Source organism: Triturus cristatus, chromosome 1_1 (genome assembly GCF_964204655.1).
Source record: "Triturus cristatus chromosome 1_1, aTriCri1.1, whole genome shotgun sequence".
NCBI classification, from domain to species: domain Eukaryota; kingdom Metazoa; phylum Chordata; class Amphibia; order Caudata; family Salamandridae; genus Triturus; species Triturus cristatus.
Genome location: NC_140579.1, coordinates 965,211,689 through 965,283,777, shown reverse-complemented (window position 1 = coordinate 965,283,777; position 72,089 = coordinate 965,211,689).

The following is a 72,089-nucleotide window of genomic DNA, read 5'->3' as shown; positions in this document are numbered from 1 at the left end:
TGCATTACTTAGACTATGGCACACGATCACAACGGACTTTCAATATTGTGTGTTCTAGCCACTCACAGTCTACTCTCCCACACATTGGTAGTAGTCTGCTTATTTTAATTCTCATTTGGCGTCTTTACCTTTCTCTGCCATGGTTTTAACATAGTCCTCACGAGCACCAATTAAGGGAATTCCGATTTGCCCGCCGAGGCTGAAGATGTTTCCTGGCCCACGGGGACAACATAATCTGTTTTTGGAATTTCCCCTTTTAGAGCGGTGCCTCATAGTCCTGAGCGGATGCCAGGTGAGGCGAGGTGCGTACCCACATTAACCCGGGTAAGTGCACATAAGTATGTGTGTTAATAATACTTTTTTGTCACAAAAAAACATATATCTTCTTATCAAAAGTTTATATCCTTGAGAATTGATACGAATTGATGAGTGTATATTACATTGAACTATACACAATATTTGGATCGGCAATGTATACTGTTGTGCAACATGATTAAGTAGAGTGTCCTTATTAGAATACCTTTTTGTTTGATTCCATTTAGAGGTTCACCACCAGACAATGCCTGTAACTGTTCCAATGTGACACACAGGACTCAATCAGGTTGTATTGGGTACCAACCGTTAAATCAGTTTATTTGTTACTATCACTATTTTTATTTCTATCACGCTTTTTGCAGTAGCGTTTACATGGTCCTGACGAGAGCTTGGACTTCCTTGTCCATAAGCCGAAACATGTAGACCTAAGATCTGACAGTTATTTGTTTAGGCTGTCAATACTGTTTTTAATTTGGCACCAGGATAGCGCCAGAATAAATCACATAGTGTCTTGGTAGTCATTTTTAACTTCACAATTTTTGTTTCATCACATTTTTCGCACTGCAATCCTCACCCTACCGTTGGTAACAATTTGGCACGGTTGCCTGGGACAACCAGGGTACCATCACAACCATCATAGTGGTTGGTACTCCGGGGAATGTCCCTAGTTCCCAAATGATGATGAACCACCTCCGGTGGGTGATGGGAACTTAAACCTCAGTGGAGGTTTCCACACACCTGCCTCGGTTACCTCGGATTTTCTCTCTTTTTCCTGCTCTGCTAGTATATGCTCTGATTCTGCACTCTAGACCCACAGTATACTTTTTGAGTATAGTACACATATGTGTACACAATCGTACACGTACGTGTTTACGGTCCGTACACACACGCGTACTCCTACGCCAACACCAATATAGTGAGACGGACCGTACACACGCCCTCAGAGCGTGTGTACGGTGCGTTTCACATCTTACACTGGTGATAGGAGGTGCACAGGAAAGGAATGGAGGTGTCAGACTCGCACAAGGCTGTACATCAAGTCATTGTTAGTGCAGTCCTTCTTGTGCAGGGCCTATGTGTGTCAGGCAGTGATATGGCACATGTCTCCTCATGTTTTAGCAGAATAGATGTGTGATGACCTGTGTACACATGCCATGTGTGATGGAGCACTCTGTGGCACACTTCCCCTGCAAATTTTGCACATGTGTGCATGTAGTACAAACGTGTCAAGCACTGCATCACTGGTATGGCACAGTCACCAACACCCGCAAATGTCCCCTGATGACAGGGACAGGGACACTGATAACTGACATTTCACGGCCAGCGGGCCACGATGTGACTATGTCATGTGTGTGTCATGTGTTCCCATGAGCAGGCTGTAGGTGTCCCACCAACTGCATCTGCTGTTGCTGCATCCAACATGTGTCTGTGTGTAGATGGCCATGGCACACATATACGCACACCATGCCACATGTGGATTCACACGTTACGTGTGTCTGGATGCTTCAAACATGTTCTTTTGACATGAGGACATATCTGCGTCGTCTCCATGTCTGTGTTTTCTGTTTTTCACGTGTACCCCTTCATCGCAATGTGTGTGAGCTGCTAATTTTTAATGACATGTGCCCTGTGCGTCTAGCTTGCCGCCAGCTGTCTGTATGAGATGACATCCTTCAAATGCAGATATGTGGATGTATGTCACTCCTGTGATGTCTCTGGCTGTTCACTTACACTGGCCCACAGCTTGTTTCAGGGCATGTAATGTAGAACTTGACAATCAACGGTTGTAGCTGGCTCTTCGTAGGAGTCTCACCTGGCTGGCATACGTGTCCTGGATGTATTGCACAGACCAAACTCTGTATTTAGCAGATGTGTATTAGCTGTTGAACATGTGCTCAGTTTATTGACATTGGTGTTGTAATGTACTCACTCTTCGTTATTCCTTCCAAACTTCCCCGACCAATCCCAGACTTGGGTGCCATGAGGGAATGTGACTGCATAAGACGCTACCGCTTCTCGCAAGAATTGATTGAGCACTTGACCGCCTGGCTGGAACCACACCTCCAACCGCTACACAGGTATCCTACTGCGCTGACCCCCCAGATGAAGGTGATGGCAGCCCTACATTTTTTTGCCACCGGTACCTTTCAATTCACCATAGCTGATGTCGGTGGCATGTCCCAGACCATGTTCAGCCGTGTCCTGCATGATGTTTTAGAAGCCATGTTGGAGCACCTGGATGAATTCATCCATTTTCCGACTAGTGAGCAGTTGACAGGTGTCAAGAGTGAGTTCTATGCCCTGGGAGGGATGCCCCATGTAATTGGGTCCATTGATGGGACACATGTTGCTTTGGTACCACCACAGGCACAGGAGGTAGCCTATCGAAACCGAAAACATTATCACTCCATTAATGCCCTTGTGGTGTGTCTACCTAACATGCTGATTTCCCATGTCTGTGCAAGTTTTCCAGGGTCAGCACACGATGCCTACATCATGAGGCGTAGCAGGGTGCCACAAATGATGCTGCGGCTGCACAACGGACGAGCATGTCTTATTGGTGGGTATACTCTGTTTGTCCTGTACTTAGCGGTATCTTTGTATCTTACAGCATCTCCTGACCCACTTCTTTACATGATGTTTCCATGTAGGGGACTCTGGCTATCCCAACATGCCATGGCTGATGACGCCTCTCCGCAACCCCAGAACAGCTGCAGATCACCGTTACAACAACGCCCATGGGCAGACCAGGCGAGTGATTGAGAGGACGTTTGGCCTCCTGAAGAGCCGATTCCGGTGCCTTCACAAGACAGGCGGCTCCCTCCCATATGCACCAGTGAAGGTCTGCAAAATCTTCATCGTTGGCTGCATGCTGCACAACATGGCAATGGAGAAAGCTGTGCCACTCATCCTGGATCCGGATGAGCAGGAACTTCCACCCGTGGAGGATGAAGGGCTTGGTCACGAGGCAAGTGAGGAGGAGGAGGAGGAGGAGGAGGACATCCGGAGTCAGCTCATACACAACTTCTTCTCATAACGGTGAGTCCCTGGGTCTGTGTGTGCACGCTTGGAGCCTTGTGTGGCATGTGTTGCAATGTGTGTGTCCAGCTGACTGTATGCTAAGTGACTTAGAGGTGTGTTCTGATGTGTCACTCAAGTGATGATGTCATTCCACACATTTTAGCTGAGACAGTAAATTTAAAACTAGCATGGTGACAACCTTATTCATGTTGAGTAAATGACCATGCATGCGGTTGACTATCTTTTCGCTGACTTCTTGTGTGTTTGTCATCCCCAGGTAGTTGTGCATGCTGTCTGCTCGTGGCATCGTTGGGCTCCTGCTATTCCTCATGAGTATTGCAACGTGTGCTGAATCAGCGTTACATGCACGGACATGGTGAAAAGTCTCCTTTTGGTAAGGATTGCAGCAAGGCATTTTGGGTGTGGTAGTTGTTTGGAATGTGTGGGCACTGCTCCTGTGCAGGTTTTGTTACTCTGCATACATGTCGACTCACCATGGGGCACATGACATGTAGCATGACTCCCATGAATTGATAGTCACCCTACGTGACAGTCATCTGTAATGGGATTGTGGAGTCTGATGAAGGCATCAATGTGTGTAAAACTTCCCTCTGAAACATACGGGAGGCTACGGGTGGACATAGTGTGGGACATCCCCATAAGAGGCTCAATGGGGAATTGCAGCCTCTCCGTGTGCAGCAGGGGGTGTTTGGCTCACCCCCTTCACTTGTGTGCCAGTTCAATGGATTTACAGCATCTGTGGTGTGTTGGGGGTGTCCAGTGTAGGTCCCACATGTTCAGCCAAATGACCTGTGAGTCTGTTCATATTGATGCATTTCCCTAGGTGTGAGCCTGAGTAATAAAGGTGTTCCTCACCCTCCAAGGTGCCTCATCTCTGTCAATGCAGCTCTCTTGCCACTGTGCATGCGACATCTCTGGCATAGTTGTCAAAGATTGTGCATATGAGTCTATGTGTAGATTAGCAACATGCATGCTGTTCTTCATGGATTAGAATCTCTATTGTGCATGAAGTCCATGGTTGTGTATGTATTTGGGCATGTTGGTCCCCACAACGGGCCCTCAACACCTGCTGAGGGTGTGTTTCCTGTGCGTAGCTCGGCCTTCAGTTTCCTGATCCGGTGTCAGTCATCTTTGGTCATTGTGCATCCATTGTCTCTGGGTGTGCCATGGAAAACCGGACCCTCCTTCCTTTACATACGCCTGTTGCAGTTGTCCTTTCTGACATCCTTGTCTTTGTGTGCTACTTTCGGCATAGTTTCCAGTACATGCCGCCTGCTGCTGCGGCCCCTGCAGCAAGGGCCCACCAAGTTCCCGGGTTCGGCAACACACACGCCTCAAAGATGCTCCTCCCTTCCTCCCTCCACCCATTCATTTGGCTGTCATCAGCTTGTCTGTGCCACAGTTGCGGCCACGCGGTGCCAAAGGTTGGACCGTCTGCACATGCAACGTGCACATTGCACGACCCTCATGTCCTTGCATGACCCACATCACACTACAGTCTGATGTTGCAGCCACCCTCCAAGCAATGTCCATCCGCAAATCTACAGCCTGCTCTCAGGCATACACTAAGCGCACACACAACACCTTTACATGATGAGTGTGCAACTCCGACTAGCTACACAGCGCTGCCACGCCTTCCAGGCCCTGTTACACCAACCAGGTCATGTCTCTCCTACTCCCCACCGGCTCTGTACCCCAGCAAGGCCATGGGAGTGGGACTCAAGGCTTCTGCATGTAGTATGGTGTCGTCGTCTGGCACATGGCACAGGTATCATCTGTCAGTGTGTCAATCCACAATGTGTCCAGGACCCCCCTCTCCACCATCACATGCGCACAGCACCTCATCATCAGCACGTATGCCATTGACAGCCAGGTGCTCCTCACCCTCACCAAAGACACAGACATTGCCATTTCCAATATTCAAGAATGCATGTGATCCATTGATGAATGGCTGAACATCAGCCACCTGAGGCTGAACTTGTACAGGACTGAGGTAATCATCTGCGGATTGTCCCCTTACAGGTGGGTCAACTGCTTGTGTCCCACCCGCAAGAGCCCTGCACAAGCACCCAGTGGGCACGCACACAAGATGGTGTGCATCATGTATTGCTCGCTCACATTTGCCATGCTAATCACCAGCATCTGTACCTCAGGCTGCAACACCCTCTGCATTATGCACATGATCCACAGATAGATCCACTCCAAGGAAAGACAGACCATCCCCCAGGTCCACGACAACAGCCGTGTCAAATACTGCCATGCCCTCTACGGAGCAAGTACATCCAAACTCCCGGGAAACTTGTCCATATCCAGGATGCATCTGCACACCTCAGCTTCAACATCCGGCGCCCCAGCCACATCACCGTCCAGCAGAGATAGCTGCAATGGACCACTGTCTGCTGCAGGATGACCTTCAGACTCCCCACCCACACTCAGGAGGCAGGCCACAACCCCGAACCCAAACCAACCTTGTACTACTATCCTCCGAGACCCCGTTGGTCCATCTCCGTGCATCTAACCTTGCCCTGGCCACCATTCTTCACATCCACCGTCCTCCAGCATGCAGGACATAGTTCTCCCACCTGGCCAAACATACCTGGGACTCCCTCCCCGGGAACTTCCACATGAGCCATGACCTTTACGCCTTAATGATACTCTTCCAAATAGGTCTGTCCGCACAGCATTGCAAGCCCCCCCTCAGCAGCTTGAGGCCATCACAGGTGATTATTGTGCTCCATGTCTGCATTGAATGATACATTCTGACCCATGTGTGTCCTGTACCAGACTCAGATCCCAGGGTATGGGTGGGTGAAGTTAGTTCAACACTCAGGCATAGTTTGACATTTACACACACATATGTTGTGGACTAATGCAAAATGACTGCAACATCTCATTAAAAAACGAATCTTTTTATTTGAGGTGGGGTACGTGTTTTGGTAGATCAAATAAGGTGCTCTACCGGGTGCATGGAATCCAAAGTTTACAGGGGGAGATGGTATCCTTGGCATTTGAAGTCATCAGAGTCCAGACAACAGTGTTGGTCATCATTGGTCAGACTGTGACCAGCAAGTCCATGTGGCAGAGAATGTCATTGGATGTGGTGCTGCTGTTGCGCCAGAGGGCCAGGTGCCAGGCCAGGTGACCTGGGAGATGTGGATGGTCCGCTGCCTCCCACGGTCTTTTCCGTGGACGACCCACCTTCCTCCGGGGACCCTCAGATGCAGGCCTTGACGATGTTTGGGACGCTCCGTCGGACGAATCCTCCTCCTCCTCCTCCCTCCCTGTGGCTGGTGCTGGTCTGCGCCTGGTGTTACAGGGAGGGTTGCCCATGTTGTCGGCGATCCGACGGAGTGAATGGCTTATGTCCCTTTGCACCGCCAGGAGCTCAGCCAGTTTTGCCTCCATCCGTCCTTGGTGTTGTTGTTGACTGGCATGTTGCTCGGCCTGCAGGTTCTTCATCTCGTCGAGGGTCCACTTCATCTCTGTGAGGCTCCCCACTACCTGGCTAATGCCCCTGGTGTCATGCCGGTATGTGTCCAGGATGTGGCGTATGTGTGACATACCGGTTCCCTCAGCTGGCTGGTCAGGTTCGTGCCTCCGCCTGCCTCCACTCCCACCACCCCTGCCCACACGAGCCTGGCCTGCCGTTGTGGGCACATCGGGTCTACAGGACCCCTGAGGGATGGCATTTGCGGGGTTGCCTGCCTCTTCCTGGGTGCCCGGAGAACCTTGTCCCTCCTGGTCAGACTGGCTCTGTTGTTCAGTGCGAGCAGGGCTCCTGGGTGTCTCCTGGGATGTGGCAGGAATGGGGGTGGTGGTTGGCACAGATGTACCTGAAGCAGGTGCTGCAGGGGCTTGGGCACCAGAGGGAGATCCATGACGTTGCCCTGTGTGTGAGAGAGAGACAATGTCAATGCTGTTTCATGCGACATCCATGTTTCATACATATTCAAGTTGGCACAGTTCCTCCAGGTAGTTGGATGTGCCTAGCATTCCTCTCAATGTCCACTTGTGGATGGGTATGTTGCGGGGGACAGATTGATATGTTCTCCTGAGTGTTTGACCTGTAGAATTGTGGCTAGGATGCTATTTGGCTATGGATTGATCTTGTTGTGTCACATGTCCATTGTGAGAGTGGGTAAATCCGTTGCCTGCCCCAGGGGTGTGTGCTTGTGTAAGGGGGGGGGTTGTGACCGGGCCTGCTGTTGTGTGTAGTGTGATTTGTCATTGGGTCTCCCAGGTGATGTGTCTGTCCCCTCATGGTGCATGCTGGCATGACAGTGAGTGTGAGTTCCTGTGCTAGATATCTGAGCTTGTGGAGTTGGTGTTTGAGTGTACAGTGGTCACAGGAGGGCCTTGTGCTGCATACAGCGGGGCCAAGTGTCAGCTACCTTGTCAGTACTTTGCCAGTCCCTGTGCCTTGGGCATGGTGCATAGGTATGTACCTAGGCCATATGGGCTGAGGGCATTGGTGTCTGCTTCTGAGTTGCACAATGTGTTTTGTGAGGCCCACCCTCCCAGCATCCCGGACATCCAGTCTTGGGTTTGTGGTTCGTGTAGCCTGGGACATGGCATGGCCTTGCTTTGTGAATGGGGCATGGACATGTTAGTGGCATGGGTGTGGTTTTTGAGTGTGGTTGTGTCCGGTGAGGGCTTGGGGGTAGTTGCGTGCATTTGGTGTATTTGGGGTATGGATGCCATTGCCACCATGTTACGTAAGTAGTTTGTATACTCACCAGGCTCTGCGACTCCTTCGACTCCGTGTACTCCCACCGGCGGAAGCAGGGCCATCACCTTCTCCTCCCAGGGATGGTATTGTACGGGTCTGCGGGGCAGCCCACCTCCAGTGATGTTGCTCTGGGCGTATTCCTCGTTCATTTTCCGCTTGACTGCCCTGCGCAGATCGTACCACCTGGCTTGGCATTCATGCCTGGTCCTTCAGATGGGCGCAACAGCATTCACCTTATCGACGATCCTCTGCCACATGCGTGATTTTTCAGATATGCTGGTCTGGCTGACCAATGTTCCAAACAGCTGTGGCTCGACTCTGATGACTTCGTTGACAAGGAGGTCCAGCTCTACCCTTGTGAACTTTGGATTCTTGTCTGTGGGCATGGTGTGGGTGTGGGTGTGGATGGTTGTGGGTGTGTGGGTGTGAATGTGACGGTGTGGGTGTGAATGTGAAGAGGGGGTGTTTGTGAAGGAGGTTGTGTGAAGGTGTGTAAGTTAAGGTGTAGTTAAGGTGTAAGTAAGGTGCAGTTGTTTGTCTGTGGGGTCTGGCAGCAGTGGGTCTGTTGCAAAGGCTCATGGGTTGTGTGTGTGGGCCCTTTTTATTGGTCCATTTGTGGGTGTGGCTGTGTTTGAAATTTTGGTGGGTGTGTTATAAGAGGTGGTTGTGATTTTGGGCCTCTGTTTGCCTGTTTGGATGTGACAGGTCAGTGATTGAGATGTATTTTGTCATGTAGACGTGTTTTGTGGTGTTGTGGAAGTCAAATTGACCCTCCTTGTGCTGTTTTACAGTGTCCTGGTTCTGTACGAGTCTTTTTCGCGTAGGTAAGGTCCGTACATACGCGATGCTGGGTGAGGGTGTGGGGTACGGTGTTGGGGTACGGTGCGTACATGCACGGGGCTGGGGTACGGGCCTGGGGTGCGGCGCGTACAGGTGCGGGGCTGGGGTACGGGCCTGGGGTACGGTGCGTACAGGTACGGGGCTGGGGTACGGTCCTGGGGTACGGTGCGTACAGGTGCGGGGCTGGGTCACGGGGCTGGGATACGGTGCGTACAGGTACGGGGCTGGGGTACGGGCCTGGGGTACGGTGCGGACAGGTGCGGGGCTTGGGTACGCACCTGGGGTACGGTGCGTACAGGTACGGGGCTGGGGTATAGTGCGGACAGGGCGGGGTACGGTGCTGACATACGGGGGTACGGTGCTGACATTTGCGGGGGGGAGGGGGGCTGTACGACTCGTATCCGGGCACAAGTTTACCCATGTACATGTGTGCTACTGCGTTCGCTCCATACGGGGCATTTTACATGCGGTTGTGTATTTGGACGGACGGTACGGATCGTACTTGCGCACTCGGACTTATGTTTTACGATTTGCACGTAAAAATTTCCGGCTCCCTCTCGTACACTTTTCCCGACGCTATTCGTATGTGTTTTTAACGTACGATTTGTACTTCGACGGTTGTAGTGCACTTGTACGACTCGTACGTAAAACAATACGGATACGAGTCGTACGGGAAAAAAAAATACCGGCTCGGAATCGGCACCTAAATGTTATGTATTGGTATTGAGAATTAATTTATTGTTAATTATTAATTGGTAATTCATTTTTATTAATTGATAATTATATTAATTGTATTAATTATTATTGGAGCGCGTGCTGGGTTTAAATGGGAATAGTGTGGGAAGTAATTTAATTGTAATTAAGTAATTATACATTTTTATTTTGGGGGACTGATAATTAATTTATTGTTAATTAATTATTAATTGGTAATTAATTTATATTAATTGATTTATTGATAATTATATTAATTATGTGACATTTTGGTACTGATTCCGATCCGTTAAAAATAATTTGCGTACGACCCGTATCCGTATTTTTCTACGTACGAGTCGTACAAGTACCGTACAAACGGCCAAATACGATTCGAACATGAAAAATAACTACGAATAGCGTCGGAATAAGTCTACGAGAGTGCGTCGGAAAGTTTTTACGTCCGAATATCATCGGGAAAAGTGTACGAGAGTGAGCCGGACATTTTTACGTGCAAATCGTAAAACACAAGTCCGAGCGCGCAAGTACGATCCCGACCGTCCGTCCGAATACACAATCGCACGTAAAATGGACCGTACGGAGCCAACACAGTAGCACACATGTACACGGGTAAACTTATGCCCGTGTACGAGCCGTACAGCCCCCCCACCCCCAAATATGTCAGCACCGTACACCACCCTGTCCGCACTGTACCCCAGCCCCGCAACTGTACGCGCCGTACCCCCACCATGTATGCGCCGTACCCCCCATGTACGCGCCTTACCCCCCTGTCCACACTGTACCCCAGCCCCACACCTGTACGCGCCGTACCCCCCATGTACGCGCCTTCCCCCATTTACGCGCCTCACCCCCGCATGTACGTGCCGTACCTCCGCATGTACGCGCCATACCCCAGGCCCGCACGTGTACGCACCGTACCCCCACCGCATGTACGCGCCTTACCCCCAATGTACACGCCATACCTCCGCATGTACGCGCCGTACTCCAGGGCCGCACATGTACGCACCGTACCCCCACCGCATGTACGCGCCTTACCCCCCATGTACACGCCGTACCTCTGCACGTACGCGCCATACCCGAGGGCCGCACGTGTACGCACCGTACCCCCACCGCATGTACGCGCCGCACTCCAACACCGTAGCCCAGCACCCACACCCACACCCCACACCATGCCCACAGACAAGAATCCAAAGTTCACAACGGCGGAGCTGGACCTCCTTGTCAACGAAATCATCAGAGTCGAGCCACAGCTGTTTGGAACATAGGTCAGACAGACCAGCATAGCTGAAAAATCTGCCATGTGGCAGAGGATTGTCGATAAGGTGAAGGCTGTTACGCCCATCCGAAGGACCAGGCATGAATGCCAAGCCAGGTGGTACGATCTGCGCAGGGCGGTCAAGAAGAAAATGAACGAAGAATATGCCCAGAGTAACATCACTGGAGGTGGGCCGCCCTGCAGACCCGTACACTACCATCCCTGGGTGGAGAAGGTGATGGCCCTGCTACCGCCGGTGGGAGTACACGGAGTCGAAGGAGTCGCAGAGCCTGGTGAGTACACAAACAACTTACGTAACATGGGGGCAATGGGGTCCACACCACATATACACCAAATGCACGCAACTTCCCCCAAGCACTCACCGCACACAACCACGCTCATGCCACTAACGTCTCCATGCACCCTTCACAAATCAAGGCAAGGCCATGTCCAAGGCTACAATAACCACAAACACAAGACTGGATGTCCGGGAGGCTGGGAGGGTGTGCCCCACACAACACATTGTGAAAATGAGACGCAGACACCAATGCCCTCAGCCCATATGACATAGGTACATACCCATGCACAATGCACAGGGACTGGCAAAGTACTGACAAGGTAGCTGACACTTGGCCCTGCTCTATGCAGCACAAGGCCCTCCTGGGACCACTGTACACTCAAACACCAACTCCACAAGCACAGGTATCTAGCACAGGAACTCACACTCACTGTCATGCCAGCATGCACCATGAGGGGACAGACACATCACCTGGGAGACCCAATGACAACTCACACTACACACAACAGCAGGCCCGGTCACAACCCCCCCCCCCCCTAACACAAGCACACACCCCCGGGGCAGGCAACGGATTTACACACTCCCACAATGGACATGTGACACAACAAGACCAATCCATAGCCAAATAAGCATCAGAGCCAACAATCTACAGGTCAAACACTCTGGAGAACATCCCAATCTGTCCCCCGCAACATACCCATCCCCAAGTGGACATTGAGAGGAATGCTAGGCACATCCAACTACCTGGAGGAACTGTGTCAACTTGAATATGTATGAAACATAGATGTCGCATGAAACACCATTAACATTGTCTCTCTCTCACACACAGGGCAACGTCGTCGTTCTCCCCCCAACACTGGAGGGGAAGAATCACAGTCCCAGGCTCCGCGTGAAGATGATCCCACCGGCAGCGACGACTCTCACCACTCCGTGGATGACCCCGACCAACCTGGACCCTCTGGTGCCCAAGCCCCTGCAGCACCTGCGTCAGGTACATCTGTGCCAACCACCCCCCCCCCCATTCCTGCCACATCCCAGGACACATCCAGGAGCCCTGCTCACACTGAACAACAGAGCCAGTCTGACCAGGAGGGACAAGGTTCTCCGGGCACCCAGGAGGAGGCAGGCAACCCTGCAAATGCCATCCCTCAGGGGTCCTGTAGACCCGATGTGCCCACAAGGGCAGGCCAGGCTAAAGTGGGCAGGGGTGGTGGGAGTGGAGGCAGGCGGAGGCGCGAACCTGACCAGCCAGCTCAGGACACCGGTATGTCACACATACGCAACACCCTGGACTCATACCGGCGTGACACCAGAGGCATCAACCAGGTCGTGTCGAGACTCTCCGAAATGCAGGGGACCCTCGATGAGATAAAGAACCTGCAGGTCGAGCATCATGCCAGTCATCAACAACACCAAGGACGGATGGAGGCAAGACTGGCTGAGCTCCTGGCGGTGCACAGGGACATGAGCCAATCACTCTGTCAGATCGCCCAAAGCATGGGCAACCCTCCCTGTGCCACAAGGCATAGACCAGCACCAGACACAGGGAGGGAGGAGGAGGAGGAGGATTTGTCTGACGGAGCGTCCCCAGCATCGTCAAGGCCTGCATCTGAGGGTCCCCGGAGGAAGGTGGGTCGTCCACGGAAAAGACCGTGAGAGTCAGCGGACCATCCACATCTCCCAGGTCACCTGGCCTGGCACCTGGCCCTCTGGCGCAACAGCAGCACCTCATCCAATGACATTCTCTGCCACATGGACTTGCTGGTCACAGTCTGACCAATGATGACCAACACTGTGCCCTGGACTCTGATGACTTCCAATGCCAAGGATACCATCTCCCCCTGTGAACTTTGGATTCTATACCCCCGGTAGAGCACCTAATTTCATCTACCAAAACACGTACCCCACCGCAAATAAATATATTACTTTGGTCATGAGACGTTCCAGTCATTTTGCATTATTCAACAACATATGTGTGTGGAAATGTCAAACTATGACTGAGTGTTGGACCAACTCCAGCCAACCATACCCTGGGATCAGACTCTGGTACAGGACACACATGGGTCACAAGGTATCATTCAATGTAGGCATGGAGCTCAACACTCACCTATGATGGCCTCTGGCTGCTGAGGGGGGGCTTGCTAAACTGTGCGGAGAGACCTATTTGGCAGATTATCATCAAGGCGTAGAGGTCATGGCTCATGTGGAGGTTCCCGGGGAGGGAATCCCAGGTATGTGTGGCCAGGTGGGAGAACAATGTCCTGTATGCTGGAGTACGGTGGATGCGAAGAACGTGGCCAGGGCAAGGTTGGATGCACGGAGATGGCCCAACGGGATCTAGGATGACAGACGTACAAGGTTGGTTTGGGGTCGGGGTTGTGGACTGCCTCCTGAGTGTGGGTGGGGAGTGTGGAGGTCATCCTGCAGCAGACAGTGATCCATTGCAGCTATTTATGGTGGACGGTGAGGTGGCTGGGGCGCAGGGTGTTGAAGCTGAGGTGTGCAGATGCCCCCTGGAAGTGGACCAGTTTCCTGGGAGTTTGGATGTACTTGCTCCGTAGAGGGCAGGGCAGTATTTGACACGGATGTTGTCATGGACCTGGGGGATGGTCTGTCTTTTCTTGGAGTGGATCTATCTGTGGATCATGTGCATAATGCAGAGGGCGTTGCAGCATGAGGTACAGATGCTGTGGACTAGCATGGCATATGTGAGCGAGCCAAACATGATGCACACCATCTTGTGTGTGTGGCCACTGGGTGCTTGTGCAGGGCCCTTGCGGGTGGGACACAGGCACTTGACCCAGCTGGAAGGGGACAATCCTCAGATGATCACCTCAGTCCTGTACAAGTCCAGCCTCAGGTGGCTCGTGTTCAGCCATTCATCAATGGATCTCATGCATACTTGAATGATGGAACTGCCAATGTCTGTGTCTTTGTTGAGGGTGAGGAGCACCTGGCTGTCAATGGCTTACGAGCTGATGATGAGGTGCTGTGCGCATGTGATGGTGGAGAGGGGGGTCCTGGACACTCTGTAGATTGACATGCTGAGAGATGATACCTGTGCCATGTCCCAGACGATGACACCATACTACATGCTGAAGCCTTGAGTCCCACTCCCATGCCCTTGCTGGGCTACAGAGCCGGTGGGGAGTATTAGGGACGTAACCTGGTTGGTGTGACAGGGCCTGGAAGGCGGGGCAGCGCAGTGTAGGCAGTTGGAGTTGCACACTCAGCATGCAAAGGTGTCGTGTGTGTGCCCAGGGTATGTCTGACAGCAGGCGTTAAATGTACGGATGGACATAGCTCGGAGTGTGGCTGATACATCAGACTGTAGTGTGATGTGGGTTATGCAAGGACAGGATGGTGGTGCAATGTGCACCTTGCATGTGCTGATGGTCCAGCCTTTGGCACCGCGTGGCGGCAACAGTCGCATAGACAAGCTGAGGACAGCCAAATGAATGGGTGGAGGGAGGAAGTGAGGAGCATCTTGGAGGCGTGTGTGTTGCCAAATCTGGATACTCTGTGGGCCCTTGCTGCAGGGGCCGCAGCAGCAGGCGGCATCTCCTTGCAAAATGACAGAATTTGCACACAAAGACTAGGATGTCAGAAGGACAACTGCAACAGGCGCGTGTGTAAAGTAAGGAGTGTCCAGTGTCACATGACACACCCAGAGACAATGCATGCACAATCACCAAAGAAGCATGACACCGGATTAGGAAACTGAAGGCCGACCTGCGCACAGGAGACACACCCTCAGCAGCTGTTGATGGCCCATTGTGTGGACCAACATGTCAAATAACATACACGACCATGTACTTCATGCCCAATAGGGAGCCTAATCCATGAGCAACTGCATGCATGTTGCTAAACTACACATGGACTCCTATGCATAATCTTCCACAACTATGCCAGATATGCCGCATGTAAAGTGGCAAGAGACCTGCATTGACAGATGAGGCACCTTGGAGTGTGACGAACACCTTTATTACTCAGCCTCACACTAAGGGAAATGCATCAATTGGAACAGACTCACAGGTCATTTGGTTGACCATGTGTGACCTACACTGGACACCCCCTTCAACACACAGATGTGGTAAATCCTACTGAGCTGGCACACAAGTGAAGGGGTTGAGCCTAACACCCCTTGCTGCACACGGAGAGTCTACAATTCCCCATTGAGCCTCATATGGGGATGTTCCACACTATGTCCACCATTAGCATCCCGTATGTTCCTGAGGGACGTTATACACACATTGATGCCTTCATCAGAATCCACAAACCATTACAGATGACTGTCAGGAAGGGTGACTATCAATTCATGGGAGCCATGCAACACGTCATGTGGCCCATGGTGAGTCGACATGTATGCATGGTAACACAACATGCACAGGAGCAGTCCCCACATATCACAAACACGTACCACCCACAAAATGCCTTGCTGCACTCCTTACCCCAAATTACTTTTCACCATGTCTGTGCATGTAACTCTGATCCAGCACACGTTGCAATACTCATGAGGAATAGCAGGAGGGCAATGATGACATGAGCAGACGACAGCCCAAGAACCTGAGGAGGCCAGACACACAACAAGTCAGCGAAGAGCTAGTAATCCGCAGACATGTACATGTACTCTACAGGAATGATGTTGTCACCATGCCCTTAATAAATTTAGTGTCCCAGCTAAAATGTGTGGAATGACATCATCACTTGAATGACACACCAGAACACACCTCCAAGTCACTTAGCACACAGTCAGCTCGACACACACATTGCAACACATGCCACACAAGGCTCAAAGCGTGCACACTCAGACACAGGGACTCACCATCATGAGAAGAAGTTGCGGATAAGCTGACTCCGGATGTCCTCATCCTCATCCTCACTTGCCCCGTGCCCGAGCCCCTCATCCTCCACGGGTGGATGATCCTGCTCATCCGGATCAAGGATGAGTGGCACGGCCTTCTCCACTGCCATGTTGTGCAGCATGCAGCACACAATGAAGATTTTGCAGACCTTCACCGGGGCATATGGGAGGGCGCCGCCGGTCTTGTGGAGGCACCAGAATCTGCTGTTCAGGAGTCCAAACGTCCTCTCAATCACGCACCTCGTCTGCCCATGGGTGTCGTTGTACCGGTGTTCTGCGGCTGTTCTGGGGTTGCGGAGAGGCGTCATCAGCCATGGCATGTTGGGATAGCCAGAGTCCCCTACATGGAAACATCATGTGAAGAAGTGGGTCAGGAGATGCCGTAAGATACAAAGATAGCGCTAAACACAGGACTAACAGAGTATACCCACCAACAAGACATGCTCGTTCCGCGTGCAGCTGCAGCATCATTTCTGGCACCCTGCTACGCCTCATGATGTATGCATCGTGTGCGGACCCTGGAAAACGGGAACAGACATGGGAAATCAGCATGTTAGCAAGACACACCACAAGGGCATTAATGGAGTGGTAATGTTTTCTGTTTCTATAGGCCACCTCCTGTGCCTGTGGTGGTACCAAAGCCACATGTGTCCCATCAATGGCCCCAATTACATGAGGCATCCCTCCCAGGGCATAGAACTCACCCTTGACACCTGTCAACTGCTCACGAGTGGGAAAATGGATGAATTCATCCAGGTGCACCAACATGGCTTCTATAACATCATGCAGGACACGGCTGAACATTGTCTGAGACATGCCACCGACATCAGCTATGGTCAATTGAAACGTGCCGGTGGCAAAAAAATGTAGGGCTGCCATCACCTTAATCTTGGGGGTCAGAGTTGTAGGATACCTGTGTTGTGGTTGGAGGTGTGGTGCAAGCCGGAGGGTCAAGTCCTCTATCAACTCTTGCGAGAAGCGGTATCTGCGTATGCAGTCATGTTCACGCATGGCATCCAGGTCTGGCATTCGTCTGGGGAGAGGCGGTGACCTGCAGAGATTTGGAAGGAATAACGAAGAGTGAGTACATTACCACACCAATGTCACTGAGGTGAGCACATGTTCAACAGCTAATACACATCCGCTTAATACAGAGTCTGTGCTGTGCAATACATCCAGCACACGTAGGCCAGCCGGGTGATACTCCTACGAAGAGCCAGCCACAATAGTTGCATGGCAATGTTGACGTGACATGCCATTAAAATAGCTGTGGGCCAGTGTAAGTGACAAGCCAGACACATTACATGAGTGACAGACATCCACATATCAGCATTTGAAGGATGTCATCTCATACAGACAGCTGGCGGGATGTCATCTGAAAAAGGACAGATAACACACATTTCCATGAAGGGGTACATGTCAAAAACTGATGACACAGACATTGAGAGAATGCAGATATTGCCTCATGTCAGGAAGTCATCTTCGAACCATCATGACACATGTAACGTGTGAGTCCACATGTGGCATGGTGTGCGTATATGTGTGTCATGCACATATGCACACAGACACATGTTGGATGCTGCAACAGCAGATGGAGTTGACGGAACACCAACGGAAAGCTCATGGGAACACATGACACACACATGACATAGTCACATCGTGGCACGCTGGGAGTCACATGTCAGGTGTAATTATCCGTGTACCTGGCATCAGGGGACAGTTGCGGGTGTTGCTGACTGTGCCATACCAGTGATGCAGTGCTTGACACGTGTGTCGTACATGCACACATGTGCAAAGTGTGAAGGGGAAGTGTGCCACGTAGTGCCCCATCACACATGACATGTGTAAACAGCTCATCACACATCTATTGTGCCACAACATGAGGAGACATGTGCCACATCACTGCCTGACACACCAAGGCCCTGCACATGAAGGACTGCACTGACAATGACTTGATGTACAGCCTTGTGCGAGTCTGACACCTCCATTCCTTTCGTGTGCGCCTCCTATCACCAGTGTAAGCTGTGAAAGGCAGTACACACGCTCTGAGGGCGTGTGTAGGGCCCGTACTCACGCGTGAGTACCTGCCGTACATGCGTGAGTACGTGCCTATCAGTATAGTTGTGTTACTGCAGGTCCGAGTGATAATGCACGTACTCACGCGTGTACGGCCCGTACACGCGTGAGTACGTGCCGTATCACTAGGCCCTACGGTACCCCCAACTATAGTGATAGGCACGTACTCACGCGTGTACGGGCCGTACACGCGTGAGTATGTGCCGTATCACTAGGCCCTACGGTACCCCCAACTATAGTGATAGGCACGTACTCATGCGTGTACGGCCCGTACACGCGTGAGTATGGCCCGTATCACTAGGCCCTACGGTACCCCCAACTATAGTGATAGCCACGTACTCACGCGTGTACGGCCCGTACACGCGTGAGTACGTGCCGTATCAATAGGCCCTACGGTACCCCCAACTATAGTGATAGGCACGTACTCATGCGTGTACGGCCCGTACACGCGTGAGTACGGCCCGTATCACTTGGCCCTACGGTACCCCCAACTATAGTGATAGGCACGTACTCATGCGTGTACGGCCCGTACACGCGTGAGTACGTGCCGTATCACTAGGCCCTACGGTAACACATCTATAGTGATAGGCACGTACTCACGCGTGTACGGGCCGTACACACGTGAGTACGTGCCGTATCACTAGGCCCTACGGTAACACAACTGTAGTGATAGGCACGTACTCACACGTGTACGGCCTGTATCACTGCAGTGATGGTGCCCTAGGGGTACGTGTGAAACGCGTCGTACCTGTTTGGGGATTTAAGAATTACAATGGGGACACATGAGGGACAAGTATTAGGGCCTAAATGCATGCTGGTTGTCATGGATACCGAGTTTCAAGTTCAAAATTTAACATCATGTGGTCTGGAAAAAGCAGTTGGCCACATTATACATTGTTGCAAAGTGGTTGTTGACTTGACATGATGCTGCAAAATCGAAAGATGCGAAGGCTGTAACTGGTGTATGTTTAAAGGGATTGGAGGAAACGTAGGATGCAAATGAGTCTGACCAGTGACTCTGTACTCCTGTAAATGAAATAGGCCAGCAAGGAAGATATAAGGCAGGCAGAACCCATGAGAGGGCACTTGCCTGCACAACATGTCAGTCGATACCACTGCTGCTGTATTGTCTCCCTCTGGCACCATGTCAAGGACTGTGGAGAGGGCCCAGCCTTTCACCCAGGAGGAGAACGAGGCCCTGCTGGATGTGATCCTCCCACGGTACCCCAGGCTGTATGGTCGACCAGGGGAGCAGGTGAGTGCTGACTCCACTACCTTTGCCTGTGCACCTTTATTGTGTCTGTCACTTCTGGCATTGTGGCCAGGTGTGACAGACATGCAATGTTGGTTGGAGTGGGTCCCAGGGGGGGTGGATGGCTTATGTCTCTCATGCAGGGCTTGATGTAGTTCATGTGTGCACTCCTCACTTGCATTGTGCTTACTGCGACATTCACTGCATAGTGCATGGCACATTCAGCCAGCCTAATCCTCTTGGGCATTCTTGTTCTATTGTCCTGCGGTGATTCAGTGGTCACCCCGGTGTGACAGGTGACTGCACCCACAGATGTGTGTGAGAGTTGAGTGGAGCTGTGGTGAGAGTGGTGAGAGTGTCCAAATTATGTGTACGCCCCCTGAACATTGATGTGTGTGAATGTTTCTTGTCATGTGGGTGAGTGTCTATGTGGAGTGTTGCACCACAGCTGCATGGAGGAGGCAACTGCTCAATCCATCTGATGTGTGAAGTAAGCCGTGCTGTGTGTCTGACTTGCTGAGCAAGCCCCACACATGTGACCCCCCCCTGGCAAGTGGCACATGTGCAGAGTGAGGTTTGCATCCGCTGTTGCCAATGGCAGGTGATTGATGTGTTCCTGTGTGTGACTGTGTACTCTGCTGAGGTTTCGTCAGTGGCCTGGGGCATGTGACTGCTTTGCGGTGCTGTCCATCAGCCTTGTGTTGTTTGGGATGCACAGTGTGTGCCATGATCAGGGATTGTTTCGCACCCCTCATGCCACCTGTGTACTTACTATGCCATGTAGTGCATTGGTGCGTCCACAGTGGAAAAAGTCCCTATGACTAAGGTGCTATTACTTGCCAGCATACTATGCCCTGTTCAACAAATCTAAGATGTTCAAATGTGTGTCTCTGTGACATGGTGCAGGTGTAGTGATGTTGTCCCACTTTGTTATCCACACAGGTATCCACCTACCACAAGGGGAAGATCTGGAAGGATGCCGTCAAGGCCGTGCAATCGGTGGAGGGTCGCAGTCGGCACCTGCCACAAGTGAGGAAGAGATGGCAGGACATCCGGTGCTGGACCCGGAGGATCGCTCGGGTCATGCTGAAGGAGGAGGCTCCTCGCAAGCATGGCGGGCGCCGGCGCCTGACCCACCAGATGAAGCGTGTCCTGGCGGTGGTCTTCCCTGACCTGGAGAGGCGGATACAGGAGTTACAGCAGCAGGAAGGGGGTAGGTACATGTGTGTTTGTTGTGTGTCGCCAGTTTTTGTAGCTGCTCAGTCGCCTGGATACACTGCCAGGCTATATATGTGCAGTGCATATCCTGTTCCCCCAAGTCAACCTGTGCTGTTCTTCCTCCCTTCCCCTCCTTGACTTGTGTTATCACTATTGCACATGGTCACCTAGGCTGCCAGTTTATCAAGGTGCACACTGCTTTCAGCATCATGTGTGGGGGTGGTCTGCCTGTGCCCTGTCCTGTTCAGTCATTTGGGGTGCATAATTGTTGGCACTGATGCTGAGTCTCAACATAGGAGTGTGAGGGTTCAAATGAACAGACTTGCAGCATGCATTACCAATGTTGTGGCCTCAGACATGATGTGCATGAGTGGGATATATGCATAGTGCCGGGACGGTTGCTCCTGTAACAGTCAGCTCATTCCAGGACCATGGCGCAGTGGGCCCACTACAGTCCCCTGACACAGCCTGCCCTCCTACTCATGTGTGTCATCCAACACTGTGCACATTCACTGTGGGTTCAGCATGGCTCTGCCTCTGTGGCATTGTTCCCTGGCCTAGGTAGTATTTTTCACATGTGTGATACATTTGCCCACTGGACAGGGATACACCAGTTTGCTTGTGCATACTCACACTGGGCAGTGCCTGTGTGGCTATTGACAACAATCTATTGATGTTTGTTTGTGACCAATATGTTTTGGCAGCCCTACAAGGTGATGTCGTATTAATGAAGCTAGTTTTCAAGCACAGTTATTGTAACCCTGAATAAGAGGTGTCACTTCTTGATCGGTATCAGTCACATTGACTCAGGTATGGGTGGATGTGTGCGGGAGAGGCATACATGTTCAACCCTGATGTTTCATTGCCAGTTCTGACTTGTGTGTGATGATTCGCAGTACAGAAAGTCATCGTGCAGTGCCCCCGTGATGTTGGCCAGTGCTTAATGTTCGTGCTTCATTGCCTGTGTCAGTTTTTGACAATCATGTATCCTGCTTGTACATTTTTGGCACCTGTGTGTGGTTCAGATGCTACACAGTTGTGACTTTGTGTGCTGACATCTGTGGGTACATTCTGGCTTGCCATGAGGGGGAACCCACAGTACAGCTAGGCTTTTTTGCTAAACAATTGCAGGCCCATTAGCTTATGCATTGTCCTGGGTGTGGACATGTGTGCCACTCCAGATGACAGTCAGTAGGTCATATGTGTAGCCAACTGTGTGATGAGGTGACGGATAGCCATGTGACAAATGACATTATTCATGTTGTTACTCAGAGAAAATGTCCATTGGCACTCACTACACCTGTTAACATGTCTCAATGTTTCATATGCTTGACCTTGTTGTTTTGTTGTGAAGGACAATGATGTGCCTGCATGACAGATGTCTCCCAAGGAAGTGCACAAGACACCACCTTTACACTTTCCAGGGACACGCTGGCACATTTTAAAGTAAGGCACAGTTTGAACAAAACTTGTTTGGTGTTCATACATATACATGTTCCCACAGTGTGGTAGCATTTGGGTTAGTCCTTGGTTGTTGCTGATACCAACTTACGAGTGTCAAGTCATCCAGACCACCGTGGTGCCATGTATATGTACTTACTGATACACCATTTCTGCCTAACAGTGGCTGATTTGAATGAGTCTGGCAGCTCAGACAATGACTGTGTACATGTAGTTTGGTGTGCACCTCCTTGTGTGACTTCTGCTATACAGACACATGTGTGTTGTGTTCACAGAGTGCCACATTCGCACATGCTAGACATGTCCATTGTGTAAAGGGTTGTGATTCTCCAGGAGTCACAATGTATTTCTCTGGGGTGTCAAAAGTACTCACAGGTCTCTGAGTGTGGGGACACCTTCTGCATTGGCATGTGGTATTTGGACTTGGGTGCGACAATACTGTTTGGTTCACAGTGAGCAAGTGGTGGCATGCCTTCATAGTCTTGCTGTGCTCAACTGATCCCAGACACTAGCTTCTCATGATCTTGTGATTTCAACTTATTTGCTGTTGTGTCCTAATTTTCATTGTTTCCAAGTGGCATGGTGGGTCAACCAACTGGGGAGTGCAGGGCTTACATATGTGGGGAGTATCCTAGATGTTACTCATGATGCCTTTCCTGATATGCACTGTTGCCTATTTTGTTTGGAATCATGTGTCAGATGTATACAGGTGACTGATTTTTTCCTGTCTCTTCAGCTTGCCCACAGCATCATCGGAGGACACCGAGGGAGACACCGGCACGGACGTGGAGGAGGGATCGAGCAGTGGTGCCACCACTGCTGAGGAGTCGGTGGAATCTAGTGGCACGGAGGGTGAGGGGAGTGAGGCGGAGGACCTGCCCAGTACCAACACTGACTACGAGGCAGACGGGTTCGAGGCTGAGCTCCCAGAGGGGGCGGAGGCTGCTCCCACAGCTGAAAGCAGCAGTACATCTCTCGCCGCCCCCTCCATTCCCATCACCGCCCTCCCACTTGCTCGGGTCCCTTCTGTCCGTGCTAGGCCACACCGTGTCTCCTTCGTGCCAGGCACCGTACCCCCTGCCCCTGTCCCCCCTCCTGCCCTCACTGCCGAGTCTGTGGACATTCAGCGGCAGTTGCAAGTTGGGCAGACATCGATCCTGACTGTCCTCCATGGCCACACCAGACTGCTGACTCAGATGGTGTCGTACATGGAGGGCATGTCATCAGCGATGTCTGACCAACGGATGTTGCTGAGGTCCCTGGACTCGTCACTGACGGCAGTAGTGAGTCACCTGCAGCGCTGCCTCCCCCCCTACCCCTGCCCCATCCACAAGTCCCACACCCATGCCTGTCCCAAGCACACCAAGACATCCACACACACTCACCCCACCAGACACAAGCAGCACACCACCACGTAAGGGCAAGCACACACCTTCTGACACGCACACTCAGGAGGAAGCAGGCACACCCACTGGGTCTGGGGCACACAGGCAGGCACGCAGCCACAGTCCTCGTCCACATGACTCACTCCCCAGTCCCTCCGATGTCACTCCCCTTGGCTCCCCTGCCCCAGATTCGGAGAAGGAGGCCTACTTTGCTGGGCTGGGCCTCAGCCCCACTATTCACCTGGCCGGAAACGGTCAAGGCACTCCACGGGTAGGGGAGTTAAGTCCCCTAGCCTGTCCACCACCTCCCCCAGTAGCGCTGCAACCCATCCCTCCGACCCTCCCCCCTCCTTGGGGCCTGTTGTTTCTCCGGGTGCAGGGGAGATGCTTGAAGAACTGGCAGAAGTGTGCAGCGCCGAGCTCGCCTCCACCTTTGGCGCTGCCCCACCCCCTGTGGTGGAGTCGTCCGTCCCTGCATCCACCACACCTACCCTTCCCCCTCCTGTCCCTGCGGTGCCTGGTCCTTTCCCACATGATGCCCCCCCCCAGTCGCTGAACCAGAGGTTTAGTATGTGCAGGCAAGCTAGGGGAGACGCGTGGCCATGTGTCCCCCCCAAGGACTTCATATCTGGACTGGCCATTGGCCTTTGTACATAGTGTTCTTTACTACATCTTATTTTTTCATGCTGAATAAAGCATTTTGTTTTCCGTTTTGAAAGTCTCGCATTTCATGTATTGATGTTGATGCTGAGGCTCCAGGAGTTGGGGTTGTGGGAATGTGTTATGTTTCATGGACATGTTGTAGTCTGCATCTCATGGGGTGGAACCTGGTATCTGCGTGCCCTCACAAGGTCTCTGCAAAGAATCTTTGGTCGTGTCTGCTCTTTGTGTTTGGAGACATTGTCCCTAGGAGTGTTCCTTCCTCTGTGGCACCTGACATCTCCCCTTCAGAGGGTTGCACAATTGTTGTGTTGCCCTGTGTCTACATTTCCTTTGTTGGTGGTGGATCCCTTCAACTCTGGCCATGCCTGCTCAGCAATGTCTCCGGCTGCATCGTCTGTGCCATCCTTGGTATTCACTGTACTTGTGTATAGAGTATTTTGCCATGCCTTCATGGATAAATTGTCCCTTTTCCGCACAATGCATGTGTGTAATCCCAGCCTAGTACACATATGGTACTTGTTCTGCTGGGTATTTGAACACCTGACTCACATTTGTGGGCATTGTATCTGTGGAAACTCCACCCTATTCCTTCCATGAGAGACAACATCTTGGTGGCTGGCCCAGCACCTGAACATTCCTATCAGTCCTGAGATGTGCGTGGCAGTGTGTGTTCTCTTTGGCTCTCTTGGTTTATTAGGCAGTGACATGACTATACAGTGTTGTGGCATTATCTCAGTGTGTATATTGTGCTGCTTCTGCCAGGGGTGGGTATGCATGTGTTATTTGTCCTCACACCCACATGTGGTGTGTCATGCAGTGGGGGAAAGACATCCATCCTCCTGGGAGTGGGACACTGCTGTCAGTGATGTGTTGTTATGGCACTATCATCATTGTCCAAAGTTAGGGATACGTACATACACCCATGGAGTTGTGGTCATCTGATAATGATGTACACCCCCACATGTCTCTGTCCACTGCTGGGAGTGATGGGCACCCACCCCTCACATGTCCCTGTCCACTGGTGGTATTCCTCTGCACCCACCCCCATGTCTCTGTCCACTGCTGGGAGTCCTCTGCACCCGCCCCCATGTCTCTGTCCACTGCTGGGAGTCCTCTGCACCCACCCCCATGTCTCTGTCCACTGCTGGGAGTCCTCTGCACCCACCCCCATGTCTCTGTCCACTGCTGGGAGTCCTCTGCACCCACCCCTCATATGTCTGTCCACTGCTGGTAGTGATATGCACCCACCTCTCATATGTCTGGGCACTGCTGGGAGTCCTCTGCACCAACCCCTCATATGTCTGTCCACTGCTGGGAGTCCTCTGCACCCACCCCTCATATGTCTGTCCACTGCTGGGAGTCCTCTGCACCCACCCCTCATATGTCTGGGCACTGCTGGTAGTGATATGCACCCACCTCTCATATGTCTGGGCACTGCTGGGAGTCCTCTGCACCCACCCCTCATATGTCTGGGCACTGCTGGGAGTCCTCTGCACCCACCCCCATATGTCTGTCCACTGCTGGTAGTGATATGCACCCACCTCTCATATGTATGGGCACTGCTGGGAGTCCTCTGCACCCACCCCTCATATGTCTGGGCACTGCTGGGGGTCCTCTGCACCCACCCCTCATATGTCTGGGCACTGCTGGGAGTCCTCTGCACCCACCCCTCATATGTCTGGGCACTGCTGGGGGTCCTCTGCACCCACCCCTCATGTGTCTGTCCACTGCAGGAAGTCCTCTGCAGCCACCCCTCATATGTCTGGGCACTGCTGGGAGGGATATGCACCCACCCCTCATATGTCTGGGCACTGCTGGGAGTCACCTGCACCCACCCCTCATATGTCTGGGCACTGCTGGGAGTTATATGCACCCACCCCTCATATGACTGGGCACTGCTGGGAGTCCTCTGCACCCACCCCTCATATGTCTGTCCACTGCTGGGAGTCCTCTGCACCCACCCCTCATATGTCTGGGCACTGCTGGGAGTCCTCTGCACCCACCCCCATATGTCTGTCCACTGCTGGTAGTGATATGCACCCACCTCTCATATGTCTGGGCACTGCTGGGAGTCTTCTGCACCCACCCCTCATGTCTGTCCACTGCTGGGAGTCCTCTGCACCCACCCCTCATATGTCTGTCCACTGCTGGTAGTGATATGCACCCACCTCTCATATGTCTGTCCACTGCTGGGAGTCCTCTGCACCCACCCCTCATATGTCTGGGCACTGCTGGTAGTGATATGCACCCACCCCTCATATGTCTGGGCACTGCTGGGAGTCCTCTGCACCCACCCCTCATATGTCTGGGCACTGCTGGGAGTCCTCTGCACCCACCCCCACATGTCTGTCCAGTGCTGGTAGTGATATGCACCCACCCCTCATATGTCTGGGCACTGCTGGGTGTCCTCTGCACCCACCCCTCATATGTCTGGGCACTGCTGGGAGTCCTCTGCACCCACCCCCATGTCTCTGTCCACTGCTGGGAGTCCTCTGCACCCACCCCCATGTCTCTGTCCACTGCTGGGAGTGATGGGCACCCACCCCTCACATGTCCCTGTCCACTGCTGGTATTCCTCTGCACCCACCCACCCACCCACTTGCGCCCTTGCTGTGGTACACTGCTGTCCTGGGCATACACCACCCCCAATTTACAGCTGATGTGCTGCACCAAGCCGTACACCTACATCCGTGGTGTATGTACACCTTGTTTCCACAATGTAATGGGGCTGTAGGGGTACGCGTGGTACGGCCCGTACCCATGCTCTGGGGGCGTGGGTACGGGCCGTACCACCATAGTGGCGGTGACGTAGGGGTACGCGTGGTACGGCCCGCACCCACGCTCTGGGGGGCATGGGTACGGGCCGTACCACCATTGTGGCGGTGACATAGGGGTACGCGTGGTACGGCCCGTACCCACGCTCTGGGGGGCGTGGTTACGGGCCGTACCACCTTTGTGGCGGTGACGTAGGGGTACGCGTGGTACGGCCCGTACCCACGCTCTGGGGGGCGTGGGTACGGGCCATACCACCATTGTGGCGGTGACATAGGGGTACGCGTGGTACGGCCCGTACCCACGCCCCCCATAGCGTGGGTACGGGCCATACCACCATTGTGGCGGTGACGTAGGGGTACGCGTGGTACGGCCTGTACCCACGCTCTGGGGGGCATGGGTACGGTCCGTACCACCATTGTAGTGGTGATAATGGGGTATGCGTGTACGGACCGTACCCACGCTCTGGGGGCGTGGGTACGGGCCGTACACGCGTACCCCTACATCACCACTGAAATGGTGGTACGGACCGTACCCACGCTCTGAGGGGCGTGGGTACGTCCCGTACCACCATTGTGGTGGTGACGGGTACGCGTCCACGTCCACTTCCATTGTGGCGGGACGTGGGATTGGTGGACACGCCCCCCGAAGTGACCAGACCATGGAGGTAATTAATGTGCAGGATATATTAGTTTTTTGTGGGGTGTGGGTTATGTTTCATGCCCCTTGCACCCCCCCCCCCCCTTTGCCCCTGGGGGTTGTTCTGACCTTCTGCGGCGTCTGCGTCGGTTTCTGAACACGAGGTCGTAGGCTATGAGGGCCGGGATGACGCGTAGGTTGGGGTCCATCGCTGTCTGTCGCGTACCGGTGCTCCTTCTTCGCGTCCTCAATTTCCCGGCAGTTTTTGGCTCCCGTAAAAAATGCTACATGCGGAGTGACGTAGGCACGAATCGTACTTGCTGGTCCGTAAAACGCTGCCTGACTCCGTCCGGACGTCGCGTATGCGCCGTCCAGAATCAGATTTGTATGTATTTTTTTGCCAGTCGCTCTTTTGTACGACTCGTACGGAAATGGTATTTCTGTGCGAATCGTACTTGCGAGTTTGTAAGGTGTTTTTCCCGGGTACGAGTCGGACGGAGAAAACGCTCCGTACGACCATTTGTACCCGGGTTTTACAGGATTGGAATCGGCACCTTTATGTGGAGTGGGTTGTGTGTTTATTGAGGAATAGGGTGGGAAGTAATCTAATGTTATTAAAGTAATAATTAATTTTTATTTATTGGTATTTTTAATTAATGTATTGTTAATTCATTAATAATTCATTATTTAATTATATATATTTTTTTTAAATTAAGTATGTTATTTTTAACCTTTATGCTATCCAACACTTTCTCCACTGTTGCATTCTTTGGAGCGGGAATAGTAATTTTTACCCCTACACTATCCAACACTTTCCCTACTGTTGCACTCTCTGGAGTGGAAATATTATTTTTCACAGTTACACTATACAACACTTTCCCTATTGTTACACTCGTTGGAGTTGGAATAGTAATTTTTACCCACCCGCTATCCAACACTTTCCCTACTGTTGCACTTGCTGGAGTGGGAATAGTAATTTATACCCACCCGCTATCCTACACTTTCCCTACAGTCACACTAGTTGGAGTGGGAATATAAATTTATACCTCCCCGCTATCCAACATTTTCCCTACTGTTGCACTCGCTGGAGTGGGAATGGGAATTTTTACCCACCCGCTATCCAACGTTTTCCCTACTGTTGCACTCACCGGAGTGGGAATAGTAATTTTTACCCACCCGCTATCCTACACTTTCCCTACTGTCACACTAGTTGGAGTGGGAATATAAATTTATACCTCCCCGCTATCCAACATTTTCCCTACTGTTGCACTCGCTGGAGTGGGAATAGTAATTTTTACCTACCCACTATCCAGCACTTTGGCTACTGTTGCAATTACTGGAGTGGGAATAATAATTTTAACCCCTCCGACACCACTATCGCCATATCCGACGGATACAAGATCCAGAGGAAGGACCTTCTCAACCTAGCTGGGAGTAGGACTCGCCATTGCACACAAGAACTCCCTCCGGCTCACCACATCCATCACAATCAACTCCTGGACCCCCACAGAACATATCCATTTCCAGATCCAGACCAACCCTAGAACGACCCTATGCAGCACCCTCACCTACAGACCTCCTGGACCACGAACTGCATTCGGCGCAACCATCACTGACCTCATCGTGCCCCACACCATCATCTCCATGGACTACATACTGCTCAGAGACCTGAATTTCCACCTCGACAACCTCAGCGACCCCAAACTCCACCGCCCTCCTGCACAACCATGCCAACATCAAACTAAAGCCGCTTGTCACCACCCCTACCCACAAGGCAGGACCCACCCTCAACCCCCATTTTCGCAGAAATGAACAACATCCCCTGCAGCCACACTACGCAACTCCTCTGGATGGACCACCACTGAGTACACTTCTCCTTCTCTAAACCCACTGCACACAAACCTACACCACGCCCCCATGCAGGAATTGGAGCCAGGTCACCAGAGAACACCTCAACTCCACCCTCAACCACGTTCCCCCTCCCCCTATGACCGACATCAACTCTGCAGCCCACAAACTCCAAAAATGGATCACCGACTGCGCAGGCAGGCTCGTTCCCCTAAGTAACTCCAACAAACAGTGCCCACAAAGGCCACCTGGTTCACCAACGACCTTTGAAAATCCAGACGCACCTACAGACGTCTTGTGAAAGTCTGGAGAAACACCAAAATCCTGGAAGCATGGACCAGCTTAAAATACACCATGACAGAATACCACCAACGCATCAGATCCACGAAAAGGAACTTCATTCAGGACAAGATCCTCGTCAACACCAGCAACTCCAATGAGCTCTTCAACATCATACAGGAATTCACCAAACCCCCTAGCGAAGCCTCAGACGTCACGCCCTCCCAGGACCTCTGCAACAAACTTTCTGTGAGGAAGGTGACGTCTGGTGACAGAAGGGCGGTCTCTGTGCTGCGGTTGCTGTTGAATCCGGATTGGGAGGAGCCGAGGATGGAGTTAGCTTTCATGAACTTCGTGAGCTGAATGTTGACGACCTTCTCAGTTACTTTAGCTGCATAGGGGAGGAGAGAAATAGGTCTCCAGACTTCTGCACGATTCCAGTCGTCGGTGAACATGCTGGTTTCAAAGGTGGAGTTGATGGTGTGTCACAGTTCAGGAGCTATGGTGGTGGCATGTCTGTGGAAGATGTGCAGTGGGCAGGGTGTGGTATTCCACACTGGGTCATGAGCAGTGTTTATGTCATACTGGAATCTTATCTATGTCATGGATTCTTGTAATGTGTATGGTTCTAATAATGTTCAGTTACAGTTTTGCCTGCTGGTTGATGGATGGGATCTTCTATGAGGAATAAACTACTTTTACATCTTCAAGCTGAGTACTGGAATTAATTGAAGAGGAATTTTACACTGGCGTAGTCGGCTCAGGAACCTCTGGAGAAGATCTCAACAAAAATTCCTGTATTTATCTGAACTTTTACAGATGTTTGATATTCCAACATATTTTCTGGCGTTTCATCAAGTTGGTGTGTGCAGCACAAAGGTTTTATACCTGTGAGTTACCCTCCAGATTCAAGATCGAGATTTATACCTTGTGGAAGGCTTCATCTCGTAAGCTTACGCATCTAATGTAAGTGCCTCTTCTTCATCTGACTGCTTAAGTTTACACTGGAATTGCCTTAAAGCTAGCGAGTGACACATGCTTCGACAGAAGATTGCATTAAATTGCGGCAAGAGAGGTGTGTGGAGGCACTGTGAAATCGCCGTGTGGAAAATCGCTTCATTTATTGATTTAGCGCTGTTGTGCTTTGACTGAGGATCACATTAGATGCGGGGGGGAGAAGTGTGTAAAGTCGCCGTGTGTGATCGCCGCGGGGAGGATATCGGATTTGGCTTTGGATCTTGTTGTGCCAGCGCGCTTATTGGCTTTGGATCTCGTTGTGCCAGCGCGCTTATTTACGAACTTTTAAATCACAACAACAGCCTGGTTTCAGCATCAGAATCCCTCGCTCCACTGTCATCTCCTCGCGAAACTGAACTTTAAATAATAACATTGGTTACCTGGGAGTTGAAGAGCCGCAGAATTTCGAAGCTTCATCTGTCAAGGCTTCTCCCGTTCACCATTGTTGCGGCGTCATTTCTTTTCCCTTCATCACTCTCGCGCTTCACCGGATCTGTGTCATTACGTTCACGCTTACTTGCGCAAGCGTGCGTGGTGGTCATTGTGTATCGTTGCTAAGCAACGAATAGCAGCGAGTATTAGGAATCGTGATCAACACGCATCCAAGGGTAAAAAAACAGTTTAAAGACTTGAAATGTATAGCGTTTTTCAGCACAAGCCAGAAATAGAAGATTGGAATGTAACTTTAATGTTTTGTTAATTTTAGTTAGGTGATATAGCATATTACCTGGGAAAAAAAGAGGAAAACCAGTAACATTTCTGTTATTTTATTTGACAATGTAATTTACCACATATATGGTAGAGACAATATTATATGATACTATATGTTTTCTTAATGTGATATTCATGTAAAAAAAAAAAAAAAGAAGAAGAAAAAGGAAAATTCTACTTAAATTGAAAGTTGTGAATAATATAGGTCACTTGTACATTAAGTGGGTGAGAGTAGCAAAGATGCAAAACGTTACAGCGGCCCCATTCTTCTTATCTTGTCCTGGTTCCCCTCCTATAAAATGGAAAAAATGGAAAGTGGTTTTCGAGAGGTACGCTAGAGTATGCGGACCCTCTTTAAGTGCTGAAAGAAAGTCATCACTGTTATTGCACTGTCTAGGATCTGAAGGTCAAGATGTTTTTGACCATTTACCAGATCTCTCAGCTGCGGAATCTGGTACATTAAATGACTATGAGGTGTGTATTAAGAAACTTGATAAGCATTATCTTCCAAAAGTGAGCACTATCCTTGAAAGATATCAATTTGCAAAAAGGATGCAAACTACTGATGAAACAATCGAGGATTATATTACACAACTAAGAAAATTAGCTTCCTCGTGCAAATTTGAAGGTCTTACTGATGAACGCATTAGAGATCAGTTTATGTTTGGCTGTAATATCGAAAAGATAAGAGAAGAACTATGGTTAAGAGATGAACCAACCCTTGATGAAGTGCTAACGGTCGCCAAACGGATTGAACATTCTTTAAAGTGTGTTGCTGTCATTAAAAAGGATTCAGAAAAAGGGACTAAAGTTGAAATAGTCAAAGTTAAATCAGAGAATAGTGATTCAACACAAAAAAGTAATTCAGAGAAAGTCTGGTCTGAAAGAAAATGTTATAGATGTGGTAAAGCGGGACATCTTGCCAATGATAAAAAGTGTCCCGCTCTCAATCAAACATGTTCCAAATGCAGGTTAAAGGGGCATGTAACAGCTTTATGCAAAACTAAACGCAAAACCAGGGTGAAAGAAATTGATATATATCAAGGGGAGTTTGGCGAATCGAATGCAGAAGATCAGGTTTGTGGGCAAATTGTAGTGCAGGTTGAAAACAAAGGCAGTGGTAAATCCTGTCCTTATGATAACATCTTAGTAGAGGGTGAACAAACTAGGGTCTTGTTTGATTCGGGTGCAAAGATAACCATCATCTCAAATGGATTTTACAACTCCAAGCTTAAAGGAAAAGTTACCTTAATGAAACCTGATATAATTCCCTTGGCATATGGTGGGGAACCCATTAAACTACATGGATATTTTTCATGCTTGGTGGAGTATGAAAATAGATTAATATCAGGGAAAGTTTATGTGTCAAAGCGTGGAGATAGCATCATTAGCTGGATACATCAAGGGGATCTGGGAGTATTTCTTGATCCAAACGCTAATCCTCCTATACAGCTAAGAGACAGAGTACAATCGGTGGATAAAGGGGTTGATAACACATATGTACAGGTTTTAAAAACGGAATTTCCAAATGTATTTAAGGAAACATTAGGTTGTTTAAAGGGATATAAACATAGGATTCAACTAAAAGGTGGTGCGGTTCCTGTGTGTTGTAAAGTGAGAAGTGTCCCGCTATCTGTTAAGGAAGACATGAGAAAAGAAATACAAATGTTAAGTAAGTGCGGGATTATAGAAGAAGTGGAAGGATCTGAATGGTTGGCTCCGGTCGTTGCAGCACGCAAACCCAATGGGAATTTGCGCCTATGCATCGACTTAAGGCAACTTAATAAGTGTGTGGTAGTGGATAGGTATCCATTACCAAACATTAATGAATTGTTAACGCTACTTGATGGAGCAAAAGTTTTTAGCACGATAGATCTCACTTCGGCGTATCATCAAATAGAGCTAGAAGAGTCATCTCGGGATTATACATCGTTCATCACGCCCTTTGGCACATTTAGGTTTAGGAGAATGCCTTTTGGATTGGTATCCGCTTCTTCAGTTTTCCAACGCGTGATGGAGAAGGTGTTGAAAGATCTTTCGGGGGTATGTGTGTACCAAGACGACATATTAGTGTTTGCTAAGGATGATGTGGAACACGACACTAGACTGAGATCAGTTCTGGTAAATTTGTGCAATCACAATTTGACAGTAAAGGTTGAAAAGTGCAAGTTTAAATCTAAAACCATTAACTATTTAGGTCATAACATATCTGGGGAAGGTGTGAAACCTAAACCTGATTTGATTGAAACTATTACGAAGATGTGTTCCCCTACAGACAAATCGGAATTGATGAAATTCTTAGGTATGATTGAGTATTATGCCAAGTTTGTGAAGGGTTTTGCAGTAGCAACAGTAAATATGAGGCAGTTGTTGCGAAAAGGTGAAGAATTTGTATGGTCAGATCGGTGTGAGGATGAATTTGTGGCCATTAAGAAGAAGCTCAGTCAGGCCCCTTCCTTAAAAAGCTTTGATCCAGGGAGTAAATCCATTCTTGTAACTGATGCAAGTGAGAAAGGGCTCGGAGCGGTGTTGAAACAGTGTGGCCCAAATGGCATGAAAACTATCATGTTTCTTTCAAGGAGTCTTAGAGACCCAGAAACACGTTATTCGGTCGTTGAAAGAGAAGCGTTGGCAGTATTTTGGGCAATTAAAAGACTGAAGAAATTTTTGTGGGGCTTGAATTTTGAGGTTCATACGGATCATAAACCCCTAATTGAAATATTCAGCAAAAAAGGGTTAGATCTTATTTCTGGAAGAATTACAAAATGGATAATTGGGCTGCAGGAATACAATTTTGAAATAAGATATATTCCTGGGGTCGAAAATGGAGTTGCAGATGTGCTTTCACGTTTAGTTTCTGGTAGTTGTGAGCAGGATGATGTTTTGGTGGATGATGAAGATGATGAAATAGTTTGTGTAGTTGATCAGAACATTATTGCTGAAGAAAGATGGTTGAAAGAATTAGAGAGTGATGCGACTTTGGGTGAAGTGATGTCTTTGTTAGGAAAAGGGTGGAGCTCTAATAAAGATGGGTCAGAAGGTACAAAATGTTTTTGGACAGTACGAAATGAATTATCAGTAGATAGTGGCTTGTTGTTTCGAGGGACAAGATTGATTCCTCCCACTAGCCTCAGAAAGGAGTTAATTGATTTGGTGCATGTGGCTCACTCAGGCTTGTCTAAAAGTAAAGAAAGAATTCGCATGTCTTATTGGTGGCCTGGAATGGACAGAATGATTGAGCGCATAATAAGGGACTGTGCTTCTTGTGCCATTAGTGATAAGAATAAATCTACGCATGTGCAACCGATGGTGTTGAGAAAACGTCCAAGTGGCCCATGGGAAGATATTGCCTTGGATATTGTAGGCCCCATACAAGGAAAAGGGTTGCAAGTATATATTTTGGTTGTTATAGACATGTTCTCCAGGTGGCCTGAAGTTTTTTTTTTATCATCTATTAATACTTGTAATGTGATTGAGTGTTTGAAGAATTTGTTTGCAAGAGAGGGGCTTCCTAAGTCTATTTTATCTGATAACGGTGTTCAACTAGTTTCTAGGGAGATGGAGCAATTTTTGGCTGCTAGAGGTGTAATCCACAAAACCGCTGCTCTTTATCATCCAGAGGCCAATGGGATGGTGGAAAGATTTAATAAAGTGATTAAGGAGACCATTGCATTGGCTAAAGGAATGGGTACTGATTGGAAGAAGGAGGTCATCGGTAAGATTGAGGAATACAGATTAACTCCTCATGCAACAACTGGGAAGACTCCCTTCTTGCTGTTTCGGGGTAGGGTGCCCAATACTAGTGTTGAACCATATTGGGTTAACAGATATGAACTTTTAAAAGGAAAGGAGTGTGTGTGTGATGGTGATCATATGGTAAGAATAGAGGAGGAAAAAGCAAAGTTGAGAAAAGCATACTTTGATAGTAAACATGTTGTAAAGCAAACTAAAGTTAATGTAGGTGATTGGGTCATGATTAAATATCCTGGTTTGCTGGGAAGCTGTTCTCCTTCAAAATTTATGAAACCTATTAAGGTGATCAAAATGTTTAGAAATGCTATTCAAACGCAAGATCATCGCATATGGAATTTGAATAGAGTGGTCGTGTGTAGTGATGTGCTGAAACCAGGTAATGGGTTGGTTTCTTCTAATGAAAGATTTTCTTCTCATCAAACTAAGGGTGAGAAGGAAAAGGATTTAATTAGTCTTAGGACATCTTCTAGAGTGGTCAAAAAACCCAGTTATCTTGATGATTTTGTTGGGGTAATTGTTTGATTCTTGTTAAGAAAAGGAAAAATGTTTCTGTATAAGGAGGGGAGATGTGTGGTATTCCACACTGGGTCATGAGCAGTGTTTATGTCATACTGGAATCTTATCTATGTCATGGATTCTTGTAATGTGTATAGTTCTAATAATGTTCAGTTACAGTTTTGCCTGCTGGTTGATGGATGGGATCTTCTATGAGGAATAAACTACTTTTACATCTTCAAGCTGAGTACTGGAATTAATTGAAGAGGAATTTTACACAGGGGTCCATGGGGGATACTGAGTGAATGTTCTTCATGGTCGTGGCGATGTCCTCTGTAGTGACTGGGGTCCATGCGGAAATGGTAGGCTGGCTGGCATTGCTGGAGGTAGGTGAGGTTTCGAAGTCTGGTATCTGTTCGTTGAAGTTGTCGTAAAGGGCCTTGATCTTGAGATGGAAGTAGGAGCCAAGTTTGTTGCAGAGGTCCGGCGAGGGCGTGACGTCTGAGGCTTTGCTAGGGGGTTTGGTGAATTCCTGTATGATGTTGAAGAGCTCATTGGAGTTGCTGGTGTTGGCGAGGATCTTGTCCTGGATGAAGTTCCTTTTCGTGGATCTGATGCGTTGGTGGTATTCGGTCATGGCGTTCTTTAAGCTGGTCCATGCTTCCAGGGTTTTGGTCTTTCTCCAAACTTTCACGAGACGTCTGAAGGTGCATCTGGATTTTCAAATGGTCGTAGGTGAACCAGGTGGCCTTTGTGGGCACTGTTTGTTGGAGTTACTTAGGGGAGCGAGCCTGTCTGTGCAGTCGGTGATCCATTTTTGGAGTTTGTGAGCTGCAGAGTTGGCTTTGGTCGTAGGGGGAGGGGCACATGGTTGAGGGTGGAGTTGAGGTGTTCTTCGGTGACCTTGCTCCAATTCTTACATGGGGGTGTGGTGTAGGTTTGTGTGCAGTGGGTTTAGAGAAGGAGAAGTGTACGCATCTGTACTCTCCCCGACAAGGGCCACATGGTGGCCTTCATCCTATTTGACCTCTCCGCAACTTTCAACACCGTCTCCCACCTCACACTCACCGCCAGACTCCACAATGCCGGCATAGAGGGAACTGCCCTCGACTGGATCTGCTCTTTCCTCACCGGCCGAACCCAAAGAATCAGATTCCCGCCATTACTCTCCAAACCCACAGAGATCAGCTGTGGAGTACCCCAAGTATCTTCGCTCAGCCCCACGCTTTTCAAAATCTACATGGCCCCCCTAGATTGCCATTGTCAGGCAGCACGGACTCAGCATAGTATCCTACGCCGACGACACCCAGCTCATCCTCTCCCTCACAATGGAACCCGACACCGCTAGACTAAGCTTCCAGGAAGGAATGAAAGACGTCGCTTCCTGGATGAGCAGCAGCTGCCTAAAGCTCAATTAAGAGAAGACAGAAGTCCTCGTACCCACCCCCTCCACATGGGACAACACCTGGTGGCCCACCGCCCGTGGCAACCCCCCATACCTATGGACAATGCCCACAACCTCGGCATCATACTCGACTCATCCCTCACCATGACCGGACAGGTCAAAGCCATCACCTCCACGTGTTTCAACACCCTCCGCATCCTCCGTAAGACCTTCAAATGGATCCCCCCGAATCCAGGAAGACCGTCACCCACCCACACACTCATAACCAGCAGACTAGACTATGGAAACGCCCTCTACGCCAGAATCAACAAAACCCTGCTCCGAAAACTCCAGACCATCCAGAACACCCCTGCCAGACTCGTCCCCGTCATCCCACGACAAGGCCACATCACCCAGCACCTACGAAACCTCCATTGGCTTCCTGTCGAGAACAGAGTGACCTTCAAGCTACTCGCTCATGCCTAAAAATCCCTCCATAACACCGGATCTCAGTACCTCTACGAAAGAGTCTCCTTCTACGCACCCAAGAGAAACCACCGCTTTGCAGACCTTGCCCTTGCCGAAACCCCTTGCATCAGCAGAGCCAGAACGGGTGGGAGAGCCTACTCCTACATCATGGCAAAGACCTGTAACGAACTCCCGCTGAGCATCAGACGTTCCCCCATTCTGCTTGCCTTTAAGAAGAGCCTCAAGACCTGGATCTATGGGTAAGACGTAGCTGCATGTTTCTCCCCCCGTGCACGTGTGAGAAGCACGCATCAAAAATTCCTGTTTGATTGAATGATTGAATATGTGATCTGCAGAATAAAGCACAGATGCAAAGAGGAAGTAAAAAAGCAAAATTAAGCTATTTCTCCCTGTTACTGCTCTCACAGGTAGGTGCACGATTTTCACATTAAATCAGGTTTACTACCTTCAGTAAATCATGAATGCATTACAGTACAAGGGTGGGTGTATGTCAATGCTCATGGTCCACCCATTTAACGTCAACCCGACACGGTGTAACCAACGTGATTCACTTTTTGTTTTTTTACAGAGCCATGCAAGGTGACACAAATTGGTCCTTGAGTGGCTTTCTAAATCTCAAATATCATTTTGAATTGTGGCTGCTCTAAAAAGTGGCACAACCACAATGAAAAATTTTAGTAGGTCTGAGCCTAAACTTCTAAGTGCTGTCCCTGAGGTTGTGGGACACTTGGGTGTAGCTAACTGGACTTCTGCTGCAATCTCTGAAAAGTTGGGACATAGAATGGTTTTGAACTTCCAGCCATAGGAGAACTGAGAGCACCCATCTGAGCCAATCCCACAAGAGTGCAGCTTCACTGGGTTAAAGAAAAAGGTTTCTCATGCAAGGAACTTCTCTGCAGCAGGAAATCTGTTTCTGCTGGTCCTCTATGAGAAAGTATCCAGGCTGGAGGAACTCATCATCAGATAGAACCTTTAGCCTTGTCAGATGGAGGATACTGACCTCTGAGGAAAGAGACTTATTGCCTGATTATGAGTTTGGTGGTTAGATGGACCGTCAAACCCATGGTGGCAGTGCAGTAACCGCCACACCCGTGGTTGGACTGCCATATTACAAGGATGGCAGTGAGACCGCCATAGGACCGCCACAACCACCAGAGATCCGCGATCCCTGGTGGTGGATCGGTGGCCTGAGGGGTGGTTAGTCAAAATATCGAATTTTAAATATCGACCTACATTAATATCGAGTTTTTAATATCGTAGGGACAGAATATAGAAGTCAAGAATATCGTTGACCAGAATATCGACCCCAAGGTAAGTAATATCGTTTTTTTTTAATATCGAAGTAAGCAATATCGTAAGCAAAAATATCGTTGTCAATAATATTGATTTTTTTTTTGTGTTATGTATTTTAATATGTATTTTATATGTATGTTAAACATTTTTGTAATGTATTTTAATAAATTTAAAAATAAATGTATAGAAATTAGTAATTTTGTTAAAGTAAATTTAGCGTTTTAGTATCAGAGCGGGTTGTGAGTTTATAGGGGATTAGGGTGGGAAGTAATTTAATTATAATTAATGAATTAATATGTTTTCTTTAATTGGTATTTATCATTACTTAATTGTTAATTATTAATTGTTAATTATTTGTATTAATTAGTTAATTATATTAGTTATAATTATTTTATTAATAATTTTTATTTATTGTCATTGTTAATTAATTTATTGTTAATTATTAATTAATTGGTGATTTATTTTTATTAAGTGATTAATTGATAAATAAATTAATTATGTGATTTTTTTATGTGTAGTGGGTTGTGGGTTTATAGGGGAATAGGGTGGGATGTAATTAAATTAATTAATGATATTGTTTTTTATTGGTATTTATTATTAATTAATTGTTAATTAATTATTAATTGGTAATTAATTGTTATTACTTAGTTAAATATATTAAATATAATTAATTTATTAATTCTTTTTATTTGTTGTTATTGCTAATTAATGTATTGTTAATTAATAATTAATTGGTGAATAATTATTTGGTAGTTAATATGTATTAACTAGTTAATTTATAACGATATTAATTATAAATAATGTATTATTAATTGTTATTAATTGATTAATTGATAGTTAAATTAATTGTGTTTTTTGTATGTGTAGTGTGTTGTGTGTTAAAGGGGGAATAGTGTGGGATGTAATTTAATGTTATTTAGTTAAATATTTATTTTAATTTATTGGTATTTATTAATAATTATTTTATAAATTAATTATTAATATGCTATTTTTTAATAGCAAATTATTTAATTGATTATTATGTTCATTTAACCCCTACGCTATCCAGCGCTTTCCCAACTGTTGCACTCTCTGGAGTTGGAATAGCAATTTTTACCCCTACGCTATCGAACGCTTTCCCTACTGTTGCACTCACTAGAGTGGGAATAGTAATTTGTACCCCTACGCTATCCAGCGCTTCCCCTACTGTTGCACTCTCTGGAGTGGGAATAGTAATTTTTACCCCTACGCTATGCAATGCTTTCCCTACTGTTGCACTCTCTGGAGTGGGAATAGTAATTTGTACCCCTGCGCTATCCAGCGCTTTCCCTACTGTTGCACTCACTGGAGTGGGAATAGTAATTTTAAACCCTACGCGATCCAGCGTTTTTCCTAATGTTGCACTCTCTGGAGTGGGAATAGTAATTTTTACCCCTACGCTATCCAACGCTTTCCCTACTGTTGGACTCACTGGAGTGGGATTAGTAATTTTTACCCCTACGCTATCCAGCGCTTTCCCTACTGTTGCATTCTCTGGAGTTGGAATAGTAATTTTTTCCCCTACGCTATCCAACACTTTCCCTACTGTTGCACTCTCTGGAGTGGGAATAGTAATTTTTACCCTTACGCTATCCAACACTTTCCCTACTGTTGCACTCTCTGGAGTTGGAATAGTAATTTTTACCCCTACGCTATACAACACTTTCCCTACTGTTGCACTCTCTGGATTTGGAATAGTCATTTTTACCCCTACGCTATCCAACACTTTCCCTACTGTTACACTACCTGGAGTGGAAATAGTAATTTTTAGCCCTACGCTATCCAACATTTTCCTTACTGTTGTTTTTGTTGGAGTTGGAGTAGTAGTTTTATTCTCTCTGATATTTAATATTTTTTATATTATTTTAGCTAATGTAATATATAATTAATAATTAAAAATATTCAAATTAAATGTAATTTTTTTAATTTGTTATACGTAATTATTAAATTTTTATTCATGTTATTGTTTTATGTGTATAGATGTATTGGTAATTTATAAAAAATGTTAATAATTTATAAGTTACTAAAATAATTATTAAAACTAATTATTAAGTAAGTATATATATTATATATTACGGTGCCGACGCGGATCCTGGAGAAACCGGGTACGAACCGTCGGTTGGAGCGTTTTCTCCGTCCGACTTGTACCCGGGAAAAAACATTACAAACATGCAAGTATGATTCGCACGGAAACACCATCTCCGTACGATTCGTACAAAACACCGACCGACGAAAATATACATACAAATGTGATCCGGGAAAGCGCCGACGTGACGTCGGGACGCATTCAGGCAGCGTTTCACGAACCAGGAAGTACGAACCGCACCGACGTCACCCCGCACGGATAAAATTCTCCGCCTGCCAAAAACTGCCGGGAAATCAGTACGACGCGCGCAAGGAGCACCTGTACGCGATGGACAGCCATGGACCCGAACCTACGTGTCATCCCAGCCCTCATAGCAGTCCACCTGCTCTACAGGAACCGACGCAGACGCCGCAGAAGGTCAGAACAACACCCAGGGGCAAAGGGGGGGGCAGGGGCAGGACACATAACCCCCACCCAAGTCACAAATCATACATGCCCTGGACATACCTGACCTTCAGGGCCTGGTCACTTCGAGGGGGTGGGGGCGTGTCCAGCAACAGAAGGGGATGCACACGCGAACTGGCAACACAACAAGTCCGGTACGTACCGTACCCACGCCCTAAGAGCGTGGGTACGAGTCGTACCACGCCCACCCCTACATCACCCCAATAATGGCGGTACGGCCCGTACCCATGTTCCAAAGGCCTGGGTACGGGCCGCACCCCCACCCGTGTATGTATGGCGCGTACCAACACCCCACCTGTGGATGTACGGACCGTACCCACACCCGCGTACGAATGGAGCGTACCCACACCCCAACAGTGTATGTATGGAGCGTACCCCCACCCCACCCGTGTATGTATGGAGCGTACCCCCACCCCAACAGTGCATGTACGGACCGTACCCCCACCCGTGTATGCATGGAGCGTACCAACTCCCCACCCGTGTATGTACGGACCGTACCCCCACCCGTGTATGCATGGAGCGTACCAACTCCCCACCCGTGTATGCACGGACCGAACCCCCACCCCACCCGTGTATGGACAGACCGTACCCACACCCGCGTACGTATGGAGCGTACCCCCACCCCAACAGTGTATGTACGGACCGTACCCCCACCCGTGTATGCATGGAGCGTACCCAGACCCGCGTATGTTCGGAGCGTACCCCCACCCGTGTATGTATGGACCGTACCCACACCCGCGTATGTATGGAGCGTACCCCCACCCCAACAGTGTATGTACGGACCGTATCCCCACCCGTGTATGCATGGAGCGTACCCAGACCCGCGTATGTTCAGAGCGTACCCCCACCCGTGTATGTACGGACCGTACCCACACCCGCGTACGTATGGAGCGTACCCCCACCCCACCCATGTATGTACGGACCGTACCCACACCTACGTACGTATGGAGCGTACCCCCACCCCACCCGTGTATGTATGGAGCGTACCCCCACCCTAACAGTGTATGTATGGAGCGTACCCCCACCCCAACAGTGGATGTACGGACCGTACCCCCACCCGTGTATGTATGGAGCGTACATGGCCAGACACAAGAGGGGTGTGTGCAGAGTCCTCCCAGCAGTGCCCAGACGCAGGAGGGGTGTGTGCAGAGTCCTCCCAGCAGTGGCCAGACACAGGAGGGGTGGGTGCAGAGTCCTCCCAGCAGTGCCCAGACGCAGGAGGGGTGTGTGCAGAGTCCTCCCAGCAGTGCCCAGACACAGGAGGGGTGGGTGCCTATCACTTCCAGCAGTGCCCAGACGCAGGAGGGGTGTGTGCAGAGTCCTCCCAGCAGTGCCCAGACGCAGGAGGGGTTGGTGCAAAGTCCTCCCAGCAGTGCCCAGACACAGGAGGGGTGGGTGCAGAGTCCTCCCAGCAGTGCCCAGACACAGGAGGGGTGTGTGCAGAGTCTTCCCAGCAGTGCCCAGACATAGGAGGGGTGGGTGCCTATCACTCCCAGCAGTGCCCAGACATAGGAGGGGTGGGTGCAGAGTCCTCCCAGCAGTGCCCAGACGCAGGAGGGGTGGGTGCAGAGTCCCCCCAGCATTGCCCAGACACAGGAGGGGTGTGTGCCTATAACTCCCAGCAGTGTCCAGACATAGGAGGGGTGGGTGCCTATCACTTCCAGCAGTGCCCAGACGCAGGAGGGGTGTGTGCAGAGTCCTCCCAGCAGTGCCCAGACACAGGAGGGGTGTGTGCAGAGTCCTCCCAGCAGTGCCCAGACACAGGAGGGGTGTGTGCAGAGTCCTCCCAGCAGTTCCCAGACACAGGAGGGGTGGGTGCCTATCACTTCCAGCAGTGCCCAAACGCAGGAGGGGTGTGTGCAGAGTCCTCCCAGCAGTGCCCAGACGCAGGAGGGGTGGGTGCAGAGTCCTCCCAGCAGTGCCCAGACACAGGAGGGGTGGGTGTAGAGTCCCCCCAGCAGTGCCCAGACACAGGAGGGGTGGGTGTAGAGTCCCCCCAGCAGTGCCCACACACAGGAGGGGTGTGTGCAGAGTCCTCCCAGCAGTACCCAGACACAGGAGGGGTGGGTGCCTATCACTTCCAGCAGTGCCCTGACGCAGGAGGGGTGGGTGCCTATCACTTCCAGCAGTGCCCAGACGCAGGAGGGGTGTGTGCAGAATCCTCCCAGCAGTGCCCAGACACAGGAGGGATGTGTGCAGAGTCCTCCCAGCAGTGCCCAGACAAAGGAGGGGTGGGTGTAGAGTCCCCCCAGCAGTGCCCACACACAGGAGGGGTGTGTGCAGAGTCCTCCCAGCAGTGCCCAGACACAGGAGGGGTGGGTGCCTATCACTTCCAGCAGTGCCCAGACGCAGGAGGGGTGTGTGCAGAATCCTCCCAGCAGTGCCCAGACGCAGGAGGGGTGGGTGCAGAGTCCTCCCATCAGTGCCCAGACACAGGAGGGGTGGGTGCAGAGTCCTCCCAGCAGTGCCCAGACACAGGAGGGGTGTGTGCAGAGTCCTCCCAGCAGTGCCCAGACACAGGAGGGGTGGGTGCAGAGTCCTCCCAGCAGTGCCCAGACAAAGGAGGGGTGTGTGCAGAGTCCTCCCAGCAGTGCCCAGACGCAGGAGGGGTGTGTGCAGAGTCCTCCCAGCAGTGCCCAGACACAGGAGGGGTGGGTGCCTATCACTTCCAGCACTGCCCAGATGCAGGAGGGGTGTGTGCAGAGTCCTCCCAGCAGTGCCCAGACACAGGAGGGGTGTGTGCAGAGTCCTCCCAGCAGTGCCCAGACACAGGAGGGGTGGGTGTAGAGTCCCCCCAGCAGTGTCCACACACAGGAGGGGTTAGAGTCCTCCCAGCAGTGCCCAGACACAGGAGGGGTCGGTGTAGAGTCCCCCCAGCAGTGCCCAGACACAGGAGGGGTGTGTGCAGAGTCCTCCCAGCAGTGCCCAGACACAGGAGGGGTGGGTGTCTATCACTTCCAGCAGTGCCCAGACGCAGGAGAGGTGTGTGCAGAGTCCTCCCAGCAGTGCCCAGACGCAGGAGGGGTGGGTGCAGAGTCCTCCCAGCAGTGCCCAGACATAGGAGGGGTGGGTGCCTATCACTCCCAGCAGTGCCCAGACATAGGAGGGGCGGGTGCAGAGTCCTCCCAGCAGTGCCCAGACGCAGGAGGGGTGGGTGCAGAGTCCCCCCAGCAGTGCCCAGACACAGGAGGGGTGTGTGCCTATCACTCCCAGCAGTGTCCAGACATAGGAGGGGTGGGTGCCTATCACTTCCAGCAGTGCCCAGACGCAGGAGGGGTGTGTGCAGAGTCCTCCCAGCAGTGCCCAGACACTGGAGGGGTGTGTGCAGAGTCCTCCCAGCAGTGCCCAGACACAGGAGGGGTGGGTGTAGAGTCCCCCCAGCAGTGCCCACACACAGGAGGGGTGTGTGCAGAGTCCTCCCAGCAGTGCCCAGACACAGGAGGGGTGGGTGCCTATCACTTCCAGCAGTGCCCACACGCAGGAGGGGTGTGTGCAGAGTCCTCCCAGCAGTGCCCAGACGCAGGAGGGGTGGGTGCAGAGTCCTCCCAGCAGTGCCCAGACACAGGAGGGGTGGGTGTAGAGTCCCCCCAGCAGTGCCCACACACAGGAGGGGTGTGTGCAGAGTCCTCCCAGCAGTACCCAGACACAGGAGGGGTGGGTGCCTATCACTTCCAGCAGTGCCCTGACGCAGGAGGGGTGGGTGCCTATCACTTCCAGCAGTGCCCAGACGCAGGAGGGGTGTGTGCAGAATCCTCCCAGCAGTGCCCAGACACAGGAGGGATGTGTGCAGAGTCCTCCCAGCAGTGCCCAGACAAAGGAGGGGTGGGTGTAGAGTCCCCCCAGCAGTGCCCACACACAGGAGGGGTGGGTGCCTATCACTTCCAGCAGTGCCCAGACGCAGGAGGGGTGTGTGCAGAGTCCTCCCAGCAGTGCCCAGACGCAGGAGGGGTGGGTGCAGAGTCCTCCCATCAGTGCCCAGACACAGGAGGGGTGGGTGCAGAGTCCTCCCAGCAGTGCCCAGACACAGGAGGGGTGTGTGCAGAGTCCTCCCAGCAGTGCCCAGACACAGGAGGGGTGGGTGCAGAGTCCTCCCAGCAGTGCCCAGACACAGGAGGGGTGTGTGCAGAGTCCTCCCAGCAGTGCCCAGACGCAGGAGGGGTGTGTGCAGAGTCCTCCCAGCAGTGCCCAGACACAGGAGGGGTGGGTGCCTATCACTTCCAGCACTGCCCAGACGCAGGAGGGGTGTGTGCAGAGTCCTCCCAGCAGTGCCCAGACACAGGAGGGGTGTGTGCAGAGTCCTCCCAGCAGTGCCCAGACACAGGAGGGGTGGGTGTAGAGTCCCCCCAGCAGTGTCCACACACAGGAGGGGTTAGAGTCCTCCCAGCAGTGCCCAGACACAGAAGGGGTCGGTGTAGAGTCCCCCCAGCAGTGCCCAGACACAGGAGGGGTGTGTGCAGAGTCCTCCCAGCAGTGCCCAGACACAGGAGGGGTGGGTGTCTATCACTTCCAGCAGTGCCCAGACGCAGGAGAGGTGTGTGCAGAGTCCTCCCAGCAGTGCCCAGACGCAGGAGGGGTGGGTGCAGAGTCCTCCCAGCAGTGCCCAGACACAGGAGGGGTGGGTGCAGAGTCCTCCCAGCAGTGCCCAGACGCAGGAGGGGTGTGTGCAGAGTCCTCCCAGCAGTGCCCAGACACAGGAGGGGTGGGTGCCTATCACTTCCAGCAGTGCCCAGACGCAGGAGGGGTGTGTGCAGAGTCCTCCCAGCAGTGCCCAGACACAGGAGGGGTGTGTGCAGAGTCCTCCCAGCAGTGCCCAGACACAGGAGGGGTGGGTGTAGAGTCCCCCCAGCAGTGCCCACACACAGGAGGGGTGTGTGCAGAGTCCTCCCGGCAGTGCCCAGACACAGGAGGGGTGGGTGCCTATCACTTCCAGCAGTGCCCAGATGCAGGAGGGGTGGGTGCCTATCACTTCCAGCAGTGCCCAGACGCAGGAGGGGTGTGTGCAGAGCCCTCCCAGCAGTGCCCAGACACAGGAGGGGTGTGTGCAGAGTCTTCCCAGCAGTGCCCAGACACAGGAGGGGTGGGTGTAGAGTCCCCCCAGCAGTGCCCACACACAGGAGGGGTGTGTGCAGAGTCCTCCCAGCAGTGCCCAGACACAGGAGGGGTGGGTGCCTATCACTTCCAGCAGTGCCCAGACGCAGGAGGGGTGTGTGCAGAGTCCTCCCAGCAGTGCCCAGACGCAGGAGGGGTGGGTGCAGAGTCCTCCCAGCAGTGCCCAGACACTGGAGGGGTGGGTGCAGAGTCCTCCCAGCAGTGCCCAGACACAGGAGGGGTGTGTGCAGACTCCTCCCAGCAGTGCCCAGACACAGGAGGGGTGGGTGCAGAGTCCTCCCAGCAGTGCCCAGACACAGGAGGGGTGTGTGCAGAGTCCTCCCAGCAGTGCCCAGACGCAGGAGGGGTGTGTGCAGAGTCCTCCCAGCAGTGCCCAGACACAGGAGGGGTGGGTGCCTATCACTTCCAACAGTGCCCAGACACAGGAGGGGTGGGTACAGAGTCCTCCCAGCAGTGCCCAGACACAGGAGGGGTGGGTGCCTATCACTTCCAGCAGTGCCCAGACACAGGAGGGGTGGGTGCAGAGTCCTCCCAGCAGTGCCCAGACACAGGAGGGGTGTGTGCAGAGTCTTCCCAGCAGTGCCCAGACATAGGAGGGGTGGGTGCCTATCACTCCCAGCATTGCCCAGACATAGGAGGGGTGGGTGCCTATCACTCCCAGCAGTGCCCAGATATAGGAGGGGTGGGTGCCTATCACTTCCAGCAGTGCCCAGACGCAGGAGGGGTGGGAGCAGAGTCCTCCCAGCAGTGCCCAGACGCAGGAGGGGTGTGTGCAGAGTCCTCCCAGCAGTGCCCAGACGCAGGAGGGGTGGGTGCAGAGTCCTCCCAGCAGTGCCCAGACACAGGAGGGGTGTGTGCAGAGTCCTCCCAGCAGTGCCTAGACGCAGGAGGGGTGTGTGCAGAGTCCTCCCAGCCGTGCCCAGACACAGGAGGGGTGGGTGCCTATCACTTCCAGCAGTGCTCAGACGCAGGAGGGGTGGGTGCAGAGTCCTCCCAGCAGTGCCCAGACGCAGGAGGGGTGTGTGCAGAGTCCTCCCAGCAGTGCCCAGACACAGGAGGGGTGGGTGCCTATCACTTCCAGCAGTGCCCAGACACAGGAGGGGTGTGTGCAGAGTCCTCCCAGCAGTGCCCAGACACAGGAGGGGTGTGTGCAGAGTCCTCCCAGCAGTGCCCAGACACAGGAGGGGTGGGTGTAGAGTCCCCCCAGCAGTGCCCACTCACAGGAGGGGTGTGTGCAGAGTCCTCCCAGCAGTGCCCAGACACAGGAGGGGTGGGTGTAGAGTCCCCCCAGCAGTGCCCACACACAGGAGGGGTGTGTGCAGAGTCCTCCCAGCAGTGCCCAGACACAGGAGGGGTGGGTGCAGAGTCCTCCCAGCAGTGCCCATACACAGGAGGGGTGTGTGCAGAGTCCTCCCAGCAGTGCCCAGACACAGGAGGGGTGGGTGTAGAGTCCCCCCAGCAGTGCCCACACACAGGAGGGGTGTGTGCAGAGTCCTCCCAGCAGTGCCCAGACACAGGAGGGGTGGGTGCAGAGTCCTCCCAGCAGTGCCCAGACACAGGAGGGGTGTGTGCAGAGTCCTCCCAGCAGTGCCCAGACGCAGGAGGGGTGTGTGCAGAGTCCTCCCAGCAGTGCCCAGACACAGGAGGGGTGGGTGCAGAGTCCTCCCAGCAGTGCCCAGACACAGGAGGGGTGGGCGCCTATCACTTCCAGCAGTGCCCAGACACAGGAGGGGTGGGTGCAGAGGCCCCCAGCAGTGCCCATGGAAAAAAAAGGGTGGAGTACCCACAGATCCATTTGCCACAATTGTCAGTCAGGTGCACAAAGACCCTGCAGTACATGTAACACATGTGTGCGAGCCTAAAAGGGAACATGTCCACATGAAGTCATGTCAACAGACTACATACACAAGTACAGTGATCACCAAGGATGCCACGAATGATGCAGGTGGAGACATCGCTCTGCATGCATGGCCAAAGTTGAAGGGGTCCGTCACACACCCAGCTAATGTAGACACAGCTCAGCGCAACATATTGGAAACACCCTGCAGGGAAGATGTCAGGGTACACAGAGGAAGGAACACACCTTGGGACAATTTCACCATGCAGTAACTGCTTACATGAACAGAGAAACTTAGCTAACACCTTGTGATGGCACACAGATACCAGGGTCCCCCCTATGACCAGCACACTACTACATTTCCCACACACCCAACACATGATCACCACCCGAAATCATGTAGCAGCCCCGCCAACAGCAATACCACAAAAGCAGTAGTGTTCTAAGGAGAAAAAAAATGGCTTTATTCAGCATTATCAAAAATAGTGTGTGTGGATAAAGTTCAATATTTACAAAGCCCATAGGGCAGTCCATGAGTCATAGCTGGATGGGGGACACAGTGGGACGCGTGTCCCCTAGCTTACCTGCACGGTTCAGACCACCCTGTCTTCCACAGGGGGGGGGGCATCATGTGGGGGGGAAGGACCAGGCACCGCAGGGACAGGAGGGCAAGGGCAGGCGTTGTGGGTGCAGGGACGGAGGACTCCACCACAGGGGGTGGGGCAGCGCCAAAGGAGGTGGTGAGGATGGCGCTGCACACGTCAGCAAGGTCCCCCAGCGTATCCCCTGCACCCGAAGGCACCACAGGCCCCAAGGAGGGGGGAGCGGAGGAATGGGTCGCAGCGCCACTGGGGGAGGGTGTGGACAGGGGGGGGGCACTCAACTACCCTGACCGGGGACTCCTTTGCCTGCTTGCTGGGTGGTGTCACTGTTGGGCTCAGGGACAGAGTGGCCATGAAGGAATCTTTGCTGGATTCGTGGCCAGGAGAGCTGAGGGGAGTGGATTTGGAGGGAGTGGATTTTGCGGAATGCGGACTCCCACTCTGGCTGCGTGACCATGGTTCCCTCTAACCTGCGCGCTTGAGCGGGCGCGCACACCTAGGTTTCCCTCCGCGCAGACACCTACAATGAGCGCGCACTACAAAGGATTCCAGTAAATACTTCACTGGAGCCCTTGAAGTGAGGCTCATGGCGATGCTGCTGCGCTTCCAAATGCATTTCTAAAACGTGTTTTTCGTCTTTAGAAATCCTAATGGGGGACGTTTAAATGACTGCAACGCTGTAATTAAACAGCAGAAGAGAATTCCGAGAGCTTTCTCTACAGCCAGAGTCCCGTTGTTTCATCACCGAATGTCAACGAGCACGCAGTTGTTGCTGCCGAAATGGGGCACAAGTGCACGGTATATGAATAAATTAAGTTTGTGTTAGGGAGCCCGCCCGGGCGGTGGGTTCATATATACAGATGAACCAGGCAGCGGTCTAGTTTACCAAGCATCATGAAAGTGCCAAATTCGATAAAAAAATAAAATTACAATGCAAAATGCATTCCCGGTGGGGGCGAACTGCGTGATTTGCCTCTGGTTCTGTGCTTGCAGTGTGCCCAGAGGTGTCCCCGCTGAGGAGTGTGTAGCTGAGCTGTGTTGTCACTTCCCCAAAGTCGTGATTGAAGCTCCTACCTGTCTCGTAGCGGTCACAAACCTCTTATTTGTAGCGAGGGTTTCTTAACACCGAGATGCTCGTTCAGCTTGAACTTTCCACGGATATTCATTGAACTGCTTGGTTGTATTTAGTAGACAATCACATTCGCAAAGTCCACGGACCTCTAGCTCCTCACATAGCTGCCAAGGTTTCAGATTGCCATGTGTGGCATCTTCGTAATTTTAGAGTAATTATGAGTGCATTTCAATGACTGTGAGTGACACTGAGAATTTCATTATAAATAAAATTCAGAATATTTTTTGCTGAAAGTATATGAGAAATCTTTGAAGCTTTTAAAGTGAAGTAAAAGGAGGTGTAAAATATAATTAGACTGCTATTAATCAGGGGAGCGGTGCCCTTAACCGAAATCGATTACATTCAGAAACTAAAACAACAGATATTTATCCACTACACCAATAAATATATCGATCCAAAACATTTGTATTGCTAAATCTCTCTCATGTAACAGATAGCGATAGCATTATATGCTGTGTCAGATAAGTTTTTGTTTGTCGCCCAACTGACCTGAAAATGGTGCCTGCATGTTCGTTTTCGTATGTGATTCATTTTACTAATCTGGCATAGGAAGTAGAGTGGTGTGAAAGCCCATGTATTTAAGATGCGGCACCATACTTATTTTTTAGGTCCAATAAAAAATATAGCATCCTACAACACTGAAAAGGAAACTAGTAAAATGTGGTTTACTAGAGAACCCATAATAATACGTTGATTTTTATAAAGCATTTTTTACTGCACTTTTGGGGCTTCTCACTTCTCTATATAACAGGTGTTATTGTTTCCTAAACTAATGGCATCCAGCTTATCTCGAGCAAAATCAAGCAATGAAGACAAGGGGAACACATAAATATCAGAAAGATCACCAATTTGAGCAACGAGAAACTAAGTTAACTGCTGCAAAACGTAAGAAATATAAACAACTTCTCTTTATCATCTCGAGCCAAAATTGCAGACAAAAGATAAGGCACACTGAAAGCTGCGTGACTCGCAGACTCACATACAGCGACATGAGCAGTAAGCACAGCTGCATTCTAAAGCTGAGAGTGGGAGACACGCATTTAGGTCACAACTAAGCAGGCAGCTGTACTTTATGGGAAGGCACTGTGATTGACATGATCCACACTTCTTTACATGTACAACTGGGTGAGCAGTCCACCTATATTTGCACTGTCTGTTACCATTAGAATAATTGCTTGAAATTCTTTGTATTTTAAGAAGATGTCCTAATAAATCGAAAGTAAACTGTGCCATTTAATTGGGCACCAAGAATAAACCGGATACAGCCTACGCTATATTACAAAACGCTCTAATAAATATTCGTTCCCTATGGAGATGGTTTGCTGTGCTGTGATAGCTGATCTGGCAAGCCGGGCAGACTGAGGGTTTCTGGATTAACTAAGTGAAGAATCCACCTTCATGTGTGGCTTCTGACTTTTTTGCCTCTGCATGTGAGGAAGATGGACCTGGCGCTGTCAAGAAATGGGGGGTGAGACTCCTTGTCCAAGAAATAAAACAGGCCACAACCCGCTTCAGATACCCGCTCTCCCAAGGCTCCACAGAGAGACACCCAAGGCGCAGCGGAACACAGGCCATGAGGATATATCAATATAAATGCATGACTTTGCATTTCAGTGCGGTGATGCGGATCACCACACTGAAATGCGTTAGTCTAACGCCTGATGCATGGTACTTGGCAGAGCTGCCTCCACCTTTTGCTTTCTCCTTCTGTGTCTGGCTGTGGCATCACACATGCTTGTCTGAGGCCTTATCAGTCGGTATGCTGGTTGATCTCAGTTCAGCAGCCTCTGCTATTTTTGCGCTGGCCACTCACCTCTACAATGACTTGTTAAACGCTCTTCACCAGCGTGCTGCACCTTACATCACTGCCTCCGACCAGGCCACTTCCTGATTTCTCCAGTTCTTCTCTTTTGTTGCACTGTGTGGCGTCACTGGCTTCACATGTGCTTTTACGGTTTGTAAGATGCTTCCATCCAGTACAGCACCTTCAGTTGGTATTGTTAGTCAGTTACCTATGCAGTGACTCCTAAAATGCTCCCTACTGCATGCTGCCATTCACATTTGTGTCTCCCGCCTCAAACTGCTCAATATGTTAGTTTTTCATTCCACTTCTCGAAACTGCCAGGAGTTCTGCAGTATGTGCGTTGACACTTAGGCAGCGATTACACACACAGCAGCAGGGCTAGTTCAAGGGTTTTTGAGGCCCCAGACAGATTAGGAACAAATGAGTGCCCTTTTCATATCTTTTATTAGTGAAACAGGTTATTGCCAACTGCATACACATGACAAAGCAAACGATGAACAAATAGGGCAAACATTTTAGGCTTAGCTGAGAATACACTCTAAGTGGCCACTGAAAATACTTGCCCAGACACTAAGTACTTAAAAGGTCATCAGGCATTATGGGGCGTTTGAGGAATGATTTAGTAATATTACTTATCTGATTATAAAAACAAACGTCAAGTACTTTGGAATGTGAACCAGAAAGGAAGGACTGGCAGTGGACTTTCCAAACAGTAGGCCTTTGCCCACAAACCAGTTCACCAAGTTCTCCCACTCACCTCCATTAGAAACGTCGCAAATCAACATTTTTCAAACAATCATAACCCTTTTTAAAGTATCTTTATTTGAATCAATCACTCAGCATTTTTAGTGTGCAGCGCTGTCACCCCTAAGGATATCTGGGTGCTGGGATGCAAGGCCTCCATCAAAAAGCCAAGTTTAGAGTTTGTTTCTGAACTCTGCCTGGGAAGGTGTCCTGGGGGGGGGAGTAGGGGCGCTGGGCAACAGGCGGAGGAAAACGGCTGAAAGAGGGAAAGAGACGAGCAGAAAAAGCAAAACAGAGAGCAAGAAGTAAGCACAAAAGGCAAACAGAGGGTGAGAAATGAGCAGATAAGGCAGAAACAGAGGGCAAGAAGTGAACAGAAAAGGCAACAATAGGGAAAGAAACAAGCAGAAAAGACAAAGAGGGCAAGAAACAAGCAGAGAAGGCATAAACAGAGGTCAAGAATTGAGCAGAAAAGGCAAAAAGAGGGCAAGAAATGAGCAGAGAAGGAGGCACAAACCAGGGGCAAGAAACAAGCAGAAAAGGCAAAAAGAGGGCAAGATACGAGCAGTGAAGTTAGAAACAGAGGGCAATAAATGGGCAGAAAAGGCAACAAGATGGCAAGAAACGAGCAGGGAAGGCACAAACAGAGGGCAAGAAATGAGCTGCTTTGTTTAACTTTATTATTGCACACATATGTCTGCCATTTTTAGCCGATAGCATGTTGTATTTTTCTACTTTTATTCTTTCAATTTATCTTGCAAAAGTGACTCAACTTGTGTATGTGCTGTATTGTGGTTGTGTATGTTGGTGAATGTAAGAATGAATAAGTGATTTATGGATGCACAAGTGCAAGGATGATTGACAGGGTGCATGTGTGATGACTCATTCAGTGCTTAAACCAATCAGTGACCAAGAAGTAACTTTTAATTAAAAGCAAGGCTTATTGGCAGTGCCAATGCTTGTCATTTACCTATAAGTGATAGCGGATCGACTTGCCTTGTTGCACATCTTATCACTCAGTTGCGCACACAAGCAATGAAAGAGTGCACACCAACATTCTATTGCCGCACATAAGAAAGAAAAATTAGAGGGAACATTGTGCGTGACTTACGTTTGCCCCCCGACCCAGTGGGTGTGCCTACCTCACCCTGTGTGTGTGTGCCAGGAGGTGTGCGCTTGCCCTGCCCTGCTGGTGTGGTGCCTGTGTCTGGTGGTGTGCGTGCATGCTGACGTCTGGGTGTACGTGGGACAGGCATGGGAGTGGGAAGTGTGGATGGGGCAGGGGTAGGGGGTGGGACGTAGCGCTGCAGGAGACCCACTGCTGCAGTCAGTGTCGAGTCTATGGACCTCAGCAAGTTGCGTTGGTCAGACTGCGCGGCTGAAATGCCCTCCAAGTATGCCTCCATCTGGTTCAGCACTTGGCTGTGGCCATGGAGGACATTAAGCGTCGCAGTCTGACCAACCCGCAACTGCCGCAGGATGTCCACAGACTCGGCATTGGTGGCAGCAGTGGAGACAGGGGCAGGGGGTGCGGTGCCTGGCAAGAAGGAGACACGTGCTGACCGAGCACAGCGGGAAGGGACACGAGCAAGTGGGAGGCCGGTGATCGGAATGGAGGGGGCGGGTAGTGATGGAGTGCTGGTGTCAGCTGTGGGACCAGCCTCCGCCCCCTCGGAGTGCTCAGCCTCGGACCCGTCTGCGTCATAGTCGGTGGTGGATTGACTGGACAGGTCCTCCGCTGCACTCCCGTCGGCCTCCGTGCCACTCGATGTGCCAGACAACTCTGCACTGATGGCACTGGTGCTCGATCCCTCCTCACGGTCCGTGCCAGTGTCTCCCTCGGTGTCCCCCGACGATGCTGTGAGCAAGGTGAAGAGACAGGAAATAATCAGACACCTGTATACATATGTCACATGAGTCAAATCCACATAGGTCACAGTGCATAGCCTGAAAAGCAACATGAGTAACATCTACAATACAAGGCACATATGTAGGCCCTGCAACACACAGTTGGCTGACCCACCATGCCACTGAACAACTATGGAGAGCATGACACAATAGCAAATAACATGATATGGATTTGGACAGAGGAGCCAGGCACTGGGGACAATCCAGCACAGCATCTGCAGCACACAGCGTTGGCGTAAAAAGGGATGAGCAGGAACCATGTCTATTAACTGTAGGCACATGCTGTAAAGGCAATACTTAAAAACATGCCCAACATTAATGGGTCACTGCACCTTGAGTGTATGTCCACACAAACATCACACACTGGCCAGATCTAGCAAGGAGACTTCAGGTCTAGACATGTAGGCCTTGCCCGCACCAACCACCCCCTACATGAGACAATTTATTGAGACACAGGAAGCACTTACATCTCTTAGTCTGGAATAAAAACACATGGCCTGCAAGAAATCCTGATTGGATACAAAATACCCCTGGTGCGCCGGTACAAATACATCATCTACAAATGGCCATCATCAGATCATTTTACCAAGACACACAGGCACTGGCCCCCGTGAGTATGAACAAGGGACATTTGGTCAGCCTGTACAGTGGACACATGTAGCAGAGTTTACGTAGACACAAATGGTGCCAGGGTACAATGGCACAGAGCACAACCTATGCTGTAGACACAGAGATTGTCGACATTTTTGGATTACACACATGATACCTAGGAAAAGATGCCCCAGGGGACAGTAGTGGCCACACTACTCCATGGTCCTGAATGGTAATGACTGCAACACAAGCCACCATCCCTGCACTCTGCATATCTCACACTCATGCACATCATGTCACAGGCCACAAAATAGGACATGCATTCTGTAAAGCAATACACTTTAGAGACACACTCCTATGTCTGGACTCAGCATCAGTGACAACTGACATGGACCCCACAAGTACTGAACTGGACAGGGCACAGGCAAGGTCCCAAAACCTGTTACACACCACCCCCACACATGAAGCTGCAAGCATTGGGCACATCGATAAACTGCCAGCCTAGATAACCTTGTGCAAGTGTGACTACACACAGACCAGGGTACACATGCCAAGGAGGGGAAGGGAGGAAGGACAGCACCGCTACACTTTGGGGACCATGAACTGCACTGCACATGTAAACCCTGGCAGTGTATCCATGCAACTGTGCACTTACAAATGCTGGTGACACACAACAAACACACATGTACCTACCCCCTTTCTGCTGCTGCTTTTCCCGTAAGCGCCTGTCCATGTCAGGGAAGACGACCGCCAGCAAACGGTTGTGGATGTGGGTCAGACGGCGGCGCCCATGGTTCTTTTGGCTCACAGGTGAGTCCCCCTGCAGGACCCGTGCGATCCTCCGCGTCCAGCACCGGATATCCTGCCAGCATTTCCTCACCTGGGCTAGGCGCCGCTTCCGACCATCCGTCTGTCTCACGGCACTGACGGCGTCCTTCCAGATCTGTTCCTTGGCACAGGCGCCTACCTGTGAGGATGAAAAAGTGAGACAACATCAATACACCTGCGACATGTCACAGAGACACACATTAGAACAATTTGGCTGGTTTTAACAGGGCATAGAATGCATCAAACTCATTACACCTGTGTCATAGGGACACTTTCCTCTGTGGAAGGCAAAAAGCACTAGGTGGCATTGTAGAGTACACAGGTGGCATGAGGGGTATGACACAATCAATCATCCAGGCTCACACTGTGCATCACAAGCGACACCAGGATTATGTGCAGCACCTCAAAGCAGTCATATGCCACAGGCCACTGAGGCGCCCTCAGCAGAGTACACAGACACACACAGCCACAGGACAATCACCTGCCATTGACAACTGCAGCTACACACCTCACTCTACACATGTGCCGCTAGACTGGGGGGTGTCACAGGTGTGGGGCTGGCCCATCACCGCAGACACACAGCACTGCTCCCTGCTCACATCAGATGGGCAGGGTATATCCATCCCTCATGCAGCTGGGGTGCTACACTCCACATATGCACTCACCCACATGACAGGGGACTTACACACACACACCAATGTCCAGGGGACAAACACATCTTTTGGACACTCTCAGCACATGTACACTAAACAAACACACATCTGTGGGTACTGCCACCTGTCACACTGGGGGGACCACAGATTCACATGAGGACTGTAGTAACAACATTCCCAGGAGGATTAGACAGGCAGAATGTGTAATGCCACATGCATTGATTGTCACAGAACACACAATGCAAGTGAGGAGAGCAGACATGCACCACAGCATGCTCTGGCTGGGAGACATTAGGCATTCCCCCACCCGGGACCCACCCTACAGTACATTGCATGTGTGTTACACCTGGACACAATGGCAGAAGTCACAGTCACAAAAAAGGGGCACAGTCTTTGCTAGTGGACTCAGCACTCACCTGAACCCCTGGTCGACCGTACAGCATGGGGACTGTGGGAGGATCACATCCAGCAGGGCTTGGTTCTCCTCCTGGGTGAAAGGCTGGGCCCTCTCCACAGACCTGAACATGGTGCCAGAGGATTCACGAGCAGCAGCAGTGTAGTTGAATCAAAGGATGTGCAGGCAAGTGCTCTCTCATGGGACCTGGCTGCCTTATATCTACCTTGCTGCCCTGTTTCATTCACAGGAGTACAGAGTGATTGGTCACTCACATTTGCATCCTATGTTTCCTCCAATGCCTTTAAACCTACCACAGTCAGTGGCTTTGCTCTTTTTTTTTTATTGAGCATGATGTCAACTCAACAACCACTTTGCAACAATGTCGATTCTTTCAAACCGACTTTAGCTGGGCACTTGATGAAAAAAATTCAAACTTTAAACTCGGTCTCCATGACAACCAGCATGCATGTAGGGCTTTATACTTGTCCCTCATGTGTCCCCTATGTAATTTGGACATTCACACACAGGTACGGTGAGTTCCAGGGCCCTAGGGCACCCCACATGCATAGAAACGGCCCGTACACGCGCATGTACGGGGCGTATCACTATGGGTACGCATACGCGAGCAAAGCCATAGTGAAACGGCCAGTACACACCCGTGTACGGGGCGTAACACAAGGGGACGCATACGCGAGCAAAGCCATAGTGAAACGGGCCGTACACGCGCCTGTACGGGGCGTATCACTATGGGTACGCATACGCGAGCAAAGCCATAGTGAAACGGGCCGTACACGCGCGTGTACGGGCGTATCACTATGGGTACGCATACGCGAGCAAAGCCATAGTGAAACAGGCCGTACAAGCGCGTGTACGAGCCGTTTCACTATGGCTTTGCTCGCGTATGCGTACCCATAGTGATATGCCCCGTACATGCGCGTGTACGAGCCGTTTCACTATGGCTTTGCTTGCGTATGCGTACCCATAGTGATACGCCCCGTACACACGCGTTTACGGGCCGTTTCACTATGGCTTTGCTCGCGTATGCGTACCCATAGTGATACGCCCCGTACACACGTGTGTACGGGCCGTTTCACTATGGCTTTGCTCGCGTATGCGTACCCATAGTGATACGCCCCGTACACACGCGTGTTCAGGCCGTTTCACTATGGGTAGGCCTACGGCAGCACTCCCATAGTGATGGGGAACGTACACACGCCCTCAGAGCGCATGTACGGTGCATTTCACACCTGACAGTGGTGACAGGCAGCACACAGAAAGGAATAGAGCTGACATACTTGTCCAAGGCTGGACATCAAGGCATTGTCTGTGCAGTACTACATGTGTCGGGCACAGGTGTGTCAGGCTGTAATGTGGCACATTACTCCTGAGTTGTGAAGGCAATAGATGTATGATGAGATGTGTACAGATGTCATGTGTGATGGTGGAGTATGTGCCAGACACCCCCTTCACTCCTTTGACATGTGTGCATGTAGTACAGAACACTTGTGAAAAGCGTCACTGCCATGGCACAGTCAACAACACACGCAACTGTCCCCTGATGCCAGCTACAGGGGTTTTTACACCTGACATGTGACTATCCGCGTTGCACGATGTGACTATGTCATGTATGTGTCGTGTGTTCCCATTGGCTTGCTGTAGGTGTTTGGTCAAATGCATCTGCAGTTGCTGCAACCAACATGTGTCTGTGTGTAGATGGCCATGGCACAGTGTTACGCATACCACGCCACATGTGGAATCCGACGTAAGGTGTGTGTGTATGCATTGACACAGAGTTTCACAACAAGGACATATCTGCATACTCTCAATGTATGTGGGATCATTCTTGAAATTTAATCCTTAATGGCAAGGTGTGTGGTCTGTCATTTTTCTATTACATGTGACCTGTGCCTCTAGTGTTCCGCAACCTGTCTGTACAATAAACATCCTTCCTCTGCACATATTTGGTTGTCTGTAACTCCTGTAATGCGTCTGCCTGCTCACTTACACTGGCCCACAGCTAGTTTCATGGCATGGCATTATGAGGTTGAGAATAAACGTTTGGAGCTGTCTCTTGGTAGGAGTGTCACATGGCTGGCATACGTGTCCAGGGCATATTGCACAGACCTGACTCTGTATGTAGCAAATGTGTATTGCCTGTTGAGCATGTGCTCAGTACATTGACATTGGTGGTGTACTGTACTCACTCTTCGTTGTCCCTTCTAATTCACTGCAGGGCTCCGCCTCTCCCTCGAGCAATTCCGGACTTGGCTGACATGCGGGAAAATGACTGTATACGCCGCTACCGCTTCCCCCAACGTTTGATTGAGGACTTGACGACACGGCTGGCAGCACACCTCCAACCGCTACACAGGTATCCTGGTGCACTGACACCCAAGGTGAAGGTGATGGTAGCCCTACATTTCTTGGCCACGGGTACCTTTCAACATACCATTGCCCATGTGGGTGGGATGTCCCAAACCATGTTAAGCCGTGCTCTGCATGATTTCTGAGAGGCCATGTTGGAGCACCTTGATGAGTTCATAAAATTCCCAACTCCTGAGCAGTTGACAGCTGTCAAGCGTGAGTTCTATGCCCTGGGAGGGATGCCCCATGTCATTGGGTCCATAGATGGAACACATGTGGCTTTGGTACCACCACAGGCACAGGAGGTAGCCTTCCGTAACTGCAAGCATTACCACTCCATTAATGCCCTTGCGGTGTGTCTTGCCAACATGGTGATTTCACATGTCTGTGCTCGTTTTCCAGGATCAGCACACGATGCGTACATCATGAGGCGTAGCAGGGTGCCTGAAATGATGCTGCAGCTGCGCAACGAACGAGCATGCATTGTTGGTGGGTATACTCTGCCAGTCCTGTATTTAACGTCATCTTCCTGTCTTACTGCTTCTCCTGACCCACTCTTGTCCATGATGTTTCCATGTAGGGGACGCTGGCTATCCCAACATGCCATTGCTGATCACGCCTCTCCGCAACCCCAGCATGGCTGCCGATCACTGCTACAACAACGCCCATGGGCGGACCAGGCGAGTGATAGAGAGGACGTTTGGCCTCCTGAAGAGCCGATTTCGTTGCCTCCACAAGACCGGTGGCGCACTCCCATATGCACCGGTGAAGGTCTGCAAGATATTCCTCGTGTGCTGCATGCTGCACAACATGGCAGTGGAGAAAGCTGTGCCACTCATCCTGGATCCAGATGAGCAGGACCATCCACCCATGGAGGATGAAGGGCTTGGGCACGAGGCAAGTGATGTGGAGGAGGAGGAGGCGGCGGTGGACATGCGGAGTCGGCTCATACGCGACTTCTTTGCTTAGTGGTGAGTTCCAGTGTCTGAGTGTGCACGCATTAGGCTGTGTGTGGCATGTGTTGCAATGTGTGTCCATCTGCATGTCTTCCAAGTGAGTCTGAGGTGTGTTTGGATGTGTCACTCGAGTGATGGTGCAATAGAAGAATGTTTTTCCTGAGTCATCATTGTCACCTAGCATGTTGACAACCTAATACGTGTCGAGTACATGCACATGCATGCGGATGTACTTCTTTTGGCTGACTTCTGGTGTGTCTCCCATCCACAGGTACTTGCGCATGCTGTCTGCTGGTGGCATTGTTGTGCTCCTGCTATTCCTCATGATCACAGCAACATGTGCTGAATCAGCGTTACATGCACGGACAAGTTTGAAAATCTCCTTCGGGTAAGGGATACAGCACGGCTTTTTGGGAGTGGTATTTGTTTTGAATGTGTGTGCACTGCTCCTGTTCATGTTTGGTTACTTTGCATACATGTAGAATCACCATGGGGCACATGACCTTGGGCAGAATTCACCTGAATTGATGGTCAGACTTGGTGACAGTCATCTGTAATGGGATTGTGATGGAGCCATCAATGTGTGTGACACTGGCCTTGGAAACATACGGGTTGCACCGGGTTGACATGGTGTGTGAATTCCCCATTAGGGGCTCAATGGTGTATAGCAGGCTCTCCGTGAGCAGCAGGGGGTGTTTAGCTGTAACCCGTCACTTGTGTGCCAGTGCCATGGATTTCCAGCATCTGTGGTGCTAAGGGGGGTGCCAGTGTTGGTCCCACGTCTTCATCCACATGACCTGTGTATGTGTTGACAGAGTAGCATTAGCATTCCGACACACATGAGTAATAAAGGTGTCCCTCTGCCTCCAAGGTGCCTCATCTCTGTCAATGGTGGTCTGTTGCCACTGTGCATGCGGCATGTCTGGCATTGTTCTCAGAGATGGTGCATATGAGTCTATGTGTAGAGTAGCAAGATGCAAGCTGTTTGTCAGGGATTAGATTCTGTTTTGTGCATGATGTCCATGGCTGTGTAGGGTTTGTGGCCTGTCAGTCTCCACGACGGCCACTGTGCCGCATGTGAATCCATTGTGTGTGTTGACATGCACCTTTTGCATGGCTCCTTCCTGAGATCCTTGTCTTTGTGTGCTACTTGTGGCATTGTTTCCTTGACATGGCGCATGCTGCTGCAGGCCCTGCTGCAAGGGCACCCAGCGTCCACGCAAACGAGCTGGTGTCCAGCATGGATTGCTTGCTGACATGTGCTATGCTGATCAGCAGCATCTGTGCCTCATGCGGCAGCACACTCTGCATTATGCACAAGATCCCCAGTTCCATCCACCTCAAGGCAAGAGGGAGACCATCCCCCAGGTCAACTATGACATCCGTGTCTACTCCTACCCTGCACTCTACGGACATGTGCGTTAGAAATCCCATGATACTTGTCCACATCCAGGGTGCATCTGCACAGCTCTGCTACTACATCCGGCGACCAGGCCACATCAACGTCCAACAGAGATGGGGGGAGTGGATCACTGCCAGCTGCAGGATGACCTTCTCAAACCACGCACACCCTCAGGATGCAGCCCACACCCACAACACAACCTCGTGGCACTGTGATCCAACACCCAATTGTGCCATCTCCATGCATCCAACCTTGGCTGGCCCACCATTCGCCACATCCACCTGACTCAAGCATGCAGGACATGGTTCTGCCACGTGTCTACACATACCTGGGACTCCCACCCCAGGACACTCCACATGATCCCTGACCTCTGCGCATGACTGTTGCTCTTCTAAATAGGTCTGTGGGCACAGTTGTGCGGGCACCCCCTCAGCTGGTTGGGCCCATCACGGGTGAGTATGGTGCTCCATGTCTGTCTTGGATGGTACGTTGTGACCCATGTGTGTCCTGTGCCAGACTCAGACCCCAGGGTATGGTGGTTCGCAGTTAATTCAGAAATCAGGCATGGTTTGACTTTACAACACACACATGTAGTGGAATAATGCAAAATGACGGCATCATCTTGTGATTGTGATTAATTTTATTAGTGCTGGGGTACGTGTTTGGGGGGGTGACAAGAGGTGCTTGGCAGGAGTGTAGAATCCAAAGTTCACAGGGGGAGTTGGTGTCCTTGCCATTGACAGTCATCAGAGTCTGTGCCACAGTCTGTGTCAACATTGGTCAGACAGTGACCAACAAGGCCATGTGGCAGAGAATGTCCTTTGCTGCTGTGCTGCTGTTGGGCCATGGGGCCAGGTGCCAGGCCAGGTGACCTGGGAGATGGTGATGTTCCGCTGACTCTCACGGTCTTTTGCGTGGACGACCCACCTTCCTGCGGGGACCCTCAGACGCCTGGCTTGACGGTGCAAGGGACGCTCCGTCAGATGATTCCTCCTCCTCCTCCCTCCCTGGGGCTGGTGCTGCTCTACGCCTGCTGGCACAGGGAGGGTTTGCCAGGCTTTGGGCGATCTGACGGAGGGAATGGCTCATGTCCCTGTGCACCGCCAAGTGCTCTGCATGTCTTGCCTCCATCCTGGCATGATGCTCAACCTGCAGGGCCTTCATCTCATTGAGGGTCTCCACTACCTGGGCGATGCCTCTGGAGTCACGCCGGTATGCGTCCAGGATGGTTCTGACGTGTGCCATAGCCGGGTCCTGAGCCAACTGGGCAGGTTCGGGCCTCCGCCGTCCTCCACTCCCACCACCCCTGCCCACTTGCGCCTGGCCTGCCGTTGTGGGCACATCGAGTCTCCGGGACCCCTGAGGGATGGCATTTGCGGTGTCGCCTGCCTCCTCCTGGGTGCCCGAAGAACCTTGTCCCTCCTGGACAGACTGGCTGCGTTGTTGTGTGCGGGCAGGCTCCTGGGTGTCTCCTGGGATGTGGCAGGAATGGGGGTGGTGGTTGGCACAGTTGTACCTGACGCAGGTGCTGCAGGTTGTTGGACACCAGAGGGGCCAGGTTGGTCTGGGTCATCCACGGAGTGGTGAGAGTCGTCGCTGGCGGTGGGGTCCTCTTCACGCAGAGACTGGTCCTGTGAGTCTTCCCCCCCAGTGTTGGGGGGAGATCGACGACGTTGACCTGTGTGTGAGAGAGACAGTGTTAATTGTGTTACATGCGACATCCATGTTTCATTCTTTTTTGATTTGGCACAGTTCCTCAGGGTGGTTGGATTTGGCTAGCATTCCTCACACAGTGCACTTGTGCATGGGTATGTCCCTTGGCCACAGCTTTCGACACTTTACCTATGTGTGACACAATCTTAGTTGATGCATATTTAGTGAACGCAGTCAGCATTGTAGTGAGCGGGCGTAGCAAGCCATGCAGAGCCGCCTTACGTGTTGCACTGTACGTGGCCAAATGGTGTATTTTCCATGCTATTTGAGAATGCAGGTAGGTAACTTTACAATTTGTGACAGGGTTCTGACGAACACAGTGGGTAGGTATACTGGGTGTAAGGTTCTGTTTGTGCCTGCAGCACGGATGTACTCTTGCACAGATTGACACATGGCCTAGTGTTTATCAAAGGTAGAAGGGGGGGTTAAGGCACTGCCAAACCTTGTCTACATACACACAGTCCACCTGCTGACGAGCGGACATGGCCACACCACCCAAGGGTGATTTGGTCTCCCTCTATCTCCCTTTCTCCCTCCCTCTGTCAGCCTCCTCCCTCTGTCCGTCCCCCTTTCTCCCTCCCTCTATTAGCCTCCTCCCTCTGTTCGTCTCCCTTTCTCCCTCCCTCTGTCAGCCTCCTCCCTCTGTTCGTCTCCCTTTCTCCCTCCCTCTGTCAGCCTCCTCCCTCTGTCCGTCTCCCTTTCTCCCTCCCTCTGTCAGCCTCCTCCCTCTGTCCATCTCCCTTTCTCCCTACCTCTGTCAGCCTCCTCCCTCTGTCCGTCTCCCTCTGTCTCCCCTTCTCCCTCCCTCTGTCAGCCTCCTCCCTCCCTCTGTCTGTCTCCCTGTGTCCACCTCTGTCTGTGTCCCTCTCTCTGCCCCTCTCCCTCCCTCTGTGTGTCACCCTCTGTCACCTCAGCCCAGCTTCCTGGGCACACACAGTTTGCAGGTCTTGCAAAGGCCATTGGCTTGTTCATGTGGGTTTGTTTCTTCTCTGCGGGCACCCATTGGGCGGAGTGTCTGAGTCTGCGCTGCTGCTGTGGCGGTGTGTGCTGACACTCTTTCAGTGTGCTGCGTCTTCATTGGCTGCTGTTATGTGCAAATTGTGCCTTCATACCCATGTCGTCCTGCAACGCGGCCACCATTAGCAGGCAAAACAGTACTGTGTGGGGACACACTGTTGGTATGGCTGTGCCCTAAGCCATATGGGCTGAGGGCATTGTTGTGTGCTTCAGAGTTGCTCTATGTTAGTTTTGAGGTCCACCCTCCCGGCATCGGGGACATCCTTTCTTGTGTTGGTGTTTTGTGTGGCCTGTGACTTGGCATGGCCTTGCTTGGGGCATGGGGCATGGAGGCGCTAGTGGCATGTGTGTGTTTTTGGAGTGTGGTTGTGTCCGGTGCTGGCTTTGGGGGGGTTGCGTGCATGATTGGTATTTGGGATGTATATGGCGTTCCCCCCATGTGAGGTGAGTTGTTTGTGTACTCACCAGGCTCTCGGACTCCTTCTAGTCCGTCACATGCCAACGGCTCCAGCATGGTCATCACCTTCTCCTCCCAGGGATGGCAGTGTACCGGTCTGCGGGATGGCCCTCCTCCAGTGATGTTGGCCTGGTTGTGCTCGTCCGTCATTTTGCGGCGGACCGTCCTCCGCAGATCGTACCACCTGGCTTGGCACTCATGCTTGGTCCTTCTGGTGGACCCAACAGCATTCACGGAATTGACTATCCTCTCCCACATGGCAGTTTTGTCTGATATGCTGGTCCGTCTGACCAATGTTCCAAAGAGCTGTGGCTCGACTCTGATGATTTCGTCGACAAGGGACTCCAGCTCGTCCTTTGTGAACTTTGGATTCTTGTTGGTGGGCATGGTGTGGGGTGTGGGTGTGGATGGTTGTGGGGGTGTGGGTGTGGATGGGTGTGGGTGTGGATGGTTGTGGGTGTGCAGGTGTGTGTGTGTGAATGTGATGAGGGTGTGTTTGTGATGGTGGTTGTGTGAAGGAGTGCAAGTGTAAGGTGTATTGATGGTTGAAGTATGGTGCAGTGCGTTGTCTCTGGGCTCTGGCAGCAGTGGATCTGTTGCAAAGGATCATGGTTTGTGTGTGTTGGGCCTTTTTATTGGTCCATTTGTGGGTGTGGCTGTGTTTGAACTTTGGGTGGGTGTGTTATAAGGAGTGGTAGTGGTTTGGGCCTCTGTTTATCTGTTTGTCAGTTGCAGGTCAGTGTATAGGATGTCTTTGGCCTTGTTGGATATGTTTTGTGGTGTTGTGTGCCTCGGATTGACTGTCCTTGTGTTTTTTTGGTTAGTTCTGGTTCAGTAGGAGTGTTTTTAGCCTCTGTACGGTGCGTACATGGGCCATGTTGTTGTACAGTGCTGTCCTTTGCTATGGCTTAGTACGACTCGTACATGCCCGATGTTGGGTGAGTGTGCTGGTGTGTGGGCCTGGGGTAGGGTGCGTACGAACACGGGCAGGGTGTTGGTCCGCACCGTCCATCGGTGGTGGTGTTTCGCACGGTACATACAAGGGGGGCTGGGTGTAGGGTCCGTACATACACGGGTGGGGGTACGGTCCGTACATACGCTGGTAGGGTGGGGGTACGCTCCGTACATACACTGGTGGGGTGGGGGTTCAGTCCGTACATACACTGGTGGGATGTTGGTACGCTCCATTCATACACGGGTGGGGGTTCGGTGCGTACATACACGGGTGGGGGTACGGTCCGTACATACACTGGTGGGGTGGGGGTACGGTCTATACATACACTGGTGGGGTGGGGGTTCGGTCCGTACATAAACTGGTGGGGTGTTGGTACGCTCCATTCATACACGGGTGGGGGTTCGGTGCGTACATACACTGGTGGGGTGTTGGTACGCTCCATTCATACACGGGTGGGGGTTCGGTGTGTACATACACGGGTGGGGTGTTGGTACGCTCCATTCATACACGGGTGGGGGTTCGTTTCGTACATACACGGTGGGGTGTTGGTACGCTCCATTCAAACACGGGTGGGGGTACGGTCCGTAGATACACGGGTGGGGTGAGAGTTCGGTCCGTACATACACGGGTGGGGTGGGGGTACAGTCCGTACATACACGGGTGGGGTGGGGGTACGGTCCGTACATACTCTGCTGGGGTGGGGGTACGGTCCGTACATACACTGGTGGGGTGGGGGTTCTGTCCGTACATACACTGGTGGGGTGTTGGTACGCTCCATTCATACACGGGTGGGGGTTCAGTGCGTACATACACGGGTGGGGTGTTGGTACGCTCCATTCATACACGGGTGGGGGTTCGGTCCGTACATACACGGGTGGGGTGTTGGTACGCTCCATTCATACACAGGTGGGTGTACGGTCCGTAGATACACGGGTGGGGTGGGGGTTTGGTCCGTACATACACGGGTGGGGTGGGGGTACGGTCCGTACATACACGGGTGGGGTGGGGGTACGGTCCGTACATACACTGGTGGGGTGGGGGTACGGTCCGTACATACACTGGTGGGGTGTTGGTACGCTCCACAGCACAGAACTAGTAATGCTGTTGGTACTGGACGAGCTAAGATGCATGGCTGACAGTAAAAAGCCAAGCGCACTGATATTATTAGATCTTTCAGCGGCGTTTGATACTGTCAGCCATGCACTGCTCTTGGACAGATTGGCTAGGTTTGGGATAGGAGGGCAAGCTCTTAAATGGCTCACAGCCTTCTTAACAAGAAGGACGCAGAAGATCCAGTTGGCAGACCAGGTGTCAGAGGTGGGCATGTTAGTCTGTGGGGTCCCGCAGGGGTCAGCGCTCTCGCCGCTCCTATTTAATCTCTATTTACAACCACTGATAGAGTCCCTGGCAAACATGAAGTGTAAAGTTTTCAATTATGCCGACGACACTCAGCTATTGCTGAGTATCGATAATACATCATCGGCACAATCAATGGCCCAAGACATCCTACGATTTACAGTGAATTGGATGTCATCCAATTTGCTGAAAATCAATCCGGACAAAACGGAAGTCCTTGTCATCTCAACCTCTGTTTCCCCCTGGAGCGACTTGTTCTGGCCACAAGAACTAGGACCTACTCCAAAACCGTGCCCCAATGTCAAGAGTCTTGGGATGAAAATTGATCAGGAACTCTCAATGGCCAACCAAGTATCCGCTGTAGTTGGCTCCTGTACCAATCTGATCAGGCAACTACGTAAACTCGCCCCCTTGCTCTCGAGGAATATGCTGCGAACCATTGTTTCAGCCACAATAGTGTCTAGAATAGACTATGGCAATGCGCTGTATCTCGGCCTTCCAAAGAACTCCATCAACCGTCTTCAGATTATTCTAAACGACGCAGCACGTCTGATTTTTGGAGTGCCGAGGAGGACCCATGCTTCCCCCCTGCTCCACCGGCTACATTGGCTGCCCGTGGTGCAGAGAGTGGAGTTTAAAAGTATGTGTATCTGCCACAAAGCAATCCACGGACAGGCGCCAGCTTATATAAAAGAAAGGCTCGAAATACACGAACCTAAACGCGCCTTGCGATCGTCCGGATCTTTTTTACTGTCTCGACCACGCCTCAAGTTAACAACTAAAGGAGGCAGATCCTTCTCAGTGCAGGCTCCTATCATTTGGAATAAGCTACCGGAGGTGCTTCGTAGAGAGCCCAACCTTCTCCACTTTCGGAAGTCCTTGAAGACCTTACTCTTTAAAGACGCATTCCCGTTTCAATAGTCGGTTGCTAGACCTGATACCCATATATTCTCATTCCATCTTTGTTCTGTACTTGGTCAGTAGCGCTTTGAGACCTGTCGGTGAGTTGGCGCGATACAAAACCCAGTTACAATTACAATTACAATTCATACACGGGTGGGGGTACGGTCCGTACATACACTGGTGGGGTGGGGGTACGCTCCATTCATACACGGGTGGGGGTTCGATCCGTACATACACGGGTGGGGTGGGGGTATGGTCCGTACATACACGGGTGGGGTGAGGGGTACGGTCCGTATATATTTTATTTATTTATTTATTTATTTATTTAAGCTTGTACCGCGCACAGCTACCCACAATGGGTTTCCCGGCGCCAGGGATAGACTGTAGAAGAAAAGAGAATGTCACCTTGACTTAAGGCCTCTGCCGACTATTGGTCACGCTTAGTAAAGAGCAGGGTCTTCAAAGCCTTACGGAAGCGGAGTAAGTTGGTCTCAGATTTTAATGCCAATGGGAGGGAGTTCCAGTATTTAGGACCAAGAGTGGAAAAGGAGCGGCCTCCCATTTTTGCCAGCTTCCATCTTGGTACTGTGAAATTGCCAATGTCCGATGACCTTAATGAGCGCAGGGGTCTATAGGGTTTTACCAGCCCCTGAACATATACTGGGGCGCTACCCTGCTTAGCCTTGAACATATAGCAGAGTGCCTTGAATTTAACGCGTTCTGGGATGCTCAACCAATGGAGGTCACGCAAAGCGGCAGTGGCTGAGGTGCGTCTGGGGACATTCTTTAGCAGGCGCGCGGCCGCATTTTGCACCACCTGCAGCACATGTATAGTAGCTTTATCTGCGCCCAAATAGAGAATGTTGCCATAGTCCAGGCGTGATGTTACAAGTGCCTGGACTACAGTTCTGCGAGAGGAGAGGGGGAGCATCCACAAAATCTTGTGAAGCCATCGCAAGGTTGAAAAGCAGATGGCTGAGACCTTAGTAGCCTGTTGTCTCATAGTTAGCCTGTCGTCAGTAATGACGCCCAGGTTGCGAACTGCCGTAGATGGTGTAGGCGCATTTCCCAGTTCAATGGGCCAATGGCGAGGACCCCAAAGATGTTTGTTCTGTCCCAGAATGACCACCTCGGTCTTCTCCCCATTCAGCTTGAGACAATTTCTCCGCATCCAGTCGGCCACAAGAGTGAGGCCCGACTTGAGTGCGGAGATGTTGTTTACGTCTCTCCCTGACAAGGAGAAGACAATCTGGGTGTCATCTGCGTAGGAAAACAGGGTTAGCCCAGCTTGTTCGACTATGGTTGCCAAGGGTTTAACATAAATATTAAATAATAAAGGGCTAAGAATTGAGCCCTGGGGGACGCCACGGGTGGAAGGACAAATGGCGGAGGCAGCTTTAGAAGAAAACACTTGGAAGCTTCGGTCACTAAGGAAAGACGCCAGCCAGGCCAAGGCCTGGCCTGCCACACCTAGAGATTTCAGAGAGTCAATGAGGATGGAATGTGACACGGTGTCGAAAGCTGCGCTCAAATCCAACAGGATGAGCGCCATGGTGTTTCCCTGATCGACACCGTGCCTAAGACTCTCTGTCACCCCCAGGAGGGCTGTCTCGGTTGAGTGCCTAGGCCGAAAGCCCGACTGAGAAGGATGGAGAAATCCAGTGTTTTCAACCAGTTTGGAGAGCTGAGAATTTATATGTCTCTCCAATATCTTTGAGAAAATTGGCAACAAAGATATAGGGCGAAAGTTAGCAGGATTTGAAGGATCTGCACCCTGTTTTTTTAATAACGGTACAACCATGGCGTGTTTCCAAGGTTGTGGGACATGGGCCTCGCTCAGAGAAGCGTTGAGTAATTTAATGATGGGGGGATGAGTGAGGGGGTCTAATTGTTTTAATATTTTGGCCGGGAGAGCGTCCTGTGGGGAGCCCGATCTCACACTATTTAAACAGGAGAGGAAAGAAATGGCGTCTAAGGGCTGCCAAGTAGTGACTACTGCATCAGTGTCATTGTTTTCCAATTTTTGGACTATGTCAAGGGCAGTGTACATAGTACCTGGAGGTGTAGTGAAATTTTCATAGATAAGATCAACTTTATCTATGAAGTAATCCGCTAAGGACTGACACTGAATGCCATCAAGTGCCGGGGGAGGAGGGATCGAGTTAGCACCAGTCAATTTTTTGACAACAGAGAATAGCACCTTTGGGCAGTTTTGTGCATCAGTCACAGTTTTCCTTATGTAGTCTGCTTTAGCAGTTTTACAACTGTAGTGGTATTTTTTTAAGGCTTCTTTATATGTGGCTTTACGTGAAGGAGAATAGCCTTGTCTCCATTTACGCTCCAAGGTCTTACAATGTGAGCGGAGGCTTTTAAGTTGTTCCGAATACCATGGAGCAGGGGGGTGGTGTGAAAATGCGGGCTTTGATGTCATTGGAAGCGCTGTATTGACTGCAGTGGTTAGCCAGAGTTCAGTGGCGCAATTGAGAGCGGCAGTTGGTAGTTCAACACATAGAAGTGTTTTGATCAGTAGTTTATTGAGTTCTGGCAAGTTAATCTTCCCCCAATTCCGAACTGGCCGCGTAGTTTCCACCTCAGGTCTTATTACTGTATCAGCCATGTCATAAGAGAAGGGGACAGCTAAGTGGTCGGACCAGGTGATTTGTAGGGCTTCACGAGAACAATCTAGGGACAGGTTAGATAGGATCGGGTCCAGTAAGTGACCGGCACAATGAGTGGGACCTGTGTTTAGAAGTTGAAGGTTAAAAGCTTCCAGAATAGGGAGAAGCTGATTCCTATTAGGGCACTCATGGTCGTCAAAATGTATGTTTAGGTCCCCTAAGATTGTGAAATTAGGCGCTTTAAGCAGTACTGGGGCTAGGAAGTCCGGTAACGATGTTATCCAAGGGCTCGCTGTCCCAGGGGGACGGTATGCCAGTAGCCCTGACAGCGTAAATTGGTGGAGTGGGGGTACAGTCCGTACATACACTGGTGGGGTGTTGGTACGCTCCATTCATACACGGGTGGGGGTTCGGTCCGTACATACACGGGTGGGGTGGGGGTACAGTCCGTACATACACTGGTGGGGGTACGCTCCGTACATACACTGGTGGGGTGGGGGTACGGTCCGTACATACACGGGTGGGGTGTTGGTATGCTCCATTCATACACGGGTGGGGGTACGGTCCGTAGATACACGGGTGGGGTGGGGGTACGGTCCGTACATACACGGGTGGGGGTATGGTCCATACATACACGGGTGGGGGTTCGGCGCGTACATCCGCGGCCGGGGGGCATTTTGCGCGTACATGTGGGGTCTGTGGTGGGGTGTTCGGCGCGTATGCGGGCACGTGTCTCCATGCTTGCTGTGGGAGTTCGGTCCGTACGGTGTTTTTTGCATACAGTTGTGAAATCGAAAGGACGGGGGTGATCGTACTAGCGCGGTCGGACTTCATTTTTCCGATTCGTACGGTAAATCGTCCGGGGATGTGTCGGACACAATTTCCGACCCGAGGACGTGTGGGGAAATGTTCCGGATGTGATTCGTATGGAGTTTTTCCCATGCGAATCGTACTTGGCAGTTTGTACGCTACTTGTACGATTCGAACGGTAAAAAGACCGGATACGAGTCGTACGGGGAAATGTTTTCCAGGATCCGAATTGGCACCTACATGTATATGTTTAATTAATGTTTTAATACATTATATATATTAATTATTAATTTTAAACATTAAATATATTTAATTATGTTTATTTTATTTATAAGTATTATTTGGTTTATCTTACATATTTTTTTAAACTAAAGAAAAAACGATATTAGTTAATAACGATATTTTTGACATCGATATTTTATTTTCGATATTTTTGTACTTACAATGTTGTTGATAGGATGTCGATATTCTTGACATCGATATTTTTGTTCCGATATTTTTGTAGGTCGATTTTTTGACCTTCGATATTTATCCAGTGATCCGGCCTGAGGACCACAATAAGCTGACAGTACCTC